General features: G+C 45.1%; 1 protein-coding gene and 1 long non-coding RNA gene across 2 annotated transcripts; both read right to left on the bottom strand.

Annotated features, from left to right (window-relative positions):
* Positions 1–3,981: 3,981 nt before the first annotated feature.
* On the bottom strand, positions 3,982–5,808 carry LOC143439576 (uncharacterized). Its single transcript, XR_013107737.1, has 3 exons — positions 5,642–5,808; positions 5,212–5,385; positions 3,982–4,751 (listed from the first exon to the last, which is right to left on the bottom strand). It is a non-coding gene; the product is annotated as an uncharacterized LOC143439576 (long non-coding RNA).
* A 13,649-nt stretch (positions 5,809–19,457) lies between these two features.
* On the bottom strand, positions 19,458–57,994 carry Anxa2 (annexin A2). Its single transcript, XM_076926178.1, has 13 exons — positions 57,873–57,994; positions 47,609–47,668; positions 44,240–44,339; positions 35,364–35,458; positions 31,650–31,763; positions 27,963–28,053; positions 27,198–27,277; positions 25,798–25,857; positions 24,507–24,600; positions 23,474–23,569; positions 23,107–23,165; positions 21,400–21,522; positions 19,458–19,808 (listed from the first exon to the last, which is right to left on the bottom strand). Exons 2-13 carry the CDS (start codon positions 47,654–47,656, stop codon positions 19,749–19,751), a joined length of 1,020 nt encoding a protein of 339 aa, XP_076782293.1. The 5' UTR covers positions 47,657–47,668; positions 57,873–57,994; the 3' UTR covers positions 19,458–19,748.
* Positions 57,995–72,089: the final 14,095 nt, after the last annotated feature.

The raw sequence follows: 72,089 nt of genomic DNA, 5'->3' as shown, positions 1-72,089 counted from the left end.
AGGAAGACTTTGCTGTCCCTCTGAGACGGCAAATATGGACTCTCAGAGATGGAGAGTTGGCTCAGTGAGTGAGGTGTTTGTCTAGGCCTGAGAACCTGAGTGTAATCCCAGAACCCATACAAAATACAAGCAAGGCAGGCCGCCGTCTACTCCCTCTGTGCTGGCTTGGAAAGAGACAGATAGATCCCAGGAGCTCACTGGTTAGGCAGTCAGTGAGCTCTGGTTCTTCCAGAGACCCTGACTACAAAAATAGGGGGTGATGCTGAGGAGACGGCTCACTCTGCAGTGCAAACATGAGGATCTGAATTCAAATTCCCAGACCTATTTTAAAAAGCAAAGCCTGGTGATATACAACTGTAACCAAATGTTTGAATGATAAAAACAGGGGTGGGGGTATTCCAGAGCTTGCTGGGTTTAATGAGAGACCTACTCTCTAAGGATAAGGTAGAGAGAGATAGTAGCAGGCATGCAAGATAGACATCTGGCCTCCATATGCAAGCACAACAGTGTACACATAGAAATATACACACACACACATGTACACACATACACAAACACACACATACACACACACACATACACACACACACACTAAATAGAGTGAAGAGTGACTAGGAGATGCTTGACACCAATGTCTGGCCTCCACACACGCACATACAAGAACATAAGAAATGATGCTTGCCCACCCCAGACCTCCTGCATCAGGAACTCTGGAGGTGGCCCAGCACTGAGCTTTAACTAGCCCTCCAGCAGATTCTAAGAACCGATAGATCAAATGACTCAATAATCACTTTGCATTGTGTTTGGCTTGTTTCTGTTTTTCTTTCCTTCTCCTTCTCTTTCTGCAGAGACTGCATTAAGGAGAAAGTGTATTAAGGGTCCTGGACCATCCCCCTCCACAGACTATATCCCCCCCACACACACACACACACACCACAGTGACCATTCCCAAAGATCAGGCTCTCTGCTCTCTGCAAATTCTATTTCCCTCCCACACTTTGTTTTTGCCTGCTCATTCGAGACACGGTGTGGCCCCGAGTCCCTGAAGAACAAATAGCCTGTTTGAGCTCCTCAAGTATTCTATTCATATAAACTTATTCCTGTTGCTTAATGTCTGCCTCAGAAGCCCTGTGATAGTCTTAATCTAAACAGCTGAGCTAATACTTTCAGACAAAAGGGGCTTGGGGTTTGGGTGAGCCTCAGTAGGTCACCCACAGAGGGAAGCTTGTTGAACTCACACATAAAAAGAAGGGAGATGGGCTGCAGCTACCCGGGCTTTTACACTGATCGTTCTGTCAGTTAGTTAAAGCGTAAATTCATCCCTCAACCTGACAAAATACCACCTTACATTGTTTCATTCCTTTATCTTTTATAGCCAATAAAACACTTAAAAATTACAAAGGTTATATTCTCATCCATTTTGGTGCTAAATGATAATAAATTAACTGGGCATTACTGCTGCCACAACACAGATGTCACTGGAGAGTCTTGAAAGGCTGCCTCTGTTGGAGAGCAGAGCTGCTTATCAGAGACAACTAGATTAGATTAAAGCCGGATGGGGACTGATGGTCACGGTCTCTATAATCAAACCACAAGCTTGCTTCCTGTGCTGTTATGAAATCTGCTCTTCAGAGCCAGCAAATAAAGGAGAGGAAGAGAAAGTGTTTCCCAGAAACCAAAAAGAAAAACCACCTTTTGTTAAGTTGATTCAAGTCTTATATCTTCTGTGTGTTTGGTGGGGGGCAGGAGGGGAAGAATGTGTTGAGAGAGAGAGAGAGAGAGAGAGAGAGAGAGAGAGAGAGAGAGAGAGAATACACTTTTGTGCCTATTTACCTGTAGGGGCTAGTGTTAGAAGTCCTCATCTGTCACTCTCCACCCCCACCTCTACTCCCCCAACCCTAAGACAAGGTCCCACTGAATCTGGAACACACTGATTGGCTACTCTGGCTGGCCAGCGAACTCTGGAGAGCCTGAAGTCTCCATGGCCCCTGCCCTCAACACTAGGATTACAGGTATATGCCACCGCACTAGGCTTTTTTAAAAAAAAGCATTTTCTGGGGCTTTAAACTCACATCTCCATGCTTGTATAGTAGCCACTTTACAAACTGAATCAATTTCAGCTTTTAGCTTTGGGTGTAATCAACAGTTTCCAAACTTTGACAATACTATACACCTATCAGACGCACCTAAATATATTTTTTATTTATGTAAATCATGAGGCCACTATTGTTACACTAAGCGAGTCGGTAAGCAAGAGGCACTTAGGATAAAGGCTGGAGCCTAGCAAGGGCTTAGAGCTACATTGTCTCTCATTCTTGACCACGGTTGTTACACTTGTGCTTGCTACACTTGCTTGAGTTTCTAACACTATTATTCATCAAGTAGTAGAGTTACAGTAACAAATGTATCAGGGACCAAATCAGGACTCCTCCTTCAGTGTTTTTCAAGGTCACCCTATGCCTTCAAACGGAGGCAAGCAAATGCATGTAGAAGCCCCAAAGACTTATAAACAAATATTCATAGTTTGATATTTACCAATTTCAGAAACACCTTCAATTTTCAGTTTATTCTCTGTAGTTTTAACAGAATATACAATTCTGAGTAATATATCAAGTAGAAATTTTGGAGGCTTATGGGTCTAGTCTAGTACAGTAGTTCTCAACTGTGGGTCCTAACCCCTTCGAGGTCAAAAGATCCTTTCACAGGGATCACCTAAGACCGTCATCATATCTGATATTTACATTAGGATTCATAGCAGTAGCAAAATTACAGTTATGAAGTAACAAATAAGATACTTTTGGGGTCACCACAACACAAGGAACTGTATTGCGGGGTTGCAGCACTAGGAAGGTTGACAGCCACTGTGCTAGGCGCTGGACAGACCAAGAGTGCGGTCCTGGTGTTTGGTGAGAGCTTTCTGGCTTCATAGTAACAATGTAGAGAAATGTTGCACCCGAGACAAAGCTAGTGTGCCATTTATGGTCTCTTTTCACAAGGCCATAAATATTATCATAGTGGCCCTGACCTCATAGCAACACCTAATCCTACTTCCCAAAGCCCCACCTCTACCTCCAAACACCTTAACACAGGAGTTTAAGGGTTAAATGTCTAACATATGAAGTACTAAAAGATATATTCAACCCATAGCAACAATTTATAGATTCTAACTTTCTTCCTTTCGTGTGTGTGTGTGTGTGTGTGTGTGTGTGTGTGTGTTGGCGCATCTGCATTTTTGCATGTGTGAGGCATACATGTATGTGTGTGGCATACATGTATGTGTGTGGCATACATGTATGTGTGTGGCATACATGTATGTGTGTGGCATGCATGTATGTGTGTGGCATGCATGTATGAGTGTGGCATACATGTATGTGTGTGGCATACATGTATGTGTGAGGCATACATGTATGTGTGGGGCATACATGTATGTGTGAGGCATACATGTATGTGTGGGGCATACATGTATGTGTGTGGCATGCATGTATGTGTGTGGCATACGTGTATGTGTGGGGCATGCATGTATGTGTGAGGCATACATGTATGTGTGGGGCATACATGTATGTGTGTGGCATACATGTATGTGTGTGGCATAGATGTATATGTGAGGCATACATGTATGTGTGTGGCATACATGTATGTGTGAGGCATACATGTATGTGTGAGGCATACATGTATGTGTGTGGCATACATGTATGTGTGTGGCATACATGTATGTGTGTGGCATACATGTATTGCCCACCAACTGTTAACATTTATTTCTATTTCTCCTACTTCTTTTAATATTCACATTTCTAAACAAAAGCACGCTAACTCAAACGTTTTTATATCAACAAGCATACCCATGAACATGTTTCTAGAACAATTTATGGCTCTCTGGCATATCATTTTAATGACTCCATAGTATTGTCCTGTAGATACCTGTCTAAGTTAGGGTTTCATTGCTGCGAAGAGACACCATGACCAAGGTAACTCTTAGAAAGAACAGCATTTATTTGGGGCTGGTTTACAGTTTCAGAGGTTCAGTCCATTATCTTATCATCACGACAGAAAACATGGAAGCATGCAGGCGGACATGGTGTTGGAGGAGCTGGAGAATTCTACATCTTGATCTGAAGGCAGCCAGGAGGAGACTAACTCTTCCACACTGGGTGGAGCTTGAGCACAAGTGCCCTCAAACTCCCTCCTACACAGTAAGACACTTCCTCCAACAGAGCGACACCTATTCCAACAAGGCCACACCTCCTAATAGTGCCACTTCCCACGGGCCAAGCATATTCTAATCACCGCAATATCACAATTCCTTTAAGAACCACACCTCCACAATGGGATCTCCGACGTCATTCCAGTGATGTTAGTGATCATGAACACTACAGTGTCTTTTTATTCACAACTTTGATCACGACTTATTCCGGGACGACTTCCTAGGGGTGGAGACAGGAGACCAGACACCTCCACAGTCTAAAGCTTGACACCTACTCTCAGGTTGCCTTTCAGAGAGGCTGGATCATGAAATTGCATCACTCTCTCTCATCTTCCCCCTCCCTCCACGATGCTAGGTTTTATCCTATGCACTTGGCATTTAAAAATTTTAACACACCCATTGTGATAATTCTTATCAATTGTCAACTCTATAGGATCTAGGCTCACCTAGGAGACACATCTCTGGGCAAGTGTGTTAGGGACCTTCCAGACTGAGGAGGGAAGACTCACTTTAACTGTTGGAAGTACCACTCCATGGCCTGGGTCCTGGACTGCATGGAAGGAGAAAGTAAGGGAGCATCAGAGCTCACCTCTCTGCTTCCCAACTATAGACGTAATGTGACCAGCCGCTCCATGTTCCTAAGGACATGATGGACTAAACCTTCCAACAGTGAGCAGAAATGAGCCCTCCCTTTCTCCCTCCCCTCTTCCCTCCCTCCCTCCCTCCCTCCCTCCTTCCCTCTCTCTCCCTCCTTCCCTCCCTCCCTCCCTCCTTCCCTCCTTCCCTCCTTCCCTCCCTCCCTCCTTCCCTCCCTCCCTTCCTCCCTCTCTTCCTCGAGTTACTTGTATCTTGTTGTACAGCAATGAGACCAGTAACTAATGAACCATTAGCTAAGCAGGCCATTTTCTGCAGCAGCTGCTTTATTTAGGGCACTGGCAGAGCTCTCCCATAATTTTATTAGGAGTTTGGATCTCTGGTGCTCCCTGCTCTCTACTGTGCATAGAACTCACCCATGAAATCCAAGTCCAGCAGCTCTGTGCAGGACCAAGATGCTCTGTCTAAGAAATTCCTGATGCTGCTGATCCATAGACATGGCTCGGGGATTTGGGTCGTCTTCACACTGGCTCCTCTCAGTCACTCAGATATGCCTCCACTTCTCTAGCAGCCGCCTCCCGACAGGTCCCCTGCAGAATCAAAAGGAGATTCCCCACCCACTCCTTGTATTGTCTTATATAATAATTCACTGAGTTGCAACAGGGCCTCCATTTCCCCATCTGCAGAGTGAAATAAAAATGAAGAATAGCTGGCCTTGAAGCCCATCTCATCCCCACCAGGAAAGGAAATTCTCCCTGCCTAGATGGAACCAATGCCACCTAAGTTCCCTCTTCAAAAATGCTTTCTTCCCATTTCAACTCCCTTTAGCATATTTGAAACACTCACCGAGCTTTGATTCCTTAAAATAAGATAATGTCCCACCGGTTCCCTTTTCTATTCCCTTGGAATGAATGTCTCTCCCTTCTTTTCAGAGGCTTCCACAAAATTGGGAGGCTTAGATGTCTCAAGTTAGGCTGAAACCAGACACGTTGATCAACTCCCATCAAACCTGCCAGAACCTAAAGGAAAACAGACCATAGTAAACCAGCCTGAACCTTCCTCTTTGAATTTTATTTTTATGAGAGGGCTGTGTCAATGTGCCATGGGGTTTGTGTTTGGAGGGAACAACTTATGACTTGTGGGAGTTGGTTCTCTTCGCCGTGTGGGTCCAGAGGATAGAGCTCCAGTCGTCAGCCCTGGCAGCACCTTTTCCTACTGAACCATCGGACCAACCTCCCCTTCCACTCCCAACGTTCTTTCTGAATATTCTGCAAACCCATTCCATCCTGCATGTCCTGCGCCCCTTGTGTTTTGAGCCGTCCACCATTCTTTGTCCTACAGTTTCAAGGAACCCCAACTAAGACTCGTTTCTCTGAGGAGCAGCTAACCCAACTACCCACCATCAGGACGATGCTTGTTGATCAATAAGAGAATAAATTCCATCCTATTAGGTCCTGTGATCTTAAGATTTCAACTACATAACGCTGGCTCCTCAGGAGAGGCGCCAAGTTACTTTATGAAAATAAATTAGGCAAGCACCCAGTCGAAAAGAAAATGAATTCGCAACCCCTAGAATGTTCCAGAGCCCCGAACGTGGCCCACAAGCCAAATAAAACGCAAGGGTTCCTTTCCCTGCTTTCTCTAGGCGGTTATATTCAACCTGCCTCGCCTCTCTCCCTGCAGAAGAACAAACACTCATTCTCTTCACAAACATTTTAGCGTATCCTGCTATTAGGGGTGGCTTAATTCCGATGTCTGCTGCAGTTTGTGTTACTGAGTTGCCGCAGACTCTGAGGAGGGTAGGGAAGGCCTGTGAGGAACTTCACTGCGTTCTGTCTGCCTAGATCACATCAAAATGGATACCTCATCCAGACTAGCGTGCAAGCATCTCTCATCCTTCCTCCTCCCTCTGCTCAGAGAGCCTCCACAGGGATTAGACTGTTATTCAAGCTTCCTGGACTCACTCCAGATGCAGATTGCAAGGCTGGCTCTGAGGGAAACTTTAAAAGGTGGCAGAAAATAGACCTTCAGCAGAGCCGGTTCAAAAAAAAAAAAAAAAAAAAAAAAAGGAAAGAAAAAGAAAGAAAGAAAGAAAGAAAGAAAGAAAACCCCACATAATAACCTGTGCCGAGTTTAACTCCATCTTAGATACCCATAAATAGACCTGCTTTCAGGAACTAAGAACTAATCCTACAGCGATAACACAGCTCGGTCTCTCATTCCGCGGGACCGTGCAGATTGCCTCAAGAATCACGAGCAATCTCTCCGACTCCTTAAGCTGTATAATTCATTTCTGAGCACCCGTTCGAGAAACCTCATTAATTTAGGTGGCCTTTTTGCTGTACATCCGAGGCACACAAATATTTGGTATTTTTACCCGAGGTCGGAGTTAAAGAAAAAAATTAATTTCTCATTTTCAGAAGGGATTATGAACATGAAACACTGTGACAGTAACACATGTCCATTACCTGATTCTCTCTCTCTCTCTCTCTCTCTCTCTCTCTCTCTCTCTCTCTCTCTCTCTCTCACACACACACACACACACACACACACACACACACACACACACCCCGAATGCAGAATTCATGAAGATAAAATTGAAAGAAAAATGGGAAAAAATATTATAAAAACAGTGAGTTTTCTGTAACCCCTAACTCAACACTCCAATCAAACGTAAAACGGAAAAGCTTTGATTGGGGAGGAAAACCGGAGTCCTTTGAACATGGACGAGTATGTGCTGTGTGCAGTCACTTCACCTAGATTTAGCTCTCTGAATTACCAAGTCCCTGGATGGAAGCAACACAGTCACCATTAAGCTGAGTTCACAATGGTCCCTAAAGGAGCTGGGACTTCAAAGGTGGCTCAATGGGTGTTTTCCGTTCTTCATTATACCCGATACATGAGTAACCTGCACTAAACAAGCCACTCTGCCTAATTAAACGGAATCTCTTCCTCTCTATTAAATATTTAGAAGTGCCAGCTGGGCATAAACATGTCACCGGAGAAGGTGGGAGGGGAGACCCTCTTGATACTGGTCAATAACTGACTTAACCTCCTTTCAGCAAAACTGTGGTCCGAATAACACCAGGGCACATAAATTATTCTAATTGCTTTATTATCAGTAAATACTATTTAGAGGTAAAGAGTGTTTATCCTCTATGATTGTGTTCACAAGAACCATCAGGATATACAATCTGGAGGTGTGGGTCTTTGCTCCAGATACCAGCAGATAGCTTGTAGTACTTTCTTTTTCAATTATCCATGTTTCTAAAAGCTATGACAGTATTTTCTGCCACGCTCCTATCAGATTAGATAGCAAGGTTTTGTTTTGTTTTTAAAAATATTTTTATCATAGTTCTTAGTATTTTTTAAAGAGATAATTTATGTCTTCTTTAAAAACGGAATTTCTCTCAATGTGCTTCGAGTTTATATTGTTTTGTTTTTGCGGTTAAAGCAAGAAAGGTGTGCAAAGTGCTTGCCCTGTTTTGAAACTGGTGGAGGAATTACAAAGTTCTTTGGGCTCATCAAAGTAGTTTGGCTTGCATTCAAGGCTCCCTGATAAACCTCCTAACCTTTTAAAAAATCATATGGTTTTTATTTGTAACAATATTTGTGACATAGGGTTTGTTCGTTATACAACCAGACAAAAAGTATAGAAACCAAAGTATTTGATGGAGATTTTTGAGTTGAGCTGCTTTGTTGGAGCGCCCTCTTGTGACCAGACTTCACCAATGCAACTTCTGTCCTATTTATTTATTTATTTATTTATTTATTTATTTATTTATTTATTCATTCATTTATTCATTTATTTATTTATTCATTTTCAAAGCAGCATTAATCTATGGGTTGAGACATAAATATTTAGAGGAGACTTTGACATCACATCTATTTTTCAAACAACAGCAACACGTTCCCCACTTAGACTTATGACTTCCCCGGCCCCAGGCTCTCAACCAGGTTTACAGCACCAAGTGTGGACCTCCTTTGAAGAGAGCCTTAAATCCAACCAGAAAGCAGTTGGGTACTCCCATAGTGATCAAGCCATTGGGCTTCTCCTAGCTCCAAAAGCACTGTAAAAATGTATTTCACTGAAGCAAAGAAAAAAGTGAGTTTTTAAATGTATGTGAATGCTTAAAATGTATATACAGAATTTCCACAGAGCAGAAAGTGCTTGGAAAACAAAGAACATCTGCACCCATCCCCAAGTGTCCATCACCTTGTCACAAGGGAGACAGCGCCAACTCAACACCTTTGTCAGACCCAGTGGTGGGATTCAGATAGAACAAAGATGACGGTCACAGTCAGCATCACTGCCTGAGGCCCCCAGCATACTGGAAAGACATGTGTCCATTGGATATGTCCTCAGAGGATGCTGTCTTTGGGTGAAACATGGTTTTTCTTTGAGACCATTCCTCTTACACTGGGACATGAGAATTACAGCCAGAGAAAAGATATTAAAGGGGTTAGTTATGTTAGACTATGCAAAACATAGTGTTAACCATGTAAAACATAATGTTAACTATGTAAAAACATAATATTCTAAGTAAGGCTTGACAGCGTTTTTATGCTTCAGTGTTCACTAAAAAATAAAGTTATTTGGAGAAGATTGTTGCATTTTATCAGGAAACCTGGGCCGAAAATTAATATGTTTTGAGGGCTGGAGAGATGGCTCAATTGTTAAGAGCACTAGCTGCTCTTCCAGAGGACCTGGGTTCAATTCCAAGCACCCACATGATAGCTAAAAACTGTCTGTAACTCACACAGTCACACAGATGTATATGCAGGCAAAACACCAATGCACATAAAATAAAATTAAAAAAAAAAAACTTTTTAAAAGAAATGAATGCAATTTGAGACCACCATGATTATCATTCATAGAATTTTTTTCTTTGAGATGACGAAATAAGCATGCAGTTATTAAATACTTTAAAGTTTATACAATTTAAATTAGTAATTTCAACATTTAAAGTGTAACAATGTTTCTTATTCATATGAGAAGTTAAAAACTCAATAATAATATAAAAAGGGAATTGATAAATGAGAAATTTTTTTCTTAGGGTAGAATCTCAAAGTAGCTTAGATTATCCCCAAACTCAGTAAGTAGCCAAGGATAGTCTTGAACTTCTGATTTTTCTGTCCCCCATCTCCTGAGTGCTGCAATTACAGGCCTGGTCCATGTCTAGTATATGTGGTGCTAGGTGATGAACACAAGATTTGGAGTCTGCCAAGTAGACAACCCACCCGGTGGACCGCTCCTAACCCCAGCACTCCTCCTAGACACATAAAAATCTAGGTGTTGAGAAAGCTTGAAACTATAGCGTTCAAACTTGTCATTTTACAGGTTTAAAAACAAAACAGAAACAGTTGAGGGCCAATATGATGGGTTAGTGGGTGAAGGCACTTGCTGCCAAGGCTGACCTGAGTTCAATCCCTGGGATCCACATTCCTGTAGGTTGTCCTCTGCCCTCCCCACCACACACACTCATTGTGGCACGTGTGAACACACATATACATCTGCAATGAAGCATGCCTGAAACCCAAGCACTTTGGAGAATTGCGAAAATTGGTGCGAATCTGTATCGAAGAGAAAAGAAGAAATACAAACAGCAAAACAAAGCCCAAAGGTGGGTAGAAGCTTATCCATGGTCAGGATAAGACCACAAACCTGGAACTAAACCTGGAACCAGAAGAACATCCTGTTTCCACAGTGAGCAGCTCACAGTCAGGCTCTGCCACTCTTTGCTTCCACTGAAACTTCTACCGGCAGCTGGCTTCTTTGTTACTTATTAGTCTCTCTGTGTCTGTGTGTCTGTCTCTGACTGTTTCTCTCTGTGTCTTGTTGTTTCTCTCTCTTCCTCCTCCCCTCTCCCCTCCTCTCCCCTCTCCCCTCCTCTCCCCCTCCCCTCTCCCCTCTCCCCTCTCCCCTCTCCCCTCCTCTCCCCCTCCCCTCTCCCCTCTCCCCTCTCCCCTCCTCTCCCCTCTCCCCTCCTCTCCCCTCTCCCCTCTCCCCTCTCTTCCTCCTCCTCCTCCTCCTCCTCCTCCTCCTCCTCCTCCTCCTCCTCCTCCTCCTCCTCCTCTTCTTCTTCTTCCTCTCTCTCTCTCTCTCTCTCTCTCTCTCTCTCTCTCTCTCTCTCTCTCCTCAAGTGCACATGAAAGTGAGTTTGCAGTGGGTCCTTACATGTATATGGTGATATTCAGTGGAATCCTTCAGAGGGCCTGGTCTTCTTGCCTTTTGAGACACTGTCTCTCCTTGACCTGAAGCTCATTGACCACATTAGCTGGCAGACCTGCAAGCCCCAGAGACCTACCTGTCTCTGCCTGCCTCCATCTCCCCAGCGCTGAGGTTACAAGTGTGCAGCACCACGCCCACACTTTTATTTTAATTGATGTGGATTCTGAGGAATTAAATCAGATCCTCAAGCTTTCATAACAAATGATTTACAGACTGTCTCATTCTTTATAATAGTAACTGTATTTTTTAAGATAAGAGGGGCAGCTTTAGAAAACCCTCCGTGCAACACTGGAAATAGGGCGTCCTCTCTGAAAATTTCTGGAACTCTCATCCCATGCCTATTTATGTCAGCCACAGTTTTTATAAATTACAGAATTTGGGGTTGCAGAGACGGTTCAGCCATTAAAGGCTCACAACCAAAACTATAAGAATTACAGAATGTAAAGACCTGAGAATAGGAATTTTGCCCTTAGAACCACAGCACACCTCTGAGACTGACCTCATAGTCATTAGGAATAACTTTTAGTCACTAAAGAAGAGTCCACAGACTTTGCTGTAAATTATTTTAAAGTCCGTAGAAAGTTCCTTGATGAGCTGTCTGAAAGTCTTCAGCTGAACCACGGCTGTGGCCATTCTCCACTTCTCCACAAGGCGGCGCTCTGCCTTATTGTAAACGCTCCTCCAAGAAGTGACTTTCACAGTCTCAGAACAAATGGAATTGTGAGCTGTAGAGATGGTTTCATGTGCCTCTCTGCTTAGTGTCCTGATGTCACAGTTATAATAATCTGTTCCTCCTCCCAAAGTGGGTGCCTGTGCTAGCCTGGCACCCCGAAGTTGTGATAAAGGACATGGTGGTGGTCTGAGGGAATTTCAAGCCTGGGACAAAATTAGGTGTATGCAAGAGATTACATGTGTGTGAGTATGAATGTGCATATGTGTGTATGCATGTGTGTGCATGTTTGTGTGCATGTTTGTGTGCATGTATGAGAGTGTGTGAGCGTAACAGTGTGTGTGTATGTTGTATGAGTGTATGAATGTGTGTTTGCATGTGTATATATATATGTGTGTGTGCATAAGCATGTATATTTGTGTGTGTGAGTATGTGTGCATGTGAATGTGTGTGAGGGTATGCGCATGTTGTACAAGTGCATGTGTCTGCATTTGTATGTATATTTGCATGTGTGTGAGCATGTGCATTCTGGTGTGGGTTTGTATGTGTGTGTGCTAGTGTATGGGTTTGCATAAGTGCATGTGAGGGGTGTTTTCCTGTGTGAGTATGTGTGCGCTAGTGTGTGAAAATGTATATGTGCTGCTGCGTGTGTATGTGTGTTCTGGTATGTGAATTTGCATGTATATTTGTGTGTTGCGGCATGTATTTGCATATGTGTGTGCATTCTGCTCTCTCTCTCTCTCTTTCTCCCCTCCTCTGTGTATATATGTGTTGGTGTCTGTGTGTATGTGTGTGTGTTGCTGTGTGTGTGTGTTGGTGTATGTGTGTGTGTTGCTATGTGTTTATGTGTGTCTGTTGCTATGTGTGCCAAGCCCCACCTCCTACAAGTCTCACAGCCTTCAAAATGCCACCACAACCTGGAACCCGGGTGTTAGTCAAGTGAGCTTGTGAAAAACATTTCAGAGTCAAACCAAGGTGGTTTTCCAAGTGCAGGGAACCACAGCAAACTTTGAACTCCCTGGTGACACTATCCTAAAATGTTTGTCTACACCTTCCCCAGCTCCTTGCTACATCTTGAAACTTTTTAAATTATTTCAACTTGATTTTATGTGCACTAGTGTTTTGCTTGCCTGTATGTCTGTGTACCACGTGAAGGCCATATGAGGTGTTGGATCTCCTGCAACTGGAGTTGCACATACGTGTGGTTGTAAGTTGACATGTGGGTTCTAGGAATCAAAATTAGGTCTTCTGCAAGAGTAGCCAGTGCTCCTAACCACAGAGCCATCTCTCCAGCCCCTACTTCTTGGATTATATGATTAATTTTGTTTTGTTTTGTTTTGGTTGGTTGAGACATGGCCTTCCTATATCACACAGGCTGGCCTTCAACTTTATCCTCAAGTGGCCATCTTGCCTGAGCCTCGTGAGTGCTTGGGACTGTGGGTCTGCATCCTCTCTGGAGCATATAGTTACTGTTTTGAAATCTTGAATATAAATAGGCTTCAGCTGTAATAGGCAAGTAGCAAGAGAAGTTTCTACTATTTACAGTGGCAGCCACCTCACAGTCAGATTTGTTTCTTCGTGGCTAAACTCTCGCTGTCAGGGAGCCAGGGTTTGGCTACAGGAATCAATGGAAGGGGTCTGTCGAAGGACAGCTGCTGATCACCCTAAACACGGCCACACATCCTAAAATGACATTTCAGCTGTATCCAGCAGTCATCCATAAGATTAAATATTACTGCTTCCTAAGATTATGTATTACCCAGTGACACTGTAAACTTGATTTGCACCCTGTGGTGTATGCAGTGCCAAAACTCACCTAATGATGCATAGCCTCTAGCACCCATAATGAGCAATCTTTTAAGAACTTCTAGAATGATTTTATTATTGTATGTGTGTGAGTGTTTTACCTTCATGTGTGCTTGTGCACCACATGCAGGCTTGGTACCTGAGGAGTCCAGAAGAGGCTGTGAGAGCCGCTGGCACTGGAGTGGCACGTGAGCACTGGGAGCAAACCCCAGCCCTCTCCAGTGCTTGTAACCACTGACCCATCTCCCAAGCACAGTGATTTTTTGTTGTTTACTTGATTTCATTTAAAATTGCTAAACATGCCTATGGGCGTGTCTGCCAGGGATGATCTAGAGTAAGTTCATTGAAATTTGTGGCACCCTAAAATATGGGTGGCATCATTCCTTAGGCTGGAATATTCTACAGAATAAGAAGGAGAAGGTGAGCTGGGCACCAGCACTTGTATTTGCTCTCTCTCTCTCTCTCTCTCTCTCTCTCTCTCTCTCTCTCTCTCTCTGTCTTTCTGTGTCTCTCTGTTTCTCTGAATCTCTCTGTCTTCCTATGTCTTTCTATCTCTGTCTCTCTGTGTCTATCTCTCTATTTCTGTCTCTCTCTGTGTGTCTCTCTGTCTCTGCCTCTGTCTGTGTGTCTCTCTATCTCTCTGTCTCTTTGTTTCTCTGTGTCTCTCTGTACCTTTCTATCTCTCTGTCTTTCTATGTCTCTCTGTCTCTGTCTCTCTCTGTGTGTCTCTCTGTCTCTGTTTTTCTCCCTCTCTCATACCTGATGACGTATGCAATGTTGCCAGCTGCTTCACACCCCTGCCAGCATGCCATCCCACAATCCCCTGTTCTCTTAACTTCTGTCAGGTACTTGTCACAGCAATGACTGAAGTAACTAATTCAACACTCCGGCCATTGAATGATACAATGGTTATAGCAAGGAAATTACTTCACTGTGGCTTTAGGAGTCCAAGAAAGCCCTCTTGGAGCCCAACCTTCCTCTGTCTCTTCACATCCCATTAATTAAAGATGGTGCTTTCACTCCAAGTCTCAGAATAAGGCCCGCCATGTAAACTTGCCTCTGGGAAAGGTGTCAGGCTGTGTGATGGGTAATTTTAATCATCAATTGATACAACCTAGAATCATCTGGGGAAGAGAGTCTCAGTAAGAGGTTACATACAGGGCACTGTGAGTATGTCTGACAGGGATAGGCTAAATTACATTAATCAAGGTGGGAAGACCCAGCTCACTCTGGGCAGCATCATTCCCCAGGCAGACGGTTTCAGAACAGTGGAAAAGTGGAGAAAGCAAGCTGAGAATGAGCGTCCAAGCCAGTGAGCATGTGCACATCCATTGCTCTCTGCTCTTAACTGGACATGATGTGATTATCTTTTTGAAGTTCCTGACTTGATTTCCCAACCATGGTGGCCTATAACCTGGAATTACACGAATTATATATGCTTAAATAAAACTCTTTCATCCCTTAGTTGCTTTTTGCCTGGGTATTTTATCACAGCAACACCAGTGAAACTAGAATCGGCCATCCAGCCAAACCAAACCAATAGCGGTATTGCTATTTGTTCTTTGTTTCAGAACCAGGGGTCAAACCTAGGTCCTTACAAACCTTAGGCAAGTGATCTACCCCAGGGCCATAATACCAGCTCCCTCCTTCTTGTTGGTTTTTGAAAGATAGTACTGGCCTGCTGTGTCTGTGTGTGTGTGTGTGTGTGTGTGTGTGTGTGTGAGTGAGAGAGAGAGAGAGAGAGAGAGAGAGAGAGAGAGAGAGAGAGAGAGAGATCCCAAGCTGCCTAATCCTGAGTGGATTCCTCATATTCCAAATGTGTACCACCATGCAGGCAGCCAAGACTACCCCAGAAAGAGAGCATCCAGGAAGCAGGTTGAGAGGACTCACATCCACTCCTGAGGATGCCCCAGTTTCGCTCAGAACTGAACATAGCAGAAGGCTCTCCCCACCCATGTGCACCACCATCGGGATGTCTATACAAAGTCACTGCTGGCTCACTCACCCCTCTCACTATAGTGTGAAGAACTAGGCTGAGCATTCTGATTAGAAACGCATGGCTGGGACCAGCACAGATGCAAAAGAAGGCATTAGAGGGGGCGAGTGTGCTTCTCTCACACAGGAAACCTGCTGACATAGAGGATATGCTCAGTCTTTCTACAGAAATGCTGCCTTCCGAGGACAATTCCAGCCACAATCAAGCTAATTGAATGCAAAAATGTAGCATTCCCCCACCCCACCCCCGGGCACCTCCAACTTAATGCCCAACACGATGGCATCTTTCGAATATATTTACCAAAGCCTTTCTTCACCCAGCAACGCCAGTTCACATTGCTTATAGATGCTGAGATAGCAAGTCACCCTTCTAACGTAATGAGATAAGTCATCTCTATAAACTTTGCTTGCTCAAACGTACGGGAGTGAAAGAAATCAGGCCCCAAGCTTTTCTCAATAAATAGAATGAACACCGAGGACGTGATGGCTGTAGCATGTTCTGCCTCATTGCTGTGAGATGTTTCAAATTTCTCCCTTTCCTCTTTCCCTCTCCCTCTCCTCTCCTTCAGTCTGTCCCCCCTAACCCCTCCCCTGGGTTTTCATTTCAATCATTGGATCATTGATAGAAAAAGGAGGCAAAAGAAACAAGCCACTGATCAAACCCCGAGGAGAAGCCTCGACGCTGGAGTCCTTGGAAGGCTCAAGACTGAGCTAAAGGATTTCTGTCCTCAGATCATTTTTCTTGCTAACTGTAACTAGCTACTTTGTAAGCCTGGTTTCCCCTGCTTTAGCACACGCTACTAATAATTTTCATGCTGGAAACTTCATCTTCTAAGGAAGATTTTTACACATCATCATTTGTCCATTGTCCAATGATCAAGCCAAAGAGATGTGGGACCTTCAGGTTCTTCCCATCAGCTTCCAGTTAAGATTTCCCTCTTACTTTTTTATTTATCTTACTATTTTATTTCATCTTTAGCCCAGACTTGCCTTGATCTCCATGAAGCTGAGAATAATCTTGAACTTCCAATCCTCCTGGCTCCACCTCCTAAGTTCTGCCATAATAGATACGCACAACCATGCCCAATGTTCGAATCCTAGGAATCAAGCCGGGGCTTCATGCATGCTGGGCAATCACCTACCAGCTCAGGGCCATCCCTTACCTTGCTTTCTTCTTCTTACTATGGAAACCTACTTCCAAAACAAACAAACAAACAAACAACAAAAATAACAACAAACAAACTCTAACAGACCGTTTTATTACTTACATGCTCTGGGAAGTACAGTATAAACCTGTCATGTCTGAACACTCAGGTTGTACACTACATACCCGGGTGAACTGGATACATGTAAATGGATTTCAATGTGCAAAGCATGTTAAGTTATGCCACATGACTGTCCTGATTCACCAGGTCAGGGGAAAAAACTTCCGTTACACTGTGAGAGTGTAGCACATTCCATGGTCACATGACACATTCCATGGTCACATGGCACATTCCATGGCCTTTTATGCCTCAGAGAATAAAATTAAACTTTTTGTTGTGGTCAGTTGACAAATACTAAAGCCTGCCTGACATCTTTCTCTGTCTCTTTGCAAAATGAAGTTGTTTGAGACTGCGCCAGTCTCCAGATGGTGTGACCTTTACTTCAAGAGAGGCTTTGGATACATTGACTGAGGAGAACGGGCTGGAATCTGGACGACATTGAGATGGAACTCCAAAATGGGATGGATGGGATTTTGAAAGACACAGGACAACCACAGCTCACAAAAGAAGGCAGCAAGCAAGTTTTGACCATTTTTCAAGAATCCTTCTTCATCAGCTTACCTTTCAAAGTTTCCCTCATACCTGTGGGAGGGTCAGGGCCAGCAGGTAAGAGGCCAAGCTCTTCTGGTACCTTTGAGTTTGGCCTTGTCTTCATTCTGCTGCCTCACCCTCCTCCACCCTGTGCCTGGAGGCTCATTTTCTGGAGAGAGTAGATCAAGCTGCACTCTTGGGCAGACACACTGCCCTGGCAGCCTCTGCCTGGCCCTCTCAACTCACAGTTCAGCACAATAATTTGGGGTTAAAGAGAGAGGTCCCACTTCTTATGCAATTCCTTGAACTCTGGCCCTAAGCACACAGATAAGTGGATTTGGGGATTTGGAGCACTGAATCTAATGTGCTGGGAGATTATTTGATCAAACAGCCTAGTTTTGTGCAACCATTATTGGTAAGACATCTTAGTAGCATTATGATGCATTATGGGCCCTTCATGATCCAGGAGCCACACTCCCTCTGAATTTCCATCTCAAGTTTGCCCAAGGGTCATTGTAGCAAAGCACATTCACAGGCACGTTCAACACTGCTGCTGCTGTCCTGGCTTTAACTGCATTTGAATTTCCATATTTCCAGACTCCCAGCGTCTGCCCGGGCTCATCTCACATACGTGTTCTGTGCCTGGTTAACGCCTGCAGACTATGGAGTGCAACCTTTGGCAGACAAGTGTCTCCTGACAGAAAAGTGTAGTGATGGGCTTGGGAGGGGCCCCTCCTTCTGCTTGAGGACAGTACTGATAGAAGCTGCTGTCAACAGGACCCAGAGCCAGCACACGTACTTATCTTACACAGCCCACTTATGCAAGGACCTGCCAGAGACCAGGGAGCCTAGGGAAGGCCACTGGCTGGCCAGACAGAGGAGCCAGGTCACACTGAATCCTCATTGCATTACAACCGTGTTGCCAAGGCCAAGTCTAAATAAAATCACTTTATTTGTTCTTGGTTCACTCAAAACTCTGGAGAGATGACCCAGAGGTTACGAGCACATACTGCTTTTGCTGAGGTTCTGAGTTCAGTTTCTAGTGCCTGAGTGTGCACCATCCCTCACAACTGCCTGTAACTCCAGTCCAGGGGATCTGATGCCCTCTTGTGGTCACTTCAGGTAACTGCACTCATGTGCACATACATACACACAGGTGCACACATGTAATTAAAAAATAAAAATAAATCTCTCAAAGATAGCAAAAAACAAATCTGTAAACCCACCATAACAACCAAAAAAACCCCACAAAATATCCCATCCTACCTCAGACTTCTCCCTAGTTTGTGGCCACCTCAGATAATCGTTTTCATCTATCTTACAGAAGAGTCCCTGGGACCTTGCCCCCTGGCCCTCTCACCTATAGGCAAGTGGAGTGATCCAAAAGAAACTTCCACTAAGTGCAGGTGCTCTTTCCCCACCAGAAGTGGATACTGAGCTTAAGAAATACAGACAGAGTGACTGACACGGCGAATTTTTTTTTTTTTGTATGGTGCTAGGGATATGTATGTGTGTATTATAGATCCCTGTCTTCCAAACATGGTGGGACCTTTGCCCACTTGAAATCTCAGTAGATGTGATAACCCCACTCAGTAACACATCATGATGATGGGAGGGGCTTGTGAGACCCCTCCCCCAGAGTGTACACATCATTAGTGGATTCCTGCATGGGTGTGGGAAGAAATGTATTGTATTACCCATACTACCTCCACTTGAGGATTCATAAGACAAATACTTGCTGGGAGGGACAAGGACATTTTTTTCAGTGCTGAAGTTTCCCATGCTCCTTCGAGCAACCCTCGTCCCAGGTTCTCTTAAGAAACTCTAAGTAAGCTCATTTGTTCACCAAGTTAGACTGGGGTGGAATCATCTCTTTGGTGTGTTGTCGGTGTTCATCTCAGCGAATAAAACATTTGTTGTCCTCAAGGAGAAATACACACAGACCCAGATGAGTGCTACCATCCTTGCCTAAGAAGTAAAATTTGAACTGTATATAATTTAAATCCACTGTTCCTCTTTAAAAGCCACATCTGTATAGTGACTACTGAGGAAAGCGCCCAGTTCTAGAACTCTCTTCCTCTAGGGGCAACCTCCCTGGGCGAGCAGTCAAATCCCAAACACATCTGCTTTCTGAACGATGGCTTGAAAGCAAAGGCAACAGCATTCTTGTTTCTGAAGTAAAAATGGTTTATTCACGACACAGTACATAAGAGCAAGTGTCTTGTGTCACAGACAGTACGTCCAACTCCCTGGAATGCTCGTTTCTTTGGCATAAAGGAGAAAATGAGGGGAAAGCCAGGGAAAGGCAGCTAAGATGGGAAAATGGGTCGGCAGCTCTAACGTCATCTTCACAGGGAGGAGCTCAGGGGTCCATTAGTGGCAAGCTGGTTCTCTAGAACATTAGGTTGGGGCACAGGTAGGGCCACTTCTGGGCAATCCACTGTGTCGAGCCCTTCAGTCATCTCCACCACACAGGTACAGCAGTGCCTTCTGGTAGTCACCCTTGGTGTCTTGCTACAGTGGCCAGAAATTTAAAAAAAAAAAAAATGTAGTGTCAGGAAAAAAATAGATTCCATAGCAACCCGTCCTAGCCTTGGTGTGCCCTGGGGATTTGCAGGCCTGCACCGTGGACCAACACTCTGGCCCTCTGAAGCACAGGAGGAAATGGTACTTCTCCCTGCCATGACTGTGAGGGCAGAAAACATATCCCACACTGCAGGTCCTGCAGGGGCTTCTGCAGCACATCCGCTTTCCTCCTGCACCTGTGCCCTTCTGCACAGGACACAGTGGAACCTCCCTTCCTCCCTTCTGAAGTTTTGTGGGTTTTAAGGATGCATGAAAATAACTAGTGAAGTGAAGAGCTTAGCTGTCCCTGGCTTTAATCGTGTATCCTAAGGAGTATGGCTGCACTGACCACACACACACACACACACACACACACACACACACACACACACACACACACCGCTGTCCTTGGTGACCATAAACCAAGATAGATATGGTGGAAATGTCTAGATCTTCTAGGAAGGGGAATTGCAGCCTTGCCTGATACTGCACACCCATAAGCTTAGCTAACTAGGAGGATGAGGCAGAAGGATCACAAGTTCAAGGCCAGCTCAGACATCTTAGCGAGAACCCTTCTCAAAATGAAAAAGGAGGGTTTGGGGAAAGAGTTTAATCTGCAAAGTGCTTTCCACGCAAGCATGGGGACCTGAGTTCAATCCCCCACTTTAAGAAGCCAGGGCTGGTGATGCACAACATAATACCCGCACTGAGCAGCAGAGACAGGAGGATCTCTGGGATTCATCAGCCAGCCTCATTTACTCTCTGAGCCCCGTGTCTCAGTGAGAAATTCTATATCAACAAACAAGGTGGGCAGTTCCTGAGAAATGACTCCAGAGATTGATTACTGGCCTCCGCACACGCATGCACACCCAGATAACACACATACCACCCTCTGCTTCCAAAACGTTTAAAAACCTGTGGAAGCTAGCTCAGAGGTGGAGGGCTTACTTAGCATATGCAAGGCCTAGGCTCCATTCCCAGAATAAAGCTAAGCACAGTGATAACAGTGGTAATGCACCATCCTTCCAAAATGCACACACAGTAAGCTCACTGAAGAGCTGGATTGGTGAGAGACAAATTGTTAGGCCTTTTTTTAGGATCTTCAAGAAGCAGGAGTATCATAGAATAATACAAAATGCCTTTGGACTGCAAAGTCTCTCCGACTCTCACCAAGTCTTGCAGGATTGTCACTATAAACAGCAATGGCCACTACAGAGTGACACTTGCAGGAAATGTACAATCCTGCTTTGAACCTACAGAGTCTATGACAAGTCATATAGGTTGCGTTCAATATAAATCCCTGATTTTTGGTGCCCAGCATCTATTCTCTACAAAATGAGAAAACAGAAAGCTCACTATTCTGCCATTGTTCTCTCCAGCCACCTGCATACACATGCACTCACACACTCACACACACACAGACACACCACACATGCACACACACACATGTACATACACACATACATACACCTCCATAGTCATGCACACACACATGCACACACCATGCCTGGCAGAGCCAGCTCCATGCCACAGGCTTTACCTGGATATAGTAGTACAGGGACTTGCCATATTTCCTCTTGAATTCAGATCTGATTTTCAGCATGTCCACTTCACTGCGAGAGACCATGATTCTGATCAGGACCTTGTCTCGAGTTCCCTTGCCCTGAAAGTCAAAGTTAAGTTCCTTGATATGGTTATCATTTTAAAAAAAACATCCATCACATTTTTTTCTATATGTGTGTGGTTTTTTTAACGATTGATTTCTTTTTAAAAATGGGGGGGGTTGGGGGGGTGGGTGTGGGTGTGGGTGTGGGTGTAGGTGTGGGTGTAGAGGAACTCTCTGGAGTCCAGAAAAGAGTGTCAGATCCCCCTGAACTGAAGTTTCAGATGGTTGTGAGCTGTCCAACCTGAAGCTTGGAGCCAAACCCAAGCTGTCTACAAGAGCAGCAAGTGTCCTTAATGCCTGCACCATCTTTCCAGCCCCACTTATGTGGCTCTCGATGTTGTTATCTTACAAGGCTTAACAAAGACGAGCACCTTAGACTTCCTAGCCCATCTGAATTTTTAAAGATTTATTTTAAAATTTCTAAGTGTGCGTATAGGGAAGCCCATGGGTGTGCACGTAGCTGCACACGGAGGCCAGAAGAGGGCATCAGATGCCCTGTAGCTGGAGTTTCAGGAGCCTATGAATGATTCAAAATAGACGCTGAGAAGAAAAGGAACCTCTGCACGAGCAGTATATGCTCTTAACCGCTGAGCCACCTCTCCAGTCAGCTCTGGGGTTCTGACCAACGGCCTGCAAGTTTGCATACACAGCAAAGGGCTGGTGGACACTTTAGGGATGCAGAGAGGATGGGCCAGCATGCTGTTTTTATGACTCTTTGTGAATGTATGTAATAGCCTGCACTAAGGAAATTATCTGGGACAAGGAGCCCAAGGAGAGCAGGCAGAGGGTTGGCATGGACAAGGGAGGTGCTCCAGAGAGGAGAGCAAAGGCCTGGAAAGCAGAACAGTCCTGGCAGGACAAGAACTAGAAACAGGCTGGTCTGGGGCAGTTTATGCAGGAAGAACACCCAGCTATGCATCTGCCATGTGACAGCAAGCTGGCTTTGGCTCCAGGAGCTCTGCCTTCCTTCTTTATCGAGAAGATAAAAATGGAAGCCCTGCAGGGTTTCCTGCCAGGACTTAAGGGAAGGGACTGAAAAGCTGTTATGTAATGTAGTACCTGCTGATGGTCACTCACATCCTGTTTGTTTTTATCCTGGGAATAATAGGAGGCCATAGCTGAAACCCCCAGCAGAAATCAGACACCGCTGTCACCTAACCCTTTCCCACCAGTGATGCTTTATTCTGGAGCTGCATCACACATATTTAAACAACTAAGGGAAGATGGAATGGTGCTTTCTCACCTGCCAAATACAATCTCAGCTAGCTAGTGGGAACCCATCCTCTAAGCCAGTGCTTACCAACCTGTGGGTCTCAAGCCCTTTTGGGTTGCATACCAGAGATCCTGCATATCAGATATTTACATTACAATTCATAACAGGAGCAAAAGTCCAGTTCTGAAGTAGCAACAAAATAATCTTACGGTTGGGGGTCACCACAACATTCGGAACTGTATTAAAGGCTCCCAGCATTAGGAAGCTTGAGAACCCACTGCTCTAAACACTAGGCAGGAAGATTCAGTTTCAGCCAAAACAGAAAAGGAGCCTAGTAGAAACGGAGCCTCTGGGCCAGCAGTCCTTACCTTCATGGAGTCATACAGCCGGTCAGCAAAGTACAGGGGCTTGTTCTGTATGCACTGGACTGTGGAAAGGAGACACAGGTCAGGGGTGAGGCTGCTTGCCTGTCTTACAATGAGAAAGATAATACCTTGGCCCTAAGACACTGACCAGAATGGGCCTATCCCATGGATGAAGGATGTAGAAGGCTAAGGAAAACTCAGAATCTTGTGAACCAGTAGGCTCCACCCACTGTGGTATCTTCAACCATGAGATACAGAGGTCAGTGATGACCGGGCGTGTATGTGAACTTCCCCTTGAAGCAAACACACAGCCATTCACTCCTCCCGTTTCTGTCCTCTCTGCCAGAAAGGAATGGCCACACTTGCTCACCCAGGTTCAGGAAGGCGTTCTCCAGGTCTCCTTTGACCTCTTTCTTGATGCTCTCCAGCATGTCATAAGGGCTGTAGCTCTTGTACCTTTCAAACACTGAGAAAAGCAACAAATAATATCAGAGGCGCTAGTCAAAGCTGCGGGGATGACCTACATAATTAGACGCTTTGACAAACAACAGCAACAACAAAAACAAAAAAACCAACAACATCCTAGGGGTTGGCGGTCATCTAGGGGTTGGAGGTCACCTTGGTGGACCAGAGATGATGTGTATCTGTCTTGCCAGAGGACCTAGGTCTAGCTCCTGTCCCTAATGGCTCTGCCTAGGCCACAGAATTCAACCATCTCTATGCTCCCTGCCTGGAATCCATCTATGTGGATATCATAAGAAACCGTGTAGAGTCAGGTACTGTACTTCAACAATCATGGCAAGAACAAAGGATTCTCTAGTAAGAAGGGGAATAAGGGAGGGCCAGGGAGACGGTTTGGTTGGCAACATGCTTGCCTTACAACCAACCATGAGGCCTTGTGTTTAGCCCCCCCCCCAACCTGAAACCCATGTTTCAAAAAACAAAAACAAACAAACAAACAAACAAACAAGCCAAGCATGATGGTGTAGCTTGCAATCCAGTGCTGGGCAGGCTAAGGCAGATGGACGGCAGCTCTCTGTCCAGGCTGCCTAGCCTAGTTGTTGAACTCAAGGCCAATGAGTCTAAAAACCAAACCAACCAAACAAGAACCGGTTCCAAAAGAATGACCCCTAAGGTCTACCTGGCTCCCACATGCACACCAAATAAATGTACACACACACACACACACACACACACAAAGGGAGAAACAAGCTAACATATCAAATATTGAACATATTTGGGGACAGAGGGTCCACAATGAGAAAGGAGGCCAAATGATTTGAAAAAGGAATCTGTAAGAGTCAAGTCGAGAACAAGTCTTGTTCTAGGCGATCTGCACCTCAGCGCAACCTTTGCCACCTGAGAGTCTCCTGTCACCGAGGCCCCGCTGGTGCAGCACCCACCTTTCTGGAGGTGGCACACACTGCGCTCAGTCATGATGCTGATCCACTTGGGGACGTCAGTTCCTTTCCTCTTCACCCCAGCATCATAGAGTTCCTGTGAGAGATGCAGCCAGCCAGAAGTTAACCACAGGACCCCCTAGCAGGTGTTACTCAAAAATTCCGTTCCAAGAGACGAATGAGCTCACAAGCCCATATGCAGGTGTGACCCACAATGTGCCACTTAGAACAGGTGTGCTCAAACTTTTGGCTTCTTGGGTCCACACTGAGCTATCTCCATAGACCACAAAGCCCACTTTGTGTATTTATAAAAAAAAATCTTTATAGCATTTATAAAAAAAAAAAAAAAAAAAAAAAAAAAAAAAAAAAAAAAAAAAAAAAAAAAACCTTCCTCTTGTACTTGATGTAGTCCCCAGACTATATAAGATTTTAAAACTGAGGCACATAATTTTGTCTGCAGCTATTATGACTTGCTTTGAGATAACAAAACCGCTGACCCCTCTGAAGCACACCTAGTTCGAAGCTAACTTAGCTTAATGAGGAAGCCACAGAACCCTGTCACCTTCCTCTGTCCTCACTGAGTGGAGCAGGGAGCCTTCCTATTCCATCTGCTTTAGTTTCTCCACTAGCTCAATGTCAGGACCTAGCACTTCTACACAGTCAAAGCCCGAGTGAGCCAATGGGAACTGGGTACACATCTGGTAATTAACCCCAACATTGTAACTATGATTCCTGGAAACAAACCTCATAGTCTCAGATGGGCTGAGGCTTTAACAGGCCCATTACCCCCTTAGAAGGGGCATTACTTAGTTTTACCCCTCCCATGGCGGTGGGCTGGATTCGTGGACTCACTTCTAACGATCAGAGTATGACACAAGTATGTGACACTTAGGACTGAATCATAAGAGCATAGGGGCCCCTGGATCCCTCTCAGATCACTTGCTCTAGGGAAGCCAGCGGCAATGTTGTTAGGGACATTCAGGCAGCCCCGGGAGGCCTCTGTGGAGGAATGCTAATATCTCTTGCCGACAGTAAGTCACACACGAGCCGCATAGGGAAGATCCCTTTGACCCGGTCACACTCTCAGTAATTACAGCCCTAACCAACATCTGGTCTATGACCACATGAGAGACCTTGAGCCAGAATTATCTGGTCAACCCGGTCTCCATCCCTGACCCAGAGAATCTGAGAGATAACAAATGTTAGTTTGAGGTTATTCATCGTGTATAAATAAACGGTTGTGTAGGAAATAACCCCCCCCCCCAAATACACATCCGTGAAGCTTGGCACGTACCCGGGCATCCTGGTCAATCAGCTCATAGTCAATAACTGAACCATCTTCTGCTCGTCTACCCTGTAAGGGAAAAACAAGAAGGGCCATCAGACCTGGCTCTTAGTGCATTCTAAAACTGGAGGCGGGTGGGTGGTTGGGTGGGTGGGGGAAACAAGAAGGACCATCAGTTTCCTCTCCAACCCTGTTGAGCCATAACCTCAGTCCTGAACAAATAACACCTACAGCATTTCACATGTTAATCTAGACAAGGACAGAGAAGAGATGGTCAGGGAGGGAAGTGGATGCACTATGTCTTACCATCATTAGCCAACCCTGGGTACCCAAGCCTGAGAAAGCATCTTACCGAATTCCCTGACCCACACCCCAGAGAAGCTGAGCCCGTTTAAGTCTCTTCGATCAAACTGTGTATAAAGGTGAGACACATGGCAACTGAGAGTGCCATGAGGATACGGTGTGCAAATGGAAAGAACGCTACTGTAGTGAACAGTAAGCAGAGCCCAGAAGTGCTAGGACGGGGCCTGAGCTGAACCCTTAGGGGCCAGCAGTATGGTGGCAGGCAGGGGCACTCTGCACACACAGGCAGAAGTGGAACAGGCTTACAGGTGGGTGATATACTGTGCAGAGTGATCACAGAGCAGGACAGAATCACAGTGATGATAAAGGAGGGTTCACATGCCCAGGGTGAAGGTGGTGGGGCAGAAGGAAGGGTCCAGCAGCTATGGGTTTTGGTCAAGGAAGCAAGATGCAAGCGGATTCTAAAAACACCCAGAGTCTGTGGTGCTCGGATGGGGGCAGATGAAGGCAGGAGAGTCACAGAGTTGTCATTGTCAAAGAGATATAAGTGAGCCAGGCTGCAGCACATCCTCAGTCACTTGCCACAGGGCTCCCTGAGAGAATTCCCTTCCCTTGACAGTCCAGTGTTCAGGTGCATGCCAGCCAGAACTAGAGATTCACAGGAGACATGCCTTATATCCACATTAATGCGGTAACATTAGCGAAGAGCCTACAAAGACCTGCACATATTCCAAGGCACTAGGAAGGCAAGGCTTGCACGCGCACACACACAAGTGAAAGGTGAAAGGAATGAGGTCACTTTAACAGGTCCGGTGTGACTGCAAATAGAGGCAAAGTGACCTTCCTTAAGTCACTCAGTGCAGGTTAGCACAGAAATCCAGGCCAGAGCTTGGAAGATGCCCACCCCTCCCCTGGCCCCCGAGTCCAGTTGTCCACACGGTTCTGCAGGATAAGAAATCCTATTAACAAATATGACAGTTCTGCAGAGACGGGAATGCAGCGGAATTTCTGAGCAGGCACAAGGATTTAGTTAATTCCCTCCCCAGTACAGAAGGAGCTGTGTCTGCGGTGGAAGGAGGCAAGGGGAGGGAGGGAGAGAAACCAACCTTTGCAAGGGCGACCATCAGCTTTCGGAAGTCTCCAGATGTGTCAGAGATGATGTCCTTCTCCAGATCAGTCTTGTACACTGAGAAAACAACACATCTGGCTTGATGCTTCCGGCTGGCACACCCAACCACCCACTACAACTATCTGTCACCCACCATTTTTCAAAAAGCATGCATTGCTGTGCTAGTGTGGAAACAGTCCTATGCCCCCAAGTGAGGATGAAGTCTCTAGAAAGGGGTCTACTCCCATAAGATCAAAGCTAAGATGACTGTCAGTTCTAACAGACAAACAAGCCTAAGTCAAGCCCAGGGCTCCTCAGGCTCTCTTTAATCAGAGAACTGGTTTCTAACTAAAATATTGTTTCTCAAGCTGGTAAGATGGCTCAGTAGATAAAGTGCTTACAGCCACATCTGGTCACCCGAGTTCTAACCTCCAGACCCTTTACAGTAGAAGGATAGAATCAGAAGCCTTGGGGGCTGTCCTCTGACCTCCATACCTTCGTCTAATGTGCTAAGTGTGTGCTTGAAATCCCAATGCCGGGAGGCAGAGGCAGGGGCATCCCTGGGACTCACTGGCTAGCCAGCCTCGGCTAACTAACTGGTAAGCTCCAGGTTTAGGGAGAAACTTGACAAAATGAATGGCTTCTGAGAACAACACCTGAGTTTGACCCTTGTCTTCATATGAACGCAAGCATGCACACAAGCATGCACGCACACAGACACACACTGAGCTAAGAGGGTGGGTCTCAGAAACAGGCTACTCACTTTCCTTGTACACTCTGTTGATCTCTTGCAGTTCCTGGTTGGTTCTTGAGCAAATGATCTCGATGAGGGAGTCCTCATCAGTCCCCAGGCCCTGTGAAACAAGAAGCCCAGACATCAGCGGTCTTCCTCACCTCAGCCTACTTTGCTGGCCTCCATCAAGTAAACCGAAAACAGATGGGTCCGTCAGGGACATTCCTCCTGAGCAGTCTGTGTTCTACTCCTCAAGCACTAGGTAAAGATGGGTTTGTTTTTTCACATCATCAGATCCCAAGATGGTGTAGCACATCTACATTCTATTATACTTAAAAATGAATGAGAAGAGAGAACAGACAGCCTTAGAGTAGCCCTCGGTGCTAGAGGAGGCATGGGGCTCCAGCTTGCTCTTTGTCTTTGTTAGTTCCTATCAGAGCCACCTACTATTTTAATAAACAGGAAATAGTTGTCTTCAATGACCAAGGAACGGTGTGTGGCCACTGTCAGCAGCTGCCACAGATTAGAACATCTCCTTAGCGGAAAGGTGCCAGTTAGGATAAAATTCGCTTCTCTTTGAAACGCAAAAATGGCTTAATGGTTTAAAAAAAAAATGCATCCTGTTACTTCCATTTTTGCTTGATTGCTAGGCACTTTTTGGGTATTTAGGAGGAGAGAGTAACAAAAGTGACAAATAAGCCCAGAAGCTAGCACTTTATTAGGAGATGAGAGTTTAATGAGGGGGGTGTTCGAATTTAATATATACACTTTCGAGAGTGCTGGAGAGCTTAGAAGGACTCAATGAAACATGTATTTCAAAGCTGGCTTCCTGATCAAAGTTGAGGCTTAATAACCAGGGTCTTCTAGTACATGCTTTCACGAATATAGAGGTACCACTTTGAACTACGTAGAATTACAACTGTTTAAAATGTAAATCAATTATAAGGTGTTAATACAATAAGAGAGGTACTTATCCACATGAAAAGTGTGTCGGCTATTAATTAAACTTATTAGAGAGTATATGCCCCCTTTAAAATGTGCCTTGAATAATCTAAGCTAAGCCCCGGGTTAATAGTTAATTTTGAATCTTAGTCTTAATCTAATCTTTGACTCTTCTCCCTGGGATTTTAATCATGGTTTTTCACAGGTTCCAGTGAAATCCCAAATTCTTCCCTTGTTAGCCAAAGGTCTACATAGCACTCTCGACCTCTGAAGGGGTGCTCTGTGGTGGCCACGGAACTACATAGCACTCTGGACCTCTGAAGGGGTGCTCTGCGGTGGCCACGGAACTACATAGCACTCTGGACCTCTGAAGGGGTGCTCTGCGGTGGCCACGGAACTACATAGCACTCTGGACCTCTGAAGGGGTGCTCTGTGGTGGCCACGGAACTACATAGCACTCTGGACCTCTGAAGGGGTGCTCTGTGGTGGCCACGGAACTACATAGCACTCTGGACCTCTGAAGGGGTGCTCTGTGGTGGTCACGTAACTACATAGCACTCTGGACCTCTGAAGGGGTGCTCTGTGGTGGCCACGAAACTACATAGCACTCTGGACCTCTGAAGGGGTGCTCTGTGGTGGCCACGAAACTACATAGCACTCTGGACCTCTGAAGGGGTGCTCTGTGGTGGCCACGAAACTACATAGCACTCTGGACCTCTGAAGGGGTGTTCTGCGGTGGCTATGGAGCATCTTTGAATATTTCCAGGGAGAGGCAGTTTTTTCAAAGATGACAGAAATGAAGTCTAACTCATGTGCCAGAAGAAATGCCAGGTCCTGACACCGAGGACTGTGTGAGTCGAGCACAATATATCTCACCTTCCATCGCCCACATATCGGAGGAGTCTAATAGGGTTTTATCTCCACTTTCAAAGGTGACCTTGGCAATTTCTAAAACTTGGCCCAAGCTTTCCACAGCTTATGTATAATTCTTATCACAGGACCAACCTCTCCTGTGACATATGGCAAAACACTGCCACTGGTATTGCCTGACGTGAAAACAGATTTTTTTTTTAAAAGCATCGTTTCAGTTAATGTCACTTGAAGATCTGTGTGCTTCGGAAGGGTCACTCGACCGTGATAGCTAATGGAAGAGCTGGCGTCGGGTCAAAGATGGTGCAGTTAAAGCGCCTTTCATTGGGTCCAGTGCCTTGGATTAGTGGAGTGACTGACAACTCACACAGCTCTGCTTTAAGTCACTAATACCTGACCATAGATACCAGTAAAATCACATGAATCACAACTAAGTGGATTCTTGACAAAAATAAGATGAACTGATCCAAGTGTTGATAGTTAAAGAAACCTGGGGGAAGATTAGCTTACACATGACCCCAGTGGCCGGAAGACTTGGAAATCTCAGAAATGCTACCATTCAAAGCTGTTGTTGACATGAAACTACACTCCCTTCCCTTCCCTTCCCTTCCCTTCCCTTCCCTTCCCTTCCCTTCCCTTCCCTTCCCTCCCCTCCCCTCCCCTCCCCTCCCCTCCCCTCCCCTCCCCTCCCCTCCCCTCCCCTCCCTCCCTTCCTTCCTTCCTTCCTTCCTTCTTTCTTCCTTTCTCTTTCTAGACAAGGTCTCATGTATCCCAGCCTGCCTTAAACTCACAATACAGCCAAGAATCACCTTGAACTTCTGATCCCCCTGCCTCCACGTCTGGAGTGCTGGGATTATTAGCATGCACTCCATGCCTGGTGTGTCCTGTCACTATTCTACTGGTATCTCCTCTGCAGTACAGCCTGCCTAGGATGCCACTTGAGCTATGCTGATGAACTAAAATAAAGAGAGAGAGAGAGAAAGAGAGATTTAACAAATCCTACAGTGGCTCTGGGCCATTAAGTCCAAAGTTCTGGTGATACTCTATGTGTGAAGGGGCCTCATTTCCAGTGTGTTCTCCAGAAAGGATGACAACCCAACAGGGTGACATACAGCTTCCTCTCATTGAAGATGCCTTACCAAGATGGACCAGCAGAGGGCAGCCTCAGATTATCCAACATGTCACAAGCACACAGAAAAGGGGCCCCGAGCTTTGCTGTGTCAGACATTTGTATATCTCTTACATTTAAGTAATATTGTGTAGCTTAGGTGAGCACAAAATCCAAGGGTGTTTCTAAACTAGAATTTACTAATTTAACCTCAAATCCCATGTTCAAAATAACTTTGCAAAATCAAAACTTAGATAACAATATTATGTCCTGCCGATACTTCCCGTTGGATCCAGGTACCGTTCGTTTCCAATCTGAAATCGACTCTCACCTGCACTGCAGTGCTGACTTTTGGACTAAATCTAAATTTTGGCCCAGCAATGGATGGGGGTGGGGGGTGGGGAATCAGAGGAAGCAGCAGCCAGGAGGGCACGAGCAGAATCTGCAAGCTTTTCTGAACAAAAGCTGTTTTTCTTTCTCCTTGATACCACACATATCCTCCTTAAAGAGGAAGTGTAATCAAGGAAGCAGTTTTCCCAAAAGGCATTCCAATCGCCCAGGTGCCGAGTCTGAGCAGCTGCTAACTGGCTTCTCAGCATCAGGAAATTTCTTTGCGGTCGTTAAAAAAGAAGAGATTGAAATATTTTTGGTTCTAATCCTGACAACTTATAGCATTGGAGGGAAATGACTTCAAATAAGAATCCAACACAACTGACAATCACCTAGTTACACTTAAAAGGCTGTAATTCACAGACGCTAATGGGCAGGTTGACAGATGACACCCCACATGTGTTTACCTTCATGGAGGCTTTCAGTTCAGAAGCATCATACTGGGCAGGTGTCTTCAATAGGCCCAAAATCACTGTCTCCAGGTGGCCAGATAAGGCTGACTTCAGCGCTGACGGTAGCTCCTGCAAAAGGGAGATGTCTAAGAGCTGCTTAGAACCGACATCCACTCTGAAACCAGCGAGACAGAAATAAGATGGCTCTAGCTAAAAAGCAGGCTGAGAGACTTTGACCACCCTGTGGTCTTGGGAGAACTTCCTTTCCTAGATTCTCTTCATCAGACCAGGAGGGCAGAAACCACATGGTAAGGAGACCCAGTAACATCCAGGCTGATCACAAGACAGAAACCGACGCAGCTGACAGCTCCAGAGAGAAGAGTGAGGTCTCATAGAGACAGATTTCCAAGGTCACTTTCCAAGGTCAAGGTCAAGCTGAAAAGAAGTGAGGTAGAAGGACCAGCAGAGTCCTCCAGGTCTGGAGGTCCCAGGGAAGGCACTCGTGATGCAGCTCTAGGATGGGGCCTTGTATCCTGGAGAAGTGATGTGCTAGCTAGAGGGACTGGGCGGTGATGCTGAACCTTCCCTGTGTAAAACACTGCACCTCACACTGAGCCATCTCCTCCCTCCAATCAGAGCGGTGATGAATGTGATGTGAACTCCAGCCACTCAGAGTCCCATTTCGACTTCTGTTGAATAGTGTTTCTTAGGGATGCTACATCATCATGAACACAGGGTTTTAATCAAGTCAGGGGTCTGAGGCAGCACTCTCATGTATAGACAGATAACCTTAATTCAGGGTGGCTCTTAAAGATATTTCCTCGGGGATTTGGACTCTCACCAGCCATGGGAATGGACACAGCTGCACTGAACTGAATTGCATTTGTTTTCATGGTGTGTGTGTGTGTGTGTGTGTGTGTGTGTGTGTGTGTGTGTGTATGGGTGTGTAGGTGCACGTGTGTGTAAAGGTCACAGGACAAGCTTAGGTGTCATTCTTCAGGTGCCCTCCACTTTCTGTTTTGAGATAAGGCCTCTTGTTGGCCTGAAGCTTGGCCCTGTAGGCTGGCTGGTCAACAGTTTCTGAGGATCCATGTGCCTCTAAAGGTGATATACAACCTGCTTTAGAGACAATCTTCTAGAACGCACATGTGTCAAGAATGTCTGTGGATCCAAGAACGCTTGGGACCAGCCCATCCACCTTCTTGCTCTGGCTCCTGATGCCCTAACCATGCACGGAAGCTAGGAGGGTCTTTCTAAAACAACACATACCAATTATAACACCAGCTTTCCACATTGAAACCCTGAGGTTAAATGATTCCCAACTTAGTCTGCCCTTGACACTCCCCCACCACCAACTCTGCTCTAACCTCTGGGTTAGACATCTGGGCACCTGCTGAATTTTTCCACTTTGACTTGCATTGGCTCAGAATGATCCCAGAAGGGATTAATAAAAGAGCAATTATTCTCTGTATAGGGAAACCTCACGTCGACCACTAGTTTGAATGTGCAAAGTACAAAAGCCAAACTTCCTCCCTGTGGCCCTTGTACTAACTGTGACAGGATCTGAAGCTCACCACCTGGGCAGGGTCCCTCTGTCCCTCTAGACCAGTGGTTCTCAACCTTCCTAATGCTGCAACCCTTAAATAGAGTTCCTCATGTCATAAATGTCATGATGATCTTCAGCCACAAAATTATTTTTGTTGCTACTTCATAACTGTAAGTTTGCTATGAATCCTAAGTGTCTGTTTTCCAATGGTCTTAGGCAACCCCTGTGAAAAGGTTGCTCAGTCCCCGAAAGAGACCATGACCCACAGATCAAGAACCACTGCTCTAGACTATATCTTGACAAATAATGCATGAAACAGTGCTAGGACATCCTTCAGAAATCACGCAGTTGTGGCATCTTCCTGTGATAGATAATCACCCCGGGCCATTAAGAATCATCAGGGCACTGGGCTGTCCTTAGCATGTGGTAATTCCTGTGTATTTGCTGACCCTTCTCATGATTCTGATGATATGTTTACTCAAACAGGCTATGAAGGACCTGTGTTCTCCAGCTACCTGATGTGAAATCAAACTCTGTGTGCACACACAGTTCCAAGACCACACTGAATGAGCAGTTATTTCCTACAGTCCAGAATAGTGGATCTCCTGTTCCAACAGGGATTTAGCTCTCACGGGTCTCAGATCCTCTGGAAAAGCTAGAGACATAAAACACTCCCTTCTGTGCCTCACTGTAGAAGATGAATGCACGTCTAGTGAAAGGAGAATTGTAATGCATGTGGGATGAAGGGAGCTAGCTATGTCCTTTCCAACTGCTCCAGAGCACGGAAGACAGAGCTACAGTAAGGCTTGACCTGGAACTCCAGGAACACAGTCTCTCCTGGCATTCTTCCAGGTCACCTCTACTGTGGCCAGAAGTAAAAGCCTCAGGTCAGATGGGAGCTGCATGCAGCCACTCTTACGGCACTGTCCGAATATAAACCAAAAGCTTTAATAGCAAAAAGTTAAAAATTAAGTAGCACATCCTTAAAAATAAAATTTCCTAATACTGTGGAAAACTAAGATGAACAAGTGGGGGCCTGCTTTTAGCCACCAGTGGGTAAGCAAAGGAAACACACACACACACACACACACACACACACACACACCAACTCCTTAAATAGTAGGAGTGAAGCATACTAACAATAGAATGCTGGACTACGGCACTTCAGTCAAGCTGAATCTGAAGCTCTGTGTGTGTGTGTGTGTGTGTGTGTGTGTGTGTGTGTGTGTGTTCATGTGCTCATGCATGTTTCCACGTGGAGGTCAGAAGTTGATATTTGTTTCTTTCCTCGATTAAGCTCCATCTAATTTTTGAGACAGGATCTCTCACGGAATTTAGAGCTCTCTGAATCAGCTGAATTGACTGTCCAGGAAGCCCCAGGAATCCTGTCTAGAGTCCCTAGCACCGGGGTTCCAATGACAAGCCAGTGTATTTAGGTCCTTTAACGTGGATGCTGGGGATTGAACTCAGATCTTCATGCTGTGTGACAAGCACTTTACCAACTGAGCCGTCTCCCCAACGCCTCGGTGTAAATGAGAGCACATGTTAGGATTCATGTGGAGGAAACCATTCTAAAATTAGGTTCACAACATCTGATGAAGAAGCATGAGAATCCATAGGAGGACGTGAGCTGCTACCTAAGCCCAGTACCTGACAGAGTCAGCACATAACTAGTGGGACCATTGCTTCTCTTCCTTGTCTGTTCCAGAACGTCTCCCTCCTGTGTTCTAGCTGTTACCTTTATGTTTCAGCTCCCACTGTGTACCTATGTGAGTAGCAGCCTTCACGAGGATGTAAGAGGGAAACCTTGAACATCCAAGAGTTCTAGAAGGATCCTTTTGGTTAAAGAAGATGCACAAGTCACAAAAAGAAAAAGTAATGTTGGACAGGGGCAGGGGTGGGGAATGGCTCTGCAGGTGACGGTGCTAGATGTAAAAAAGCCAGATGTGGTAGCACACATCTGTGTCCCCAGCAGTTCCGTGACAAGATGGAAACTGAAGACAGGAGAGTCAACAGAAAGCTTTAGGGTCTTCCATCTACAGCATGCAAGGCAACACAAACAAAGGGCTCTCTCTCTCTCTCTCTCTCTCTCTCTCTCTCTCTCTCTCTAATTAATAACAGAACAGGCAATATCTGAGGCCATTAACTTAGCAAGGCCTGCCCCCACCCTAAGATTCCAGTACCTTTTTGGTCCTTCTTTGATAGGCAAAGAGAATGTCCTGCCTCTGCTCATTGCTGCGGTTAGTCAGGATGTTGACAATGGTGACCTCATCCACTCCTGTGGAGAATCAGGTTGTGAACAGTTACTCCACCACACACGTTAGGAAACTTTCACACCGTGAAATCCATATACTCTTTCCCAAACCCAATACTAGAATGTCATGACAAGCTCATTCCTCCTCCAGACCAAATACTGACACCCTCAGTACCTTCTTCCTCAGAAAGCCCTGGGCCTTGGGCCTCAACCCTTTAAATATTTGTACTTAAAAAGCTATTTTACTCATGAATTGGTTTCCAAAATCACCAGTGGGAGGTACATGTGTGGAACCCAGGCAGTCAGACGGAACAAACGACAAAGATTTAGGGGATTTCAAATGAAGGACCCCAAATTGCCACTTAACTGGAAAATTAATAGATAGAACCTTCAAAATGAATTAATAGAGACAATTATTTATATTTATTGTAAGATTATGACCGTATAAATGGCTAGGTATAATTTTTATAATTATAGCAGCTGTTATGACAAATGAGTCAGGCTTAATATGGCAGTTATATTTTAATAGCTAATTGATTAATAGAACCACACTTATTGAAAACGAGATTGTCTCACATGGAAAGTACACATCCTGTGCTTTCAATCTTCAATAGGTGACTTTAATAATCAATTTTACAACTGTATTAAAAAAGAGTAAGTGCTTTAATCTAAATTAAATCTAAATTGGGAGTTTTGAAGTGCCACCCAAATGTTTCAGTACCCATTTTAATTGGAACATGTGTATTTACAAAGATAAGCAAGGTTCGAGGTATCTGAAAGTTTCCAATTTTATATCAGAAATATTCCTCACATGTCATTTAACTCAGGAAAGCTCAGTTTTGAGAATTCGGGCAACAAGAGAGCTTTCTGCTGCCTTGCTATGAACTTTGCTTAATAAAGGGAAAAGCCCCTGCCATGACTAGGTGGGTGACTCCAGAGTCTCTAAGCACACAAGGTCACTGATAGACTGCACCCATCTTGTCTTACAGAGAGTCAGAGGCATCCCAAAGCACCTGGACCCCAGAACTATGATGTTTGGGGGCAAAACAATGAAGTTAGACAGAGGAAACATCCTGATGCTTCATGTGCATTTGGAAAGTTAGAAATTCTGAGTATAAAAACAAAGAGGGCTTAAACTGTTTGTGTACTCATTTCCAAATGAGATCACACTAGTGAACATATTGACATATTAACAAGTGTCTATAGCTTCAGCTTAGATTTTAGAGTAGTCAGGGTACACACAGAAACCCTATTGCTAGACCCTGGGTTGGGTCTGAGGATATGGATAGCACCCTCATATGTTCAATAAGGGGCTGATTAAATCTTTTGTCTACAAACTGGAATACATACTATGTATGTGGTCATTTAAAATAAAGCATGGAAGTATTAACTGATTTTGAGAAAATATTCAACATACAAACAAAAAGGCATGGGTTTTAGGGTTGTAAACTGGAGTGCCTAGTATAATCTGACTTTTATTTATTCATTTTTGAGTTTTTTTTTATCGGGTGTCAGTTTTTGGTTTTTGGATTTTGGTTTTGAGACAGGATTCAATTCCCAGCAACCACATGGTGGCTCACAAGTATCTGCAATGGCATCCGATGCCCTCTTCTGGTGTGTCTGAAGACAACTACAGTGTGCTCATAAAATAAATAATTCTTTAAAAAAAAAAAAAGAAAAGCAAACAAACAACAACAAAAGATAAGTATCCGTGTATAAGGTTGGATCTAGAAGCAGATTTATCAAAGGTTTCACAGTGTCATCCTGATAACGGTCACTGCAGAGAAACTGAATGGGGACTGAAAACACGCAGGCAGCCTCAGACTCTAAACTGTCTAAATCCTCATCTGCATCAGTGCTGTGTCACAGGTCATCGAATTCAAGAAGCCCAGCATCCTCTGGGCTTGTGTGCCAGCTCAAGGCATGTAAGGCATAGCCTATGCCAAAACGCCAGACTATCCATTGGTGATATTATCTCTTTTTAAAAGATTTATTTATTTATTATGTATATATCATTCTGCCTGCATGTATGCCCACAATCCAGAAGAGGGCACCAGATCTTATTCTAGATGGTTATGAGCCACCGCGTAGTTGCTGGGAATCGAACTCGACCTCTGGGAGAGCAAACAGTGCTCTTAACCTCTGAACCATCTCTCCAGCCCCCGGTGATATTATCTTTAGACCACCATTGCTTCTCCTTGACCTGATGTCCCAGTGGGTGAAGCAGTTTGTTCCTGTGGAAAACTATCCAGCGTAGGTTGAAACTGCAGGGATGAAGACCACCATTTGACACTGCAGCCTAAATACAGATGAAAGAGGCGGGGCAAATACTCAGCCATCCAATAAGGTGGGCTCTGTAGTCAGTATTGATGGCAGGGTCTTCAAGGTTGAACTCCAGAAGCTTAGAGGATAAGGCTCCTGCATACATGGATTGGGTTCTTTCTAACTTCCCACTTCCCACCATTTAAGGAAGGGCTGGCAAGGTAAAAGGGTCTGGGATCTAAAGAAATTGTGGACCAGATGAAAGCTTCCAGATCCCCTGCAGCTTCATCTACAGGAGTGGTGAACAGCTCAGCATGGGTACTCCGAACCAAACTTGGGTCCTCTGCAAGGGCAGCAAGCAGTCTTACCTGCTGGGCCCCACTCAGGTGAGCTTTGTAAAAACTTATCAGACAGACTCAAACTGTACAGAAGTGGGAGCTGCCTAAGACTGGCAAAGACCCAAGATGTAATAACACATGGGTACAGGGGCACAGTTAAACTTCTCCTTGGATGAAGATGGTTAGCTAATCTAATCACCTACATCTTTTCAATATTCCAATTGAAGACATGGGAAAGGTCTGTCATTGTTCTAAGTATTGTCAACCTGAGGAATAGTTGTCAGCTGAGCTCCAACAGTGACTTGGGGGAGGGGCCTGGGTCTTCTCAGCTGCCCACCATATTTTTCAAACATTAAAAAGTTTCAAGCATTGACTCCAAACCCACAAGCCCCGCCCCTGCTTTCCTCCTCTCTGCGGGTAGAAATCCTTAGCCTGCTCTGGACTCCTGCATTCCATGGAAAATGTGTGTCTCCACTGACCGTGGCAAGGAACCAAGAACCATTTGGAACAGGATGCTGACTCACAACACCAGAGACGTGCTGACTGTACAGAGAGTGGATTTTTTGTCTGTTTGATGAGGGCTCAAGAGGCCTCAGGGCGGGAGCTGTCTGGTTGGAAAGAAAGGGGAAATTGCCTTATCTAGTTGGGGGCGGGAGGATAGGACTGGAGCTCGGGTTGCTGGATATCTTGATATCTTTGGCTTAGAAGAAATCATCTGTCTTCACAATAGGGTCTGAAGTATGCCAGAGAGGAGCAGGCCAGGGAAGCAGGGTTACTGAGGTAGTTATTATTATTACCGACATCACAGGATCTAAAATCACCTAGGAGACAAACTTCTAGGCATGACTGTGAAGGGTTACCTAGAGAAGGTTGACTGAGGTGGGAAAACCCACTGTACGTGTGGGCAGCACCATCCCTGTGGGCTGGGGTCCTGGACTACACAACAAGGAGAAAGGGAGGTGACCACTGGTATTCATCTCTCTGCTCTGTGCCTGTGGTGCAATGTGGCTGGGCTCTCATTCCTACTGTCATGCCTTTGCCACCATGATGTTCTATACTCTCCGACTGTGAGCCAAAACAAACCCTCTCTCTCTTACATGGCTTTTGTTCAGCATTTTGACCCAGGGATGAGAGAGTACCGAATACAGGCAGTCTCAGCATAAGCAGATAGTCGATATTCTAGAAGGTACCTGGGACTCGGGCCTGTATGACCTTGGGACACGCTACTTCTCTCCCTACACCTGACTTTCCCAGATATAAAACAGGAACCGTCATAAGACTTATTTTGCTAGGACACAAAAAAGACTGACTGAATGATAGGAGGTAAGTCCTCCCTAAGCTTCTCAGCCCCAGACCAGCCTCTGCCTGGATTCAACTACTGGCCTATAAAGACAGGGCAGAGAGAAGGCCAGGCCATGTTTGCTGATAGCTTCCATGAGATTAACAGTGCAGTTTCAAGGTAAACTAAGGAGGCTCCGTGGGAGCGGAGAGAGAAATTGTATACACAGGGTGGGAGCTGAGGAGCGCCAGGCCTCTGACAGCTGTGGTACAATTCGCAACAGAGACCCAGTTCAAGGACAGTTTAGCTCAGCTAAGTACCCAAGAAGGCATTTTAGCCCAGAGATCAAACTTCCATTCCCATTCTGTTCTGATGTCACGTCGGCTGAGTTTCTTAGATAGGACCTAAGGTCTAGTCTCCTTTGTTATCGGCATGGGATGCATTAGTAATCTGGAAACCCAGGCTTGGGGATATAGCTCAGTAGGTAGAATGATTGTCTAGCATGCAAGAAGTCCTGAGTTTGGAACCTAGCGCCTCATAAACTGGGTGTCATGATGCATCCCGGTAATCCTAGCACTTGGGAGGTGGAAGCCAGAGGATTGAAAACTTAAAGTCACCTGTGGCTACATAGCAAGTTCTGCAATACAAGGACCCTGACTCCCCCTCTCCCCCCCCCCCAAATAAAAGCCCTTCTAATTCTCAGAGAATAATCTGGTATGTTTCTAAAATTCCATGTAGAAGCAGTAGGAAAACACAAAGAAGTAAATCCAGTCATAAATGGAGTAAGGCGTGTGCAGTGTGGGGCCCTTTCTATGCCCTGGTAATCCAGCTGCCTCGGGGAATAGGAAAGAGAAAACCTGAACAGCTGCAACAGAAACCTGCAGGCTCACCCTTCACTCAGCCCACCATGCAGATGCCAGATAAGAATCTGGTTTCTTCCACTGTTCATGAGTGAAACTGGTTTTTGGATCTCCTTGGTAGAGAGAAGAAAGGGCTGAAGAGAGGTAGCCAATGAAGCCAGCAATGAAAGGGCCCCAGGTACTCCCTCCTGTTTTACAGCCACCTGGTTCCTATACAGCTATGCAGACAATGCTCTTAGACAGGGAAGGCTGTGCGCAGGAGCCAAAAGCAGCTGTAAAGGGCTCAACAGGGCCTGACTCTGAGAACAGCTGTCAAATGACAGCTGGTTTGCAGTGACCCTGAACCCCAAAAGAGAAGCCTCTGCAAAGGAAAGAGTGGGCAATTTCCCTTCTAGCCAAACAACATGGCTCTGGGCCAATGACTTGCGAAGGACTTCTTCATGGGGTGTGCCTCACAGAGGCAGGGGTTTCTTTTCTCGCCACCCCAATCTTACAAGACAGAGGTTCTGCTCCCCAGTGTAGCCTCCTGGCACTCCCAAGAGAATTTACTCCCTGAATTGTTGCTCCCGCCCGACTGCTTGCATTCACCTGCAGGTGTGCAAAAGAAACCCAAATGACTTGTCCTGGCTCACTTCTCCGGTGCATAGGAGGGTGGTCTTGCAGCCTTGCTGGGAATCTTAGGTGGCTCTCTTTTAAAATGTAAGAGAAAAGAAGTGCAGAAACTCACTTCTATAGTTGGGCTTGCTCATGAAGAGGCAGGGATAGGGGGTTGGGGGTGGGAGGCTCGCCCTTCCGGAGAACACAAATACTGCTCAAATCAAAACTGGCACTAATAGAGCAACTCCCAGCCCTCCTCTCTGCAGCCGCCAAAGCTGCTCAGATTCACTGGCACCAGCGCTAACTCCAGGGCTGTGCTGTTGCTAATTACCATCTATTTCATGGAGTTGAGATTCATCCTTTTCTAATTTAGCTGACTTTCCTTTCTAGTTATTGGGACCCATATGGTAAACCATCCCCAGCTGTGTTGAACACTCCATAGTATATATTTAACCCACGGCCAATCTAGACCAAGAGACTCCTACAGATCAAGTCTCAGAAACCTCTTGTTAATTAAGCAATATTACTACTTTTGCACGACTTAACTCAGCTTCTAACTAGACATAAATTAACACAAGGTATTGCACGGTCCACCTCGGGCCAGAGAGTAAACACAAAGCAACCATGCACTGGGTTTAGGTGATACAAGAAGATACATTCACTATCTCTCTGACTAGAAACAAAGTTGGTTCACAAGAGTGAGCTAAATTCAGCTGGTGAAAGTGGAACAAAGCTCACGGGACTATTCACTTTTCTGGCAACACCCAGACTCTGTAATGAACCTTTACTCCCTGTCCCAGAAGTGTATCTGTGCTTCCCCTGTGCTGTGAGAGCTGTACAACTTTTGAACACTATGTGGGGTTTATATCTCCTCACACAATCTCATGGTCCTGGGCATTTATAAAAGGATAAGAAATGAAACCACATAAGAAGAGACAGATCTAAAGGTTAGTAAATATAAAACAGTGTGACAAGAACGAAAACAGAGGCATGAAGTGGAAACCTGGGAGACACGGAGGTGATTGGCCCTACACAGCTGTAGACAGAGGGAGTCGTGGGGAGACGGGGGAAGATGATCAAAAGCCTGGGCTAGCCTGAGCCACACTGTGAAACCATGCCTGGGGGCGGGGGGAAGGAGGATATTGGAGTAGAGTTATGCTTGGCAACTGTTATGGATTCAGGGATAAAAAAGTCACACACCCTTGGAGTAGCAAAGGCAGAGGCAGCATCTACTCAGCAGTGGTCCTCAACCTTACTGATGCTGTGACCCTTTAACCCAGCTTCTCATGTTGTGGTGACCCCCAGCCAATCATCGCATTGCTACTTCATAACTGTAATTTGGTACTGTTATGAATCCTAATGTAAATATCTGATACACAGGGTATCTGATGTGACCCCTGTGGGAGTCGTGACATACAGGTTGAGGCACTGTATGGAATAGGAGAGTCTAGAAGAGGAAGCGACAGGGACATCCTGTTTAAAGAAAGCCACCATAATGTCCAAAGGTGAGCTCTCATGGGTGCTAGGGAAAGGGGTGGAGAGGAGTTACCAGGTAGAGCCAGGTCTCTGTGCACTCTGCCCCTCCTGGTAACTGCCCCGGAGTCAAGCTTCCTCCCACACCCAGTCCTCAGACTTCAGTCACAGACAATGGGCTCCCGGCCCCTCCCCTCCTCGCTCTGACTAGCCTGCAAGAGCCCAGCTCACCTCCTCTGTCTCTAATGCCAGGTCACAGGCGACAGCCAACCATCCTTCAGCCCTTGGTTTGTGTGGACACTCAAGGTTTACCTCTGTTTCCTTTGATGTCAAGATAAAGCCAGCTCCCGATCTGAGGTGGAGGTGCTCGGGAGTGTCTCAATCACTCAAGATTCCTGTCAGCTCATTACCTAAGTGGTGCTACTTATCTGAAATATCTTGGGCATGAATTTTTTTTAAAAAGAATTCTTTATTTTATGTATGTAAGTACATTGTAGCGATCACAGACACACCAGAAGAGGGCATTGGATCTCATTACAGATAGATGTGAGTCACCATGCGGTTGCTGGGAATTGAACTCAGGGCCTCTGGAAGAGCAGTACTAACTGCCATCTCTCCAGCCCCAGGGGAATGTTTTTTAATGAACTTACCCTGCCTGTTTAGTAAGGCAATACATAACCATCACAGACAATTTGGCAAACACAGAAACAGAATATATATTGAAAGCACAGAATCAATAATTCATAATTTCATAATTTAATTACCAATGCCTTTGATTTTTCTCCCTTTTTGAGTAAAAAAAATGTAACTGTCACAATAACATATAATACAATCTATTTTATTGTCATGTTTCTGTAGAACTGGCAAGTTTAAGGTGAATGAATGTTAAAATGAGCATATTAAACTGCCAATATTGATAAATATCTGCAAAATACACGTAAAATAACACATGTTAAATCTTTTATTGTAAAAAGCAACAGTCTTAAAAAAAAAAAAACTGCTCCTAAAACCACTAGACACAAAAAGTAAGCGCCATCATGGAGCATTAAATGGTGGGGTTTGGGTGGGATGAAGGGAAAAAGACACAGATGCTCCTCTTAGTGCTGGACCACAATTGTGGTGGGTGTCCGGTGGCAGCAGGATCAGGCTGCACACTGGGTTTCATGCTCTAGGTCAAAACCAAGGAGTGACTTTAATCCTCACAGCTGGGTGCTGTGTCACACTCCAACTCCAAGTATGAAGCAAGGCCAACAGACATGAAGCATGTTAACTAGCTAGCCCTCAGTTGTGCCATATGTAATTGGGAATGACACAACATGACATCTGAAAGCCATCTGAGGGTCAGCTAAGCAGGAAGCTTCACGAACAGCTCAATGCAGTATCTGATTCTGGTGAGCACTTAATAAATATTGGTAAAGACAAGCAAGATGATGGTGGTAATGATATTAGCCACTCCTGCCCACACAGGAATGTGGGAGCCCATGGCTCAGCCCTCAGGACTTTCTTAGCTTGGGGAACTACAGTGTTTTTCTGCTGACTTGGGGAGGGCCAGAACTATTTTTTATTAATGTGTGAGTTTCAGCTGTGGCCAGAGTTCATCTGTGCAGTCTTTACATTCCAGTAGGCTAAGAGCTTTCTCATGCAGGGATAAAAAGCACCCTTTGTGCTAAGCTTGTAAAAGACACCATCTTTGTCATATGACTTAACTATTAACTTGCAGGGTATTTTCTGCAAAGGCATGCGGAGAAACCACAGAATCTAGGCGTGCCCAATAGTGAAAGAGGAATTGTTTTAAGAAAGTAGATCATATGTAGGGTGTATGTGGGTATGTGTGTGTGTGTGTGTGTGTGTGTGTGTGTGTGTGTGTACTCACGCACACACAGTGTGGTGGCTGAAAAGGGCATCCAATACTTTCACAGGTGACTGTGACCCAGCTACATTATGAGTTCAAGGCCACCCTGACAAGGAGAAGGCCTTGACAAGCTGCATGGCCTACCTTTGGTCTTGATTGCTGTCTCAATGTTCAAAGCATCCCTCTCGGCGTCAAAGTTGGTGTAAGGTTTGACCGACCCATAGGCACTTGGGGGTGTAGAATGCTGAGATGAGAAACAAATACAATCAAAATAACACCCTGCACACCCTCTCAGTGAGAGAACACTTCTGAGACCCGATTCTGCACTCCCGTTCTCTTCATGAGTCTAACCTCTTTCATGCTAAGTAAATAGGTGTCAACAGGCCAGCATCACACGCCAGTTCTCTTTCTAAATATATATATAAGAAGGTTCTTTTTGATACTGGGAATGCAGCTCAACAGCTGGAATATTTGCATAGCATAACTAAGCCCTGACTTCCATCCCCCAGCACCACATAAACCAGGCTTTGTAGCCCACCTATAATCCCAACACTCCAGAGGTAGAGACTGGAAGATCAGAAGTTCAAAGGCCTCCTATGCTACATTATGAGTTTGAGGCCAGCTTGGGCTACATGAGGCTATATCCAAAAGAAGAAGACAAGGAGAAGGAGAAGGAGGAAGAGGAAAAGAAAGAGAGAAAAAAAGAAGAAAATGTACTACAAGAGTTGTTTCTACAAGAGTTTCTACAAGCGTTGTTCTTCAAAGGCTCCACTGGTTGAGAACATGCTGTCCTCCACTCTGCATTTATTCATAGTGGGAGCCTTAAAGCCGAGGACACCAAGCTGGAAGTCCAGGGTGAGTATGTTTAAGTTTCTGACGAGAAAGAAAGTGGTCTAGCGGGACTGGAGAGATGGCTCAGTGGTTAAGAGCACTGACTGCTCTTCCAGAGGTCCTGAGTTCAATTCCCAGCAACTACATGGTGGCTCATAACCATCTGTAATGAGATTGGATACCCTCTCCTGGTGTGTCTGAAGACAGCTACAGTGTATTCATAAATAAGATAAATTAAAAAAAAAAAAAGTGGTCTAGCAAAAATTTGAACTAAGTCCAAACTGTGGAAATGCCTGAAAGTTGAGTGTGCACCGCCAATCGGGCACTACCAGCCTGTGCTGCCCAGATTCCCACTCTTTAAACAATGAACGAGGGACTGGGAATGTGGGTCAGTTGGTAGGGTGTGTGTCCCAACTGCATGAAGCCTTGAGTTTGACCCCCAACAGTGTAGGGTTGGGGATGATAGTCCCAGCCCTGGGGAGTGGAAGCAGATAAATCACAAGTTCAAAGTTATTCTTGGCTCCGTGGCAAGTTTCAGGTTAGCCTGTGATAGATGAGGCCCTGACCCCAAAATAAAAACCCACAGACAAGGTAATGAGCAGAGTTCATCCTCATGTTCCCTGAGCTGTGCAAGGGAAGACTTGCTAAAGGTGCCCTTTTGTGTAACAATAAAAAGAGCTTCCAGGAAGCTGTCAGTCCTCAGCCCTTGAGAGGCTGATCCCCTGCTGCTGAGAGGCCTAAATCCATCTTATATTGGCTCTCTTTTCTTGAATTGATCAGCTGATCAATTGCCCCAGGTTACCTAGAACACCAACAGTTCATGCAGAGAAATGAGGTAATTGAGTTAGAAGAATAATGTCTCCTAGTATTTTAAGTACGGTTCCAATTTTGTGGTGGGTCCCCTCCATAGCAATCCTGGGCAGGTGGCCTATGGGGTTTCGGGTTGGACACCAGTGGTTCAGGCAGGGGACCACTCCAGGAAGATGATGATGTGATGCAGCGTACATGAGAGACATTTCAAGCAATGTGCTTTCTGCAAATGCTCTCATTGTTAACAGGGCCACCAGTGACTTATTGAAAGGGCAGGCAGCTGGCCATGCACCACGTTACACTTGGTTTCACTGATCAGATGACATGCTGTCATCATATCAGTGAGTGGGAGAAAGGTGAGTGTGGGTATTAGTAGCTCTAGAAACATAAAGAAATGGATAACCAAATGTCTCTAAAACTCACTTGTCTGAAATTAAGTTATTAGATAAAAGTGATCTTTCCTTCCCTTAAAATTTTGAGCAGTATGGGACATTTTCTGCTTTAGCTGGTTTAGTCCCGTCTCTCCACACAGGGAAACACGGACTCCTATGGCAGAGTAACTTCAAAAGATGACTGACTGAAAAGCTCTCTCAAAAAACTTTTTAAAAAGGGGTTTCATGTAGTCCAGGCTAGCCTCAAACTTGATAGATAGCCAAGGATGACTTAGAATTTTTAATCCTCCTGCCTCCATGTCCCAAAGCTGAGATTACAGATGTGCACCACCATGCCTGATTTATGCAGTGCTACTGGATGGAGCCTACGGCCTCACAAAAGCTGAGCTAGGCACGCACTCTCCCAACCTGCCATAGCCACAGCCGCCTCTCATGAAACTTGACACCAAGAACAATCTCATTATCAAAGGCATTAGATAAAATCCATTGGAGAAACAAGTTACATAATGGCAAGACTTGTCTAGGCCCTCACAGCAGGCCAGGTTCCAAGAAGGGGAAAGATTTAAATGAGGAACAACAGAGACTTTAATAGTCCATACAGTCTGGGTTGGAACAGGCCCTGGTCATTTGCACATTACGAGAGCAGGTGCCACAGACAACACAGAGGGTCTTGTACACATGACCCAAGTCGTCACCTGTGTGTGGCTCTTTAAAAGATAAATTTTAATTCTGAGCTCCCTGATAGACAAAAGAAAAACAAGATCAAACGACAAAGCTCTGTGATTAACCACATGATTCCATTCTTTTAAAAATATATATATATACATTCTGGTTTATTTTGGAGAAAATATTTCCCAAGTGCTAGATTAAAAACTGAAAGGCCAAGGCTTCTGAGGCCCAACTCTAACTGATGAACTATTGTAGTTGTTGGTGGGTTTGAGAGAGAATTGCTTTTCTCTGGGGATGTGGCCATGGTAGGTTCCATAGTCCAGTAGAAGAAGACCCATGCACATATGGGCGGCACTGACTGAACTCAGTGGGTTAATAATAATAGCAGCAACAACAATAATAATCCATTTGCCTAGAAGACTATTGCAGATATTCTAAGAAAAAGACATGAGAATTGTTTTTTGACATGGTTGAAGCTTATGATAAATAAAACCTCAAGGGTTGACATTAAAAACTTACATGTCATCAAAGCAAATGCAATAAGTCCAACAAAGCACAGTTCCAGCCGTTTCCTTGCAAAGGTGCTGTCCAAGTTTCATTCGATGCCAAAAAAAGGTTTTAGCACCATGACATTTATTTCAAATAAAACTGCTAGGAACAGTTAAAGCACTGAGGAACCCAGGCGCTGAGGAGACACCTAATAATGACTGAATTATGGCCCCATTTTCTTTGTGTATACAGCAAGATTGTAACACAGTTCAACAGATGTCCAATTTGCAAAATCACACAAAGTGAGAGATTAGATACTTACATCACCCTCCAAGCTGAGCTTGCACAGAATTTCGTGGACAGTAGACATTTTGAAAAAAAGCTGGAAAAAAAAACACACACACAAAGTCTTTATTGAAAAAAGCCTTCTTTTTCCTTAAGCACAGCAATTCATCACACTAATGTCTTCTTGGACCATTGCATCTGAGGCTGTTAAAGCGAGTATTTTTTTCAAGCAGGCAATTCTCTATCTTACCATTGAGAAAATTAAAGCTTAGAGACAGTTGGGGATGGATTACTAAGCTGGTCAGTCTCTTGCTCTGGTTAAACAGGACCTGGCAAATTCCAGTCTGTGAATGCAAAACCTAAAAGCTTCCTGTGGCGAACACCACTTGTTCAAACAGAGGACGTGTTCTTCCATCAAAAGTGATAAGCATATCAAAACCATGACTTGTTGTCACTCACAAGTGACTTCACATTGTAAGAAAGGCAAGAACTCAGATCAACAGTGGTTCCATGTTGGCCCGATCCTAAACAGAACTTACTAATATTAGCCCCACAAGCATTTCTTCCAGGGATGCTCAGAAGAGGCAGGGGCTAGGCCATAACATGCCCACCTAATAAGCGCAAGACCTTGGTTTGATCCCCAGAACCCATATGAAAAAGCCTGAGAATCTTGAAGCACTGGAGATGGGTGGATCTCTGGGGCTCCATGGCCAGCCAGCCCATACTAACTGGCAAGGCTCAAGCCAATGAGAGCTCTTGCCTCAAAAAGCAAGGTGAATACTTCCTGAGGAGAAATGCCTCCACACAAGTGCATCCAGGCATACACATATGCACGTGCACGTGCATGTATATGCACACAAAGAGGTTATTAAACTGTTATTAAAACACAAATAGACCAACTTTCTGATATGAACACATCTCATTGAGGGCCGATCTTGCATTTAAGATTTGGAGCAATTGCAACGTCATCATCATCCACTGAATACAGTTTATCAGTCAGGACTCCCAAACTGATGAAAGGCCATTCCCTATTTGTGGAGGAAGTTCTTGGGACAGATAACCCCACATGCCCAGCCTCCACCACCAATTACTACCACCACCGAGATTGATTACTACTGAGACAAGACAGGTTGTTCTGCATAATCATCCCCCTCCCCCCCCCCCCAAAAAAAAAAAAACCAGCCGCCTCCTCAAAAGCTTGCAAACAATGTTTGCATCAGCAGCTTCCTTGGCACTTTGTGGGAATTAAGCTTTCTATTCTGTTCAGGGAACTTATTTTGCCTAAATGTTTTCTTAAAACTGCTTTGAAGACAATATATGACCTAGCATTTGCCAACTTACAAGGGCGTTCTGAACCAATCGAATTCTAGGCTGTGTGAGGTGGGAGGTGGGGGAGAGAAGAATCACCTTTATTTGTGGTCAAGATGAACTTTTTATAAGATGCTTGTGCTCATTATCTATCTATCTATCTATCTATCTATCTATCTATCTATCTATCTATTATCTATCTATCTATCATCTATCTATCTATCTATCATCTATCTATCATCTATCTATCTATCATCTATCTATCTATCTATCATCTATCTATCTATCTATCATCTATCTATCTATCTCCCTTTCTCCCCTCCTTCCCTCCCTCTCCTCACCCTCTCTCCCTCCTTCTTTCTTCTTCCCTCTGAAGCCTTTTAAACCCGACAAAAAGAAAGCTCATCCAAGACCTTTACATTCCCTTCACTCCCTTAGCTTCCTCACTGTCAAAACCTTGCTGTATTGGTAAACTGTGGTGCATCCGAAACATGGAATATTACTTGGTGCTAAAAAGTTTTCAATCTCTGAAGACACAGAGGAACTTTAAATGCACATTGTAGCGTAATGGGAACTGGTCTGAAAAGTTGCACATGGCTGATTCCAGTTATGGGGCATTCTAGAAGAGGCAGCTCTATGGAGACAGTGAGATGATTAATGATTGTCAAGGTCGGGGGCGAGATATAGTTGTGTGTGTGTTTGTGTGTGTGTATATGTGTGTGTAATGGGGGTGTGCACACATATTTCTCAATGGCATGCATGTGAAGTGCAGGAGCCTACGAGACCAGAGGAGGTTTTTGTCTTCCCTGCAGCTGGAGTTCAGGTGACTGTAAGCCACTGATGTCAGTGGTGGGAACTGAACTCAGATCCTCAGCAAGAAAAACAAGAGCCCTTGACCTCTAAGCTCTCTCCAGCTACTTTACCTCTACTACTGCTGCTGCTGCTATTAATGTTTTTACCTATGTGTGTGCATAGGTGCATGCCATGGCACACACGTGGAGGTCAGAGGACAACTTGTGGTTGGTTCTATCCCTCCATCATGTGGGTTGCAAGCAAGCACTGGACTCAGGTCCAATCTCGGCCCCAAAGCCTTTTCCTGAGCCCTATATAAAGACAAATTAACATCTTCCTTAGCAGACCACCCCTTGCATAAATGAGGCTCCTCCCCCAGCTCTGCCATCCAGGAGATTTCAGCTCCACAGCACAGCAAGTTTTTTATTGAATTGTTCTTCCAAGCTGTCTGCCCAGCTCTGAGTGCTGCTTCTCAGATGGCTGCCCACAAGGAGCCTTCCCCCAAGTGCAGTGCAGATCAAAGACAACCTGATGTGCTACTTTACACTCTTCCTTCCTGATAATTCTTCTCCCATAGCCCCAACACCTTGAGAGGACAAATACGGGGGGGGGGGGGAGGGATTTTTGGAAGCACCACAAATCTTGCTCTTAGTGCCAGCATTTATAATCATCTTTTCTCTCATCAAGTCGCTCCTTCCTGCTGTTACCAACTCAATCTCTCTTGTCAGATAGTTAGAAATCAAGGCCAGTGCTTCCTTTAACTCCAGCGGAGCACGGCCTTCTGAGATCAGCATCAGGAGCCAGCCACACCTCCCTCTATCCATTCCCCTGAAAAAGATTTAGTATTCAGAAAGTATTGCTTGCCTTGGCTTTGTCTGTAGCTAACTGGTTTGCTTTCTCTCTGGCTCCTGTCATACCCATCCCTGTCCCCTCCCCCTACAACGGGGTGTCGTGGAGCTGGAGAGCTGCTCAGTGGATAAAGGGCTGACCGCACAGGTGTAAGGACCAGAGTTCAGATTCACCTAAAAGCCCGGTGGATATGACAGTCTACCTGTGATCCCAGTGTTCCAGAGGCAAAGACGGGAGACCTCTAGAGTAAGATGGCTCACTAGTCCAGCTAAATGAGAGAGCCCCTTTGTGCTGAGATTTGAAGTTTGGTCCTCATTGTGTAGCAAGCACTCTTTACGATCAGCCATCTCTCCAGCCCCCAGACATGCCCTTAAGAGGAGTTTTTAATATGTCACATTTATATCACAACCATTCTGCACCAAAAAAAAATCCAAAAATATCATAATAACCCCAAAGTCACAGAGACTGACAAGCAATATGTAAAGTGCCTATACCCATATAAATATTTCCTATCTCATGCAAGTTTAATGGCAACCCTATTTTAGCTTAGAAATAAAATACAGCCTTTGCTCCTTCCCTAGGCTGTGCAGTTTCTCTGAATAGGGAAGTTGCTAGAAGAAAGTGGACTTTGCTTCTCACTCTGATTGTTAAAACTTTAGTTTGATTATTGAGAATGGCTCAGTGTGTTGCAACTCCCGAGGTCAGCGAAGTCCTTTGCAGTGCCAGTGAAGTCTCTAGACCCTGGTAATGGTTAGGTCACCCACAAATGAAGGATAAACACTGAGAAGATGAAGAATTCTCAACCTCAGCTTCTCACCTGTCATGGAAAATGTTCACTGTTGAACTTGAGTAGATTTACATTTACCGTGGAAACACACCTCTGGATATTTCTGTGAGATAGTTCCCAGTGTAGGGTCCTTAGAATGGGAAGACCCATCTTAAATGGGAGTGGTACTATGTCGTGAACGTCTGTCATAGATTACATACAAAACAAACAAACAAAAACACCCAAGACAGTTCCCTGAGAATCAACATTTATCTCTCTCTGCTTTTGGCCTGTGTGTGCAATGTGACCTGCTGCCTCCTCAAGCCCTTGCCTCCGTTCCTTCCCCGCTGTTATAGTGTATCCACTCCAACTGTAAGCTGAAATAACACCTTCCCCTTTCAACGTGCCTGTAGTTAGTTAGGTATTTGGTTGCAGGAACCAGAAAAGTAGGGAATAAACCACTTGTATGGGAGACACTTAAGAGACTAGCCGTGGTCCACAGAGGAGCAGGGACCTTTGAGTCCTCTGCCTCTGCCCTTTAGACCCCAATGGCTCCTTGATGGAGCTTTAAAATCACAAAGATCTAGGAAGTGTAAGGCCTAATGGTGAAGCCTCTGTGTGTAGGCTGAGAGGGATGAGACACTAGCCAGAGGAACACAGCGTCATCAGGGATGGTGTAGGCACTGTGGAGGAATACATACCTCAGGATATATATCAGGAAAACAAGGGGACGGGTTTGTCAGGAAGCCACGCCCGTGTTGTGACCCCAAACCCAAGGACCTGAATGAATAGTGCAAAGTTTGGCTAACAGAATGGTGGAAGGTGGGAGGGCCAAAGTGACAAGACTCAGTACTAATTATTATTTACCCATTCACCAAAACACGAGATTCAAAGAGATTTAAAGAAGCCAGGTGTAAAGACCCATGCCTGTGATCTCAGCTCTTTACAAGTGGAGCTGGGAGGAGGACAAGTTCATCCTTGGCTATATACTGAGTCTGAGACTAACCTGAGCTACATGAGACCCTTTTTTTAAAGGAAAAAAAAAGTTCACATTCCACATGAGAAGACCCTTCCTGAAAGAACTTCTAGGCCTCCAAAATGTAAAACTCAGGGTGCCTTAGTTGCAGACACCAGCCACTCCCTTTCTGGCAGTCTGCTCCCCAGAACTGTATCTCTCTTCCCAGCACCCCAACCTCACCCAGCTGACCAACTAGTCTCAACCTGCATACCAGAAAGAGCTATCTGTGAGCCATCTATTCATGAGAACGCTAAGCTAGGCAGGCTGGGACCTGGCTACGCTGTGAAACGGGCCCTTTCTCAGGCAGGTGTTTTTGTTTAAGAAAATAAACCAGCCAAGTCCTGGCACACTGAAAGCTACACACCTCTCCAGCCAATCTGAAGTGGCTCTGCCCAACCCCCACTGGTGGGAAAACAGGCCTGCCTCAGCTCCTCCTTAAATGAAGGGAACAGAGTGTCTCCTGTGGCCTTGAAAATATTAGTAAATGAGACTTAACTGATGGTTCAAGGCTCTCAGGGGGCAAAGTTTGGCAGTAGCACAATCTTGTAGAGCTGGTACGAGGTCAGTCAGTCATTTGCATGTAACAGACAATCTGCCTTACAAATAATTTATACATTTGTCTTTAAAAAAAAAAAAAAAAAACTAATATCTAGATCTTACTACATTTTATTGTTTTGTTCCAAAAACTGTAGTTACAACAAAGACCAAAAAGTACAAACGAAGTTCTTTTTAACCTTCTTCTGCAAAAGGAAAGCCAAACCAGACGTTTTCAAAAAGCCTGAGAGAAAGAATCTCACAGGCAACGCTGGAAACAGTGAACATAAGATTCACTGAGTTAAAAAGTGCTAGTTCCAGGAAGCCCAGATATTAATTTGCAAATTAAATAAATAAGTAAGCCAAGAGCTTGACAGGGCCGGTTTGTAGAGAATCCAAGCTGGCAGTTTCAGAGACACACCCACTTGGAGAGTAGTTAAAAAGACACGTAGGTCTGTTGTTGGGTTACCCCAAAACAGATGCCTAGCAACCACCACGATGAATCAATCAGAAAATGGAATGACCTCAAACTAGGATTTTAAAGTTAAAATGGGTGGGGATGGGAGTGTGGAGGGCTGGGTTTCCCCACCACAGCCCTTACTGTAGGTCCTGGACACCGAAGTGTACAAACCACACTGGGATTTTAAACAAACCAACAAAAGAAAAAAAAAAACGCATGAATGATGGGAGAAGGAATTCCCACTGCATCCCACCCTTCACCCCGTTAATCATCTCTGGTTAACAGAACCTTCTTGAAGGCACATACTTTCCCCCTTAGTTTTATGGTTCTGATTAATGCTTGAGTCACAGGGCCAAGTTAAGCCCCAGGACTCCTGGAATTCTGCCCGCAGCCTTGATCAGACTCAGAAGAGCTACAGCGCTTGCAGTCCCTCTGGCTGTCTGATCTGAATCAATATTTGTTTACTAGCTTACACATACTGCCATGTTGCCTTGGGAGCTGATAGTGTTGGAGTGGGTGGAAAGAGACCATCCAGGAAGAAACACGTTCAGGCTTGGAAAAGGAAGCCAAGCATCTATAACCCAATCTCAGTGTCTTACAGCCCACACATTAGGCTTCCAACTTGACTCAGCTGCCAGAGAAAAGTCCAAGTTCAAGATAATCCACCACACCCTGAACCTCCCTCCCTCTCTTTAAGTCTGTGGTTTCTTCTCTCCCTCCTCCTTCTCCCTTTCTGTCTTTAGACAAGGTCTCTTTCGTAGCACAGGCTGGCCTCAAACTCATTATGCAGCTGAAGGTGATCTTGAACTTCCTGCCTCCCAATTTAATGTGGTGCTGGGGATGGAATCCAGGACTTGTGCCCGGCAGGCGAGTACTCTACCCACTCAGCAACACTGTCAGTCTTTCAATGCAGTCTCTGTACAGGTACACACATACACACACACATGCCCCCTCCACATAAAGCAGGCTAGGCTACTAACTCTCCTCTCAGCATGCCCAGTACTATCGGCCCATCCACCAGGGTCACTCCATCTTGATCAGTGGGCATTTAAGTGAGACTTTAAGCCATAGATAATCGTAACGATGTCACCTTGCCCAGATCTCCTGCCATGCCAGAGTTGAGTGTGTGGAGGACACCCTTCCACACTGTCCCGTCATGGGGCTTGTGACTTACTCTTTTCTCCGGTCTCTGACGGTTCCTGGCATATAGTAGGTGGTTCACACACTGGGGCTCCCTGCCTTAGGTCTGCTTTCTCATTTACAAACTAGTCTCCTTTTTCAATTTCCTTTCTCTATCTAGGACTGCATGTTTAAAACCCAGGGCCAGTTCTACCCATTCAGACCCGGAAGACCCCCATTCCCAGCCTCTGAATATCTTCATGCAGCCTGGCAGCTCATCTCAGGGCAGCCTCTTCCCATTTGCAACAAGCAACTTGTACCGAGCCCCGTCTCCACAGTATCTGGATGAGATGGCCCTAGGTCTGCCTCAGGACAGCATCTACAGGGGCAGGCAGCGAGCCAGACCACAAGGAGGTAGCACAAGGGAGGTGGGAGATCCACGTGGCCTTGTGACTCCTCCAAGCTGTGAGTGTCCTCTGGGTGTGGCCAGGAGACAAAGAGTACACACAAATGGTTCCACATCATTCCTGTGGTCAGAGTGTCCACATCAAGTCTGGGACGAGAACTAGACTGTTCTAGTGCTGCAGATGGGTACCCTAAGAAGATCTGAGCTCAGATCACTTAAAAAAAACTTCAGTGTGAACCCTAATGGGAACATCTGGAGATCATATCAGTGGACCCACCCAGAATCACAAGTCCCCTCAACAACACGCATGGGCACGGCCTCTGGTAACAAAAGGGAAAACACGCCAGACTGAATGGGTGGAAAGAATTTCTGTTAAGGCCTGGAATTTCCTCTCTCGAGGTCCACAGCTAGAGAAGGGTGTGGCCTGGGGAATTAAACCCAGGAACTCTATACACTTCTTTGGGATAAGCTCACCACTACGTCCAGTTCTATTAAACAACTGGATAGAAGCCCAGAAGGGAAACCCAGCTAGGTTTGGGAGTGAATATTAATTTGACAAAACAATAAAATGTCAAATCAAATTGCTGTCTGCCCAATCAATTTATTTGTCTTTTCTCTTCTTCCCTCAAATAGGTTCAAAAAAAAAAAAAAATCTAAAGAGTAAGGATGTGTGAGTGTGTTTGTATGTGTGCACGTGCACATTGTGTGCACACCCATGTGGATGTGTGTCTAGTCCACTGCTGTATTCTCAGGACCATTAGCCGTGATTAGGACACAGTGGATACCTACAAGATAGCTTGTAAAACAAATGGATGTTTAAAGCAGCCCGTAGTGCCTGCCACTCCTTCTGTAACACATCCACCTTCGCTTGATGAAGCAGGTCCCCCGACAAGCCAAGAGTTAGAGCAAAAATTCCCATAAATGCTCACACATATTAATCTAGGCCAAAAGGTACAGGGAGAAACCACAGTCCTCAGAAATCAATAGCAATTTAGAAGACTGCTTGCCTTGCCAGGAAAACTACTTAAATCAGATATTAGCCAGGAAGCCAATGACCAAGACTGCCTGCCTAATGCCAATCAATAGGGTATTTTAACAGCTCAAAGACACAGGATGTGAAACATTGAGGCACCAGTCCAAGTGCTCCATCAAAGCCTCTAGCACTGCCTGGCTAGTTAGTCAAACTTCCTGAACCTCTAGCACACCAAACAGGAAACCCCTAACAGAGAGATGCACCTAGTGGGTTATCCCTGCTGCAGCAGAGGCGACAGTGCTTCTGGAGAAACCCAGACTTAAGATCAGCTGTCTATGTTGGAGAGCTGAAGAGGACAGGGCTCTGCCCTGGTCTCCTCTGCCATCTCCAAGTTCCCTGACACAGATCCACAGACTTTGGCTGAGTGCTTCACACTCGAAAAGGAGCAGGAAGTGGGTGGGACTGCAAGTCTCCAAAGCCAACCTAATAGGTCAAGGGACACAGGCTGCAAGACTATCTTTAAAACTAAGGGGGAAAAACTGAGCCCCACATCAGTGATTTATTCTTCCTACCCACAGATCACCCCTCACCCTCCCAGTTTGCATTCTGCTCCCCTGCCTTTAGGCAGCACTCAGATACAATGCAAATTAATTTTTTTTTTTCTTCCCGGTGCTAGCTTGGGATTCCAAACACCTTCTGTAGCTTTGTTGAGGGTGGGACAAGGGAGTGGCTTCCCAGGCCAAGGTGCAAACCTACCTAATTATACTCCTGAGTGTTTCAGGCTGAGGACCTTGGATTCCAAGAGTTTATGGTTGCTCTTAAGGGCTGGAATTGAATATGGCATATTACTACACAAATGAATAGCTCTTCCCAGTTCTGGGAATGAAGTTCGACCTACTATGGTACTCTACCAATACGCTTGACCATGGACATCAGCTCTCGGTTTTTTGTTTTTTTTTTTTTTTTTTTTTTTTTTTTTTTTTTTTTTTTTTTTTTTTTTTTTTAGACATGGATCTTACTTACTATGTAGCTCAGGCCGGATTCAAAAGGGATCTTATCTTGCTGCCTCAGTCTTCTGAGTGTTGAGATTACCTCTATGTCTCAAGTAACAGTTATTTTGTTGACTTTGTTCTGTTTTTTTACATTTGTATGACACTGTTTTCAGTGTGCTTTACTCAGCTATTTTTGAATGAACTTGTTTTCGGAAACCTTCAGTAACTCAGCGTGAGTGGCGCTACGAACAAGAGTTCGGAAACCACTTTCGTAGATAAAGAAACTTCTCGAACCACAGCGATCCGCGCCAGCTTTGGAACCAGCCGCCCAGGAACCACGCCCTTTTCTATACAACTGACTCATGGTGGCATCAGCGGCAGTAAAGGCAGCGGTCCCTACAACCACTCGGGGACACTTCCTTCTGCACACTTTCTAAAGCGAGCCGCAAACTCCCAAGAAGGAATGAAGTCTGAGGTTGCTGACCTAGCAGACAATCTAGAATTCATGACAAAGACCGAGGTGAGATTCTTTTATGGGTAAAAAGGACAAGATTCGAGTTTCTGGTGCCCCCACCCCAGCCTCCCCCTAGGAACCCCGTTCAGACTTCACAAATGCACGTTCTCGGTTGCAAGGAAATCACCTAAAATTGCAGATGTCACGGTCCAGAGTGAGAGAACGCAGTGCGGAAGGCGGAAGGGGAAAAGTCCACAGACATCTCACTCTGTGGGCCGGAGGCTCCCCAGCGGCCACACCCAGTTCCCCCACTGGCATCTAGCTCGTCTGGAATGCCGCCCCCCTCGGCTCCCCGCCCCACACAGGGTCTCCCCGCTTCCGAGGAAACCTCAAGGGGTAGCCTGCCTCCCCCACACATCGCCTGAGCCCTGAACCCTCAGGAGAGTGGCTTGCAAAGAACACTGTCACCCGCGGGACACTTTGCAACTCTGTTGCAGTGCCCGCAGATCACCCGGTGGGCCGGGTCACTCTCCGTGCCCCCCGGGGTCCCCATCGCCGAAGCCTGCCCGCTCCCCGTTCAGCACCGCAACCCCGAGGCCATAGCGGGCGACCGGGCCGCGCCCCGCTTACCTGGGCCGGGCACCTATCTCCGAGAGTCTCCCCAGAAGCCGAGCGGCCCGACTGGGCTGGGTGGGGCTTTTATACTCACCCATCCTCCCTGAGCGAGGCCGCCCCGCTTCCCCTCCCTCGCCGGCCTGTTCCCACCCTGCTGAGTGACTCACCCAACTTGGAATGCTGCCCAAGCCCAGTCCTGCCCTACGTGACAGCTCCACCACCTCCCCAGGCCCCACAAGCATCCACCCATCCCCCTGCCCCAATCCCCTTACTCCTAGGGTACTGGGCTCTGGCTGACTCTGGGTTATTAAGATTTCAGCTGTCTGGCTTGCCCAATTCACTTCTTTTGCTTTTAGGCTTCTAGGCAGCGAGGTAATGGAGGGTAGAATTGTTTCAAGGCGCATAAGTTTGGATTCCTCTGAGCTGGGCTGTTGGCGCCCAGCTCTCCATGACCATCTGCAAACATGTTAGTTTAACCTCTGGTCACCAGCTGGAGGAGCGCGGGGAGGGCTGTTCGCTTGGTCCTGCCCTACAGTCTACTCTGCCTTGTAAACTAAAACTGGGAGGCTTCCAACCAGCTAGGGAGACATAGAGGTGAGGCCAGAAGGTGCTTCCTTCCCCCCCCCGGACAGCAGTGTCAGTGCTCCACAGGTTCCACACGTCTCAGGTTCCACTGTCTTCCTTAACTGTAGGCTATTGAGGGGTTTTGGCCTCCTCTTTCCTTGACCAATTGTTTCTCTGGGTTGTATTGTTTCTTTTCTAGCCTGCTATTCCAGGGGAGTCAGGGGAACAACGCAGTAGTGGAGTGTGTTTGTGGGTGACTGTTCACATCACGTTAAACTTCCAGCTAGCAGGAGAGCTGGGAATACCTTTCACACCAGTTTTTTGTTTGTGTGTTTGTGTTTTGTTTTGTTTTGTTTTTTTGTTTTGGTTTGGTTTGGTTTTTTTTTGAGACAGTGTTTCTCTGTGTGGACCTGGTTGTCTGGAGACTAGTCTGGTCTCGAACTCAGAGGGAGATCTGACTTCCTCTGCCTTCCCAGTGTTGGAATTAAAAGTGTGCACCAGCACCACTGCCCGACTACACTAGGTCTCCCTCCTTTCAGAGTCCATCTCCCTCTTTTCTCTAGGTTCTAATGTTTTTTTTTTTTTTTTTTTTTTTCCCCATCCAGTTGGGTATGTTTGTGGTTCATGTGTATCACACATGACCTGGAAGGAGCTGTCAGCCTCTAGGTAGGATGCTGTTCCTCCAGAACACCCACCTTGGCCCACCTTGTTGTTTGAGACAAGGTATCTCTTCAGCCTGTAGCTCACAAATTAGGCAAGATTGGTTGGCCAATAAGCCTTCTACCTGAACTGGAAACAGAACTTGGGTTCCTAAGCTACAAGATCTTGGTCCACAGGATCTTCTCCAGATAAGCTATCTTCCTAGCCCTGGTCCTGTCTGACTTCAACATCTGTTTATACTTTTCTCTGCTGTCTCAATTCACTCCTAGGAACCAAAGGATAACAGTTAGGGGAAGAGATACTATGTACAGTGCCCACTGTCACATAGACAATTAGCTGTGAAGTTGGCCGCAGCAGAGTGACAAATAGAAAATAACATACCCCTTTTGATTTAATGTCTGATTTACATTCATAGCTCTCCAGTGTGGGCAGCTTTAAAGACAGAAACCTTGTTTATCTGACTACTCGGTGTGAACACCTTGGAATGTAAGACACAGGCACACACTAGCAGCAAGCTGCCGCCTGCCTCCTGGGTTGTTTCTCCACCCAGCCCCACAGGCCCCAGACTCCTACTTGTGTGTGAGACGGTGGAAATATTTCCAGTAGCGGAAATAGCATTTAAGTGACATCATGTGAAACATATAAGAGCCACCAACCATCCAAAAGAATTTTTGACTTATCGTGGACATCTGGCAAAGCCAAATGTATAGAGAGCTGTGTGTGGCCAGGCTTCATTTACGTCCTGCTAAATATGAGGTCTTTCTTCTTGTCCTGTCTCTGTAGCATCGCACATTCCATCGGGAGAGCTCACTGGTTCTGTCTGCAGGTTCATCTGACACATGTTTTATCAAAAGCCAATCTGAGGGGACTCTCACTTGATACACAGTTGGGATAGTTTGGAAATCAAATTAACTAATGCTAGCAATGACTATATTACACTGAATACCCTGACTAGATAGTTTATAAAAATCCACAGAAAGGTCAGATGGGTGGGGGTGGGGGATGGGAGGAGGTAAAGTGCCTGCCTTGGAAAGCATAAAGACCAGAGTTCGAGCTCCAGAATCTCTATTAAAAGCTGGCTGTGTTAGCTGAGTTAGCCCAGACCTAGGGCTTTGAGCTGGCCCACCCCAATACCTGCCTACCTCATCTAGGGCCTGTCCTGCAGATCCAAAGCTTCGGGAACTCCAAGTAAGACACAGGGCGACTACAGGGTATCTGAGAGGATCCAGCATCGATAGTGTAACAGGAGCCCGAGGCCTTGAACCAGACCAACGACTCACTGAATCTACAAACGATGCTCTTAGACCGAACGGGTGTGTGACACACCATGACATGCTGCAGTTTCCACGGTGAGATTTTTCTTTTAAGTTTATTTTTTATTTTTATTTTTTGTTTTCTTTTGTGGAGAAGGTCACAAGGGTGGAGGGCAGGTACAAAGGGACAAGGAGATGAGAGGGATTGGGGTGCATGATGTGAAATTCAGTAAGAATCAATAAAAAGTTAAAAAAAAAAATAGCTGAGTGTAGTGACGTGCCCTCACAATCCCAGCGTCAGGGAGTTGGGGTTGGAATGGATCTGCGAGGCCCTCTGGCCTGCCACCCTGCCTTACTTGGCCAGTTGCTGGCCACTGAGTGATCTCAAAAGAGTGCCTGAGGAACTGTAACAGAGGCTGTTCTCTCGTCTCTATGCATACATGTACATATACACTCACACACACTCATGCACACATTTATACACATACACACATATACACACTCATACTCACATATATACTCATATATACACACTCACACATACATATACACAAACACACACATACATACACTCACACATTTACACACACAATCACACACATACACTCACATATACACACTCATTCTCACACACATATATACTCATATGTAGACACACTCATACACATATACACACATCCATACACACACATCCATACACACCCATACTCACACACACTCATATATACTCACTCACATACACTCACATATACATATTCACACAATTCATTTATACACTCATACATACACACTCACACACATGCATACATACACACACATACACTCACACACATGCATGTACATACACACTCATACACGTACTCACACACACATACATACAGGGAAAGCTCTCGTTCTAGCCTAACAGCAGTTTGTAAAAGCGTCAGGAAAGCTGTGTAGTCAGGTCAGCCTCGGAAAAGCCAGTTTTCTCCCCAGCAGGGCTAACTCTGGTCCCCTGCAGGTCTTGAGGACAGTGGACATTTTGCTAGCCTTTAAGTCTCTTGAGCTCTAGAAACTCTAGACTCATAATAAGACCTCAGGCAGATTTTGTTAAGCTGTGTTGTGACCTAAGCCACACAGAGGCCGCCACGTGGACAAACCACTTTGTTCTGACATATGTTCAGAAATACCTGCAAGAAACATCTGCAGGACACGAGTGTTGTTCTCAAACATCACAAGTCCTCTGTCTCCACACTGATTCGTTATAAAGCAGCCAGAATGATCTTGCTAAACGGCATTTCAGGGTTGTTTTTGTTTGTTTGTTTGTTTGGTTGGTTGGTTGGTTGGTTGGTTTGGGTATTATTTGTCTTTGAAGCAGGATCTCATGTATCCCTGGCTGGTCTTGAATTCACAGTGTAGCCAAGGATGACCTGGACCTCTGATCTTCCAGTCTCTACTGCTTCAGTACTGGGCTTACAGGCATATATTATCATGCTTGCATTTTTACAGTGGCAGGATTGAAGCCAGGGCCGTGTGCACACTGGGCAAGCACTGCATCTACTGAGCTACATCACCAGACCTCTGTGACACAACTGGATAGAATGGTCCACATTTCTGACATCTTTCTCCTTTATTCTGAGGAGTGTGCCAGGACTCAGGCTGAGCCTGTGCATGCCTCTCTTTCCTGTGCTCAGTTAACCCATTCTTAGGCCAACTCACAGGGATGTTTCCTAAACTAAAGACAACTTAGTTCTTTCCGCCTCCCCACCCCCCCCACACCATCTCTTTCTTTCTAATTTTTATTTTATCTGTATGGGTGTTTTGCCTGCATGCATATGTCTCTGTATACCACATTCATGCTTAATGTCCATGAAAGCCAGAAGGGAATATTGGATCCTCTGGAATTGGATGGCCAACAATGGGCACTAAGAAATCTGAGTTCTCTGGAAGAACAGCCAGTGAGTGTGCTTAACTACTGAGCTATCCCTCCAGGCCCCGGCAGCTTAATTCTTAGTGCATTTCACTGCAATTGAGGAACTGGGCAGTGTTGGAAATTGAACTCATGGCCTTGCAAGTGTGGGACAAGTGTCCTATCATTCTTCGCAGATCAGATTGGTGAGGCAAAGGATGAATATCTCAAATCTTCTCAGTCAGCTATCATCTTTTTTTCAATCAGCATTTTCAACATAATTTTGCACATTATTTTGTCTTTGTATTTACATATAGATATTTAGCAGCTAAATAGCTGTCATCAAGAAAAAAAACATAATTCTGCAGACAGGACATGTTAATCATGTTCTCACATCTATTTAAAAAAAGAACAATACTTTTCATAACTTAAAGTATGTTAGTGAGGGGCTGGAGAGATGGTTCAGTGGTTACAAATATACTGGTCTAGCAGAGGACCTGAGGGTGACCCCGAGCACCCAGGTAGGAGAGGTTACAACTGCCTTTAACTCCAGCTCTAGAGGTATTGGGCGCCTTCTGCTAGACCTGTGGGGACATCATTCATAGTGCATATACCCCCCACACATTGTCATACACAGGAATCTTTCAAAAGAATTTAGTTAGTATGAAAACATACAGAAAATATCATTTTAGTGTCAACTTTATTGAAGGGTACCTGATGTATTTTGAAAGTTTTGAACATACTTAAATTTTAAATACTGCATCCTGTTGGCTGGAGTTTAAAAAAAAAAAAAGCTAAACAGAATAAGATATTAGTAGTTTGATTTTATCCATGTTAGACCTTAAATATAAATACATATATGTGTGTAGTTATGTACATGTACACACAGGTGTATCTAAATACACAGGAGAATAGAGACCAAACTGGTAATGGCTACCTTTTAGAAAGTACACATCAAAAGAATGATCATCTTTTAAACATTTTTTAAAGTAAAAATATATCCATTTATTTATATATGTATAAATGTTTGCTTGAATGTATGTCTGTACACTACATTCATGCACAGTCTATATAGGGGAGAAGAAGGAGTTAAAGGTGGTTTGTGAGCCACCATGTAGGTACTGAAAACCAAACTAGAGTCCTTGGGAAGAGCAGTCTGTGCTCTGAACTACAGAGAAATCTCTCCAACCCTCATTTATGAATATTTTGAGTAGTGTCTCATGTATACCAAGCTAGTGTGAAAGTCTACTTCCCAAATGCTGGGATTACAGGGACATGCCCCGTCTTCTAGTTTTGTGCAGTGCTGGGGATCCAGGCTAAAAACATATAGACAAGCATTCTTCCAACTGAGGAACTCATTAATATTTAACATAGTTACTTCTATAAGATTAGAGAGCTGAAAAGAAGAAAACAGATAAACAGCCAGGCAAGGATGAACTGCCTTCTTAAAACATTAAAATTATGGCAGACTGTGCCAGGTTTGGAGGAACGCTCAAATCTTTAAGAAATATTATCATTATTATGCGTGTGAGTGTGTGGTACGTGTATGGGTGTGCACACCACGTATGTGGTGGTCAGAGGACAGCTGTGTGGCATCAGTTGTCCTTTTCCATCTTTTCACGGGTCCAGGAATTAAACTCAGAGCTCCAGGTTTGCACAACAAGCACCTTCGCCCCTGAGACATCTTATCAGCAGCCAAAGAGTTTTCATATTTTTTCCTCCACATGAAGAAAACACAATGATTAAGAAAGACATCTATAGATAAAGCACAGGTTGGAACACCATAGCACTCTCCGCTGACAAAGAAAATACTATAAGCTTAGAACATGTGGATGCAGGGCAAAAAAAAAATCTCACTTGAGGTTGATTCTCTACTGGTGATTTATGATTGAACAATCAAGGCAGGGTGTACATGGAGAGCTTATAAAGAACACAGATACATATATGCTGGACACATATACATAACAAGACACGTGGTGGCATGAAGTTCATGGGCGGGATAGAGTTGACGACTTTATTCCCATGACTCTGTATTGTTTGTGTTGTATCTTATCTCCTGGTGGAATGCATGTGTGTTGGGCTTCACTCTCAGACTAGGAGCTGCAAGTTCTTCTTTGTAAAGCCCCACCCCTGACCAGTGTGGGCCTCCTAACAATGTCTGCATGCCGAGCAGCTGACTTAGTTGAAAGGGTCTCTCGTGGGTACTGGGAACCATGGACTTGGAGTGGAAGAAGAAGCATCGTCTTCTTTTTGAGTTTTAAACCTAGATCCTGAATGTGCACAGTGTACTCTGTTTAGTGATCTTGTACACACATGTGAGTGTTGATACACAGAAACAGGTTTTATTTATTTATTAAAAAAGGCCACATATTTTTTCTAAGTGGAAGTGCTTTGAATAATTAAACACTGGCCTAACACATAGATCAAACAGATCAGTTTTTTTTCAAGTGTAATTAGTCTTTCTCTTTCTCAGATTCATTTCCTGTGCAAACCAGGAAGAGCAGCCCTTGTGTTAGTGAAGAATCCTGACCTTTCACATACATGGGTTCCATACCCAGGTGTTCAAACTTCTGCTCACAGAAAACCTTTGAAAATGAATCATGTGCCTGTATTGAACATGTACACTAGTCCCTAAACAATACACTAAGACAACTACTTACGGGGCATTCACCTTACATCCGGTTTTATAAGCAATAAAGATGATTTAAAGCAAGAGCGTCCAACCTTTTCACACTGCAACACGATGTTACAGTGTGTGAAAATGTTGGGCCACATTAGAAGCTCCTCGGGGCCACATAGTTCTCTATGGGCTACAGGTTGCACATATCTGGAAAGTACAGGAACAGTGTGCACACTTATAATGGGAGAGTGTGCAGATACTGTGTCACTTTATGTAATTTTTATTTTATTTCATTTCAAAACACTATGGTATTAAATAAAGTCCAGGTGGTATTGAGTTGGTTTCTGTTCAGCCTTCAGTGCCAAAGATGAAGCAGAGCTGAACCCAGGAGCACAAGAACACCATCTTAGAAAGGTAACTAACTGAACAAGGGCATCTGGCACCAAAATCATCTTGAGATAAAATGAAGGATGGTGAGGACAGGATCTTCTTTCTTTTATGGTACCGACTGAGACTGTGACTCCAGCAGGAGCCAGAGTAGGCAGGAGCTACTTGGATGCCATCAAGGAAGCATTAGGCTACTCGTGGCTAGTCAACTGCCATTGACACGGGTGGGATGCTAGCCCCTAGAAGGGAAAGTAATGGCTCCAGTTTCTACCCAGGCTGTTCCAACACCTCTTGGATTTCCTCTTGCCTGGCTTTCTCCAGGTTTTCATAATCCATGAAAACCTTGTTTCTAAGGAGCAAAGACTAGAAGACCTCAGCCTTGACAACTTCATACATTATGCACATGCCAACAGCTTCTGTCCCCAGCTTCTGTGGCAGAATGGTGGCTCCACCAACATCATATAGTGGTTCCCACCGTTTCTTGAATTCATTTCCCAGCACTGAGAGCCTTCCACCTCATTCTGCAGCCATAGGTGTCAGACACGGCAGAAAAATGAACCTCAGATCTTCTATCACTGGGTCCTTTAATGGTGTTTTGCCCATTGAAACTACCAGGTTGGTTGACGTGGCCATGGATCAGTATGGTATCCCTAACCTTAGATTTGGGGAGAGCCTTACAGCTGCATTAGTGACCACACAATTGTCTACAGCTAGAAACCAGAAAACCCTGACTGGGAATGTCACATTACACAGTGGCTCCACTGCACACAAATGGAATCTGTCCTGCAGTGTCACACAGGATCAGCCATGCAGGAAATTAAACCCCAGTTGACCAGCATGACCTGGCCCTATGCTTTGGTCAAAGCTAGGTGTCTCAGGGTCGTCAAAGATCTGGGCTAGTGCTAACTTATCAGTTAGACTTCCTAACACAAAACCACAGGTCACTGCTAGTGGAGACTGGTGCTTAGTGTAAGAGAGAAGCAGCATACTAGAATCATATGGGAATCTGTCTCCATGCTCTCATCAATGCCTGCCCAATGACTTTGCATTTACTTGGTCCAGTCTGCTTGGTCTCTGGGTCTTGTCTTCATGGTTCTCCTGTGTCATTTTAAAGAAGGGATCCATCTGAGCATCTTCAAATTTTGTTACCAAAGGGAAGGGAAGCCCTGGACTGTATTCCAATATATTGAAAAACAAGGACTAACTATGTACAAGAAGTTAATGCTTTAGTTCACACTCTTTGGACTACAGGACCCCCAACATATTTTCAGATCCTGCATTGTTTAAATGTGTATTTGTGATTAAGAAATGTTTCTTTATAGTCAAATGAAGCTGGACAAAGTTATCATCATCATCACCAACACCATCATCATCATCACTGGCAGAGTCTCTGTACATAGCCCTGGCTATCTGAGAACTCACCATGTAGCTGAGGCTGGCCTTGAACTCCCAGAGACCCACCTGTCTCCGTCTCCCAGGTGCTTGGATTAAAGGCATATGCCACTGTTCCTGCCAGATACAGCATTATTAAAAATAGTGCCAGAGAGCTGTTAAATATCCTTAATGCACTGTTTCCCTAATAATATGTGGCATGCCTGTGAGAACATGGGTAGACAGCTAGAGATAGGAACACACAGTGGGGACACATGCTCTCACCACTGATAGGCACAGGGAGAGTGGGAAGGAGTGGATGTTACTATGATGTTACTCACAAGGCCAGAGCTGATGCAGAAGGACTAGGCCATATAAGGATGCAGAGAACTGAGGTGGAACTCAGCAAGACACCAATGGAAGCCTAGGGCACTGTGACCTATTAACAATATCTACAGGGCTGGGTGGGGGGAGGTAAGAAGAGAAACAGGAAGTGAAACCAAGGATTCACAGGTGGGAGAACAGAAAAAAAAATGCCAGAAGGGAAGTCAGGAAGGGAGAGGACAGGCTGCAGGTGGGCTAAGGGGGCTTCACCTGCTTTGTGATCCTTGTTTGCAGGTTGATAGTGGTCAGTCAGGTCTAGAGTGGACAGCTAGTTACAAAGTCATCCCTGCCATTTCTTCAGAAAACAGAGCCAAGAGAGAACAAGGAAGAACTGGAGACTTAAGGAGGAAGGGGCAGGTGAGGGAAAGCCCAGGAGGGCTGATGCTGTGCACAGAGGGATAGGGTGGGTCTGGGTTCCTGCCCTGGGTACACCTTGGGTTTCTTACCTTCTCACTGTTAGTTTCTCAACATCTGGAAACTATGCATTTTGGACCAGGTTACCTCTAAGTTCCTTACAAGCTCCTAAGTTAATAAAGTTCTGCAAAGATAGAGTCTCAAAGTTCCTAAGACTGTTAAATCAATCACCGAATGAGTCACAATCCAGCTTTATTTATTCCTCAGGTGATTGAACCTCAGTACTATGCCTTGGCATCGCAGCATCTGCTTTTCCCAGGGCACGGGGTAGGCATGGGGGGGGGGGGGAGCCTAACTGCTTTCTAAGAGGGTGGGTCTCAGGATTGTGCTAGAAGCCAAAGACAAAGCTGTTCACTGGACTCTAGCTGCATCTTCTCTCTCTCTTCTTGGTCATCCCCATATCCTAGCGCTCCACTCCCTGATCTGGAGATTGGCCAGATGAGCTCACTGGTCTTTCCCGACTCTGGTTTCTATGATTCATTAGTTATAGCAACTAGGGTGAGGTCAAAGACACAACTCTAGTCTCAGGCTATGCAGCCCAAAAGGAAGGACTCAGAAAAACTGTTAGGAGGGAGGGAGGGAGGGAGGGAGGGAAAGAGAGAGAGAGAGAGAGAGAGAGAGAGAGAGAGAGAGAGAGAGAGGAGAAAGTCCTTTCTCATCAAAATGTTTATATGTTTTTCTATGACAATGTTTTTCTATGAAATTTGAGGCAAAAATAGATGAGAATTCTATCCTCTGTGCTCCCCCAAAGCTGCCAGGATCAATCTGGTTATAACTGTCACTGACTTCCAGGGTGGGTTCATCCATTGTAGCCAACATTAGACTCCATTAAGTGTCAGGGACTGGGCAGGGCTGGGCAACAGGAAATATGGAAGCAATAATTACAGGTTGGCAAACAGAAAAGAAACACAAATGTCCGAGAACACAGGAGGAAAAGACAAGCCCTGTGAGGGACAGTTAACCATTAGAGAAAAGCAAGCCACTCCTTCTGAACCAATGCTTCAGTTACTCGGCATTCTTTGAAGTTATTGCACAACCTAAAAGTCAAAGAGGAAATAGAATACACGCCCATGCATTCTGGACAGGCAGGAAGTGGCTGGGCAGAGGTGTGACTGTTTTATTTTTACACAACCTATCCAGAATAAAGGCTGGTGGTACGGCTGGTCACAAGGGTTATGATTAATCACTCCATTGTGAGACTATCTTCCTCTGCATAAGTATCTCTGTCAAAAGCAAATCCTGGTCATTGGAGCAGAGTTTTGTGGAAAGGCTAACGGTCACTCATAGCTGAGGCTGGTGACTAAGAGGGCAGAAGTTAGCAGGAGGATAGAAAACTGTCCAGTTGGGGTCAAAGGTATACAAAGCCACGGCCAGGCTTTAGTTGAGGACACTGATTTGTGACTGTGTCAGGATTGCTTTTGTTTTAAAGACATTTAATCGTTTTGCTCTGAGGTTCAAAGTGGAGATAGATTTGTCAGCCCAATCACGCTTTTACAGTTTGCTGACACACTAAGTAATTCAGAAAGAGCAATGCTGCTTTAAAAATTACTTGTTTAGAGGGAAGCATAAGGTAGTAAAGATTCAAGGGCTGAGGTGGACACTTCAGTGGTGCCATAGTAGTTACAGGTAAGGACACAACAACAAAAGACTCTTAAAAGTTAACACGCCAAAGTCTGAATAGGGGCACAGACCTGTAGTGCCAGCAGAGGCAGAAGATAGTTCAAAGCCTTTCTCAGTCACATATCCAGGCTAGCTACGGGCTCAATATACAGCCAAGGGTGATCTTGAACTTCTGATCCTCCTACCTCAGCTTCCTCAGTGCTGGGGTTACAGGCATGTGCCACCACGTTTAGTCAAGCCAGGGTTATATGCTAGGTGGGCACTCTCCTAACTGAGATACATTTTCAAACCTGAGCTGGGTTGTTTTTTTTTTTTTAATTTTTACTTTGTGTGTATGAATGTTTTTTCCTACGTACATGTGTGTATACAACATGCATGTCTGTTGGATCCCTTGGAACTGGGATTACAGATGTTTGTGAACCACTATGTGGTAGTAGGAGTCGAACTCGGGTCCTCTGCAAAAGTAACAACTGTTCTTACTTGCTGAGCCATCTCTTCGGCTCCTGAGCTATTATTTCTTAAGTGAGTTTCTTGGAAAGTCGCCGGTCCTTTTTCAGAGACAGAATTTCTTCAAATGATGCATTTGGAGTTTAATTCTCCATAGAGAAAGTGTGGAAAGAAATACGTACTTTATTTAGCTTTATGCTCCCAAGTGAGCACAGATATCTGATGTGTTCACAGGAAGGCTGTAGAACTCACCACCCAACTTACCTATCTCTAGTTCACTTGCACTGAGTGAACCTGCAAGCCAGGGTGTGAGTGTATTGCAATAATTATTGCAGGTTTGCTTAACATTAAAGACATAGGGTGGCTGGCTTGCCCAGGAAGAGTTTTCACTGTGCCCTTAGGTTTACATCAAAAGGTAGCTTCCCAATACTGCCCTCAGACTTACTTCATTTCCAACCTGTCGCCCATCTTTTGTACAATGAATCTCTTTAGAGAAGGTCAGCCATGTTGCCTACTCTACCCCAAGTCCCATGAAAAGCTTTTGATTAACCCCCATGTCAGAAGAATGCCCCACAATGTTCTCTCCACAAGTCCCCTGACCAGCATATCCTGTAGGCTGGCTTGTCCTCTCCTTCCCCATTGGGTGACCTATTATTCCAATAGCTCATGGTTGTGTATGTTCCTCTACAGTGCTGTACTTTATCTCTCAGCTTGAAATTTCCAAAACTCCTTTCAAAGTTTAGTCTCAATGGTAGTAGACCCCTCGTCGATTCAACCTGACATCATTTCACATTTACCGTGACTGCTACCTAAAAGGAAATTTTCTATCCATTATTTATTAAGTTGCTACTTGATAAATTAAGTATTAAGTGGCTAGCCTGTAGAATACGCTGGAAAGCACGGGGACTTTAGAGATAAAAAGACGCAGGCCTTGAAGAGAGAAGGGATGGGTAATATCCATCGGTAGGGTTGAGAATCAACCTCAGTGCTAATCCCAACCACTCTTCTAACAATCACCAGCTCTGGAGGGCTAGGAGAGAGCTCATTTGGTAAAATGCACTCTGTGCAACCCCCTAGAACCCAAGTAAAATGCTGGGCATGGTGGTAAACTTGGAATCCTAGCACTAGAGGAATGGGGACAGATAGATCTCTGGATTTTGTTAGACTAGTTGATCCAGAGAGTACCGGACACAGAAAGAGACCCCGTCTCAAAAACAAGGTGGAGAAAAACTAAAAAAGATATCCAAGGTTGACTTCTGGCTTTTACATACACCCCCCCCCCCCACACACACACACACACACAGAGAGAGAGAGAGAGAGAGAGAGAGAGAGAGAGAGAGAGAGAGAGAGAGAGACATAGAGACAGAGACAGAGAGGGAGAGAGATACACACACAGAGATACACATACACACAAACACAGACATAGACATACACACAGACATAGACACAGACACACAAACACAAAGACACACACACAGACACAAAGACACACACACACACACACACACACACACACACACACACACACAGAGCTGGCTACCTCAAAGCTTATTCTCTCATGTTTCTTAACCCCTCAATGTTGTAACTGACAGCGGCAGCCGGCTGGATATGAATTAGCTGTAGCACTGGCTGCTGGGAGGCAGAAGGCTTCCTGTCAGCAAACTCAGCACTCCCCTGGATACAGAATGACATTTCAGCCCCAGGCACTTACTAAGTTACACAGTGCTGGCTCCTTATGAGTAAAAGTTTCCAGGCACTAAGGTGTAGCATTAAAAAGAGCCAAACTGAATTAGTGACTGGCCAACCACTCTATTAGCCTCCCCCTGCTACCCCCAACACACATTGGGACACAAAGACGGTCAAGCTTAATGCTCTGAGATTTCACAACTTCCTTCAGCACTCTTACTGTACTCTGAAGCCACTAACTCGTTGTGCAACTGTGTGAGATTGTAGGTTGGAGCTGGCCAGAACTGTCATCTGCCTGCAGAGGCACTGGGGAGTTAGAATTCTCATCACTTTTGGTAGGGCAGAGGGCAGACATACTTGCAAAATGCATTCTGTTGTGTCATTCTGCAGTATAGCCAACGTGTTTGCAGTATTTTGAGGCCCTAGACTATCTGGTTAAACAGACTGATTCTGTAATATACAAACTAGATGTAAAATACACTATATTTTAAAAGGACTTATTTTTATGCAGGTTGTTTCACCTGCATGGCTGTGTACTATGTGCATGCAAATGCAGTGCTTTTGGAAGCCAGAAAGTGGGGGGGGGGGGAGGGGTCCATATTCTGGAACTGGAGTTAAAGACAGTTGTGAACTGCCATGGTAGAGCTGGAAATTGAACCAGGGTCTCTGGAGGAGCAGCCAGAGCTCTTAACCATGCGAGGAGTTCTCTCTCTAGTCCCAATGCATTCTGTCTTAGTTGTACAGGAGTGTTAACCCTCTCACCCAATAAAACAAACAGCTCTAAAGCCATCATTTTAATCTCAATGTATTTATGTTCTAGCCTCTATTATTGAAGATGCATTCTTCAGTGCTTCCCAAATGATGTTTTTAATTGACATATTAAACTCAAACGTAATTGTGGAAAATCATCTCCTGTTTTAAATCATGTACACGTCATG

Source organism: Arvicanthis niloticus, chromosome 27 (genome assembly GCF_011762505.2).
Source record: "Arvicanthis niloticus isolate mArvNil1 chromosome 27, mArvNil1.pat.X, whole genome shotgun sequence".
NCBI lineage: Eukaryota > Metazoa > Chordata > Mammalia > Rodentia > Muridae > Arvicanthis > Arvicanthis niloticus.
The sequence above is the reverse complement of the archived record's forward strand: the minus strand, read 5'-3'. Positions and strand labels throughout refer to the sequence as shown.

Coding starts and splice junctions, on each gene's coding strand:
- Anxa2 (XM_076926178.1), bottom strand. CDS start 47,656: ATGTCTACTGTCCACGAAATTCTGTGCAAGCTCAGCTTGGAGGGTGAT. Junction 44,340..47,608: donor AGCTCAGCTTGGAGGGTGAT/GTAAGTATCTAA, acceptor TTCTCATCTCAG/CATTCTACACCCCCAAGTGC. Junction 35,459..44,239: donor GACAGCAATCAAGACCAAAG/GTAGGCCATGCA, acceptor GATTCTCCACAG/GAGTGGATGAGGTCACCATT.